This window comes from Gobius niger, assembly GCF_951799975.1.
Source record: "Gobius niger genome assembly, chromosome: 11".
Classification (NCBI taxonomy): Eukaryota; Metazoa; Chordata; class Actinopteri; order Gobiiformes; family Gobiidae; genus Gobius; species Gobius niger.
In genome coordinates this window covers 5,894,156-5,966,244 of record NC_136862.1, presented here as the reverse complement: position 1 = coordinate 5,966,244, position 72,089 = coordinate 5,894,156, and the positions used below count along the sequence as shown (strand labels likewise).

Genomic DNA, 72,089 nt, shown 5'->3' with positions numbered 1-72,089 from the left:
ACCATAATAAATCCTTTCCGTAATCCCTCTGGGGGTAATACAGGGTCGTTCATCTCCCCCTGGTGTCTCTGGCCAGAAAACCACAACTGCAACTTGACTGCCACCGGAGCGGAGTCACCAATACACACTAATAGAATCACGAAGAAGAAGCTAACAGGCTAACGGACAATGCTAACTGTGGGCTAGCGCTACATAAACAGTATTTACAGCCAAGTTTTTTTTTGTTTTTTTTTTATTTTATTTTATTTTTTTATTTTATTTAAGGTAGTGCAGACGAACAATACAAAAACAGTAGACAAGTCCACTGACGTGTAATAATAATAATAATCATAAAACAAATTCTATACAACAACAACAAAAAAAGGGCACAAGTTAGAAGTGCTACCTTAAACATTTACGTGTGTGCGTGTGTGTGTGTGTGTGTGCGCATGTGTGCATGTGTGTGCGTGCCTGTATGAAATGCTAAGTGCGACTTGGATATGTTTATAGGGGAAACACAAGAGAAGGAGAGTTTGGCAACATAGAAAGGAGCAAAAAACAAAAACAAAAAAGAAAAACAAAAAGATACTAATAATAATATTAATAGTAATAGTCATACAACAAAAATATAGAATAGTGAAATCAATCAAATAGAAGACATTTCTTTCCAATTATACAATGCTTATAATTTTATTTATATTTATTTATTAATCATTTTTACTTATAAGTTCAATACCCTTTTGAAGTGGATGTAAGACCAGGGGCTTAAACTCTGCTGCCCGACCCTGGGGAGGCAACTCGCAGAGCAAGGACTGCTTCATCACCTCAGAGCAACCCACTGACCAGATGAGGAGAGGGTCTGCTCACTTGATCAAGCAGTGTTTTTACCTGGCTAATATCCACCTCTACATTTGTCATTTTACAGCCAAGTTTGAGTGAACAAAAATATCTCCATTGTGTATTTGGATGTACAATATCCCTCTGTCCCTTTGTCTTTTCTGTCAGCGTAGTATTTACTCTCACGGATAATTAATAAGTAAAAAAAAACGCAACATGCTACGACACCTGCAGTTGCGCTTATGGCCTCTAGGGGCAAGAGTTACTTAGTACTGCTTTAAAAATGTGTAAAACATGTCCTAATTTAGTTCTTAATCCTGATTATGTGTTTTTTGTCAACTTCTAGCTAGTTGAAAAACTTGTAATTTGTGTTTAGTTTGAATGGAACAAGTCGTTTCTTTGCTACACAGGTTACTTCAATATCATGCAGCCCTAGTTGAGACCCCAAAGTGGGTCGCGGGATCCTGTTCTTTGATCAATCGCAGAATAACTTTAAATTGTTTTGATAATCTCAATTTTTTTTGGCTTATTGATAAATGCTTAAAACAGCAAAACTCTTTAAAGGGGCTAGATGGCCATTTTATACTCACTACTGCCACCTCAGGTCTTATACGTAACTGCAGCTTCTATATAATAAGCTCATGCATGACGGCACTTCAGACCCGAAGTTTTTGAGTGACACGCAGGATTTTAGAGGCAGTTGTGGTGAACAGGTTCTACACATTAGGAGATGGCTGGAACATGTATGGGGAGGAAAATGCATAATTTTAACATTTTATAGCCCCTTTAAGTTGAAATTAATCATTTTATTTGAGCTGTGGTTCGTCTTATGGGTTGGAAGTGGGTCCTGAAGCTACAGTTGACAAACACTGCTATATGTATAAGGACTTTGTACAAAAACAGTGAAACAAATGAATCATATCAAGTCAGTATATTCCTTTGCACATGAATAACCACGGTCCCACGGTGCGGCTCTTATCCAAACACGCACACAAGAGGAGGGGTCCGCACAACCGCGGGTGCCTTCACACATTGTTGTCAACGGTCCACAAATAACTATAGCATCTTTTTAATAACTTTGAATGCGTTATAGAGAGCGGCTAATCCCTGCGAACAATCACAAAAGAAAGAGGAGAATGGGCTCATTTACCTAGCAGTTAAGGCTGTGGCTCCTGTTAACTCCGACCTGCCTTTTGTCCGGGGCCCGGGGCTTGGTGCGGGGCCAGTATTTGCATGCTAAGGGCCACTTGAATGCGAGCCTTTCCCCGGATTCTCACTGCCTGGCATGCAAAACCAGCGGGGGACCGGTGAAAGCGGCGCACGCGTACACACATCTCCACTCCGCAGGTGGATTTACTGTCAGAAAAACAACGGCCCCGCCTTCCCTGAAGTCCAAGAGTGTTATGGAAATGAGCAGTGATTTGTCTTGTTGCCTTTATGGCCCTGCAGATTAGGCTGCAGGTCAGTTTAAAGAGCTGAGCCGTTGCACGCAGTCGACAACATCGAGAAGATGCCGAGAGCGTTTTTGGTGAAGAAGAAGCGCGGGGCGAGCGGCGCCTGGCAGTGGAAGGAACCGGAGAATGTGGAGTTCAAAGAGGACGACGTACTGGGTAATTATTTGTAATGTATTTTTATTCCTTTTTTAGAGTATTATTTACTTTAATGTGAGACACTGCAGGCAAATGTGGGACTGGGTTTCTGAACATGTGCCTTCACTTGGAAACACAGAAATGATCCGATCTGCTGATGATTTCACTGAATAAACTTCACTCTAGAGATTTCAGACAGTTTTCTGAATCCCACTTTCTTTCAGTCTGGGAACAACATCCACCCTTTAAAGTTTTTTCCCCCTGGGTTTTGTTATCAGACTTTTACTAGTTGATCTGTCTAATTCCTTGCACGACTGAGATTTTAACTGAAAAAAACAAGTCAAAATTTGAGCAGCTTTAACCTTTCCCAAAAAACTAAGCTACAAATTCTCTCTCTGGCGTTTTTTGGGTTTAATTTTTTATTGTTCATTTTGTATTGTTCATTCGTGCATAATGTGTTGGATTATTAAACTGTGATTTATTTAGTTTCATTTTAGTCTGGATTATAAAATGAAATTGTAAAGATGTGACTATTTAGTTTTTTATTTTAGGTCTGAATTGGCTGCTTTAGTTCCCAGTTTAATCCTACAGGCCGGTGTTGGAACGACAATACTGATCTAAACGGATCTTTGTCCTCATCACATTGACTTTTTTTTGTGTGCCTTTTTGTCATTTTTTTGTCTCAGTCTTGTTGAGTTTTCGTTGTGATTTTCATCCTCCTTTTCATCTCGTTTTTGTCGCTTTTTTGTCGCTTTATTGTTGCGTTTCTTGCTGCGTTGCGTCGCTATTTTAATGCTTTTTTCAAGACGCTTTTAGATTTGGTTAAAGCCGAACTGGAGAAAATGCGCTGTTAAGAGGTTAAAGAGGATTTAGCGAAATTTTGTATAATTTCAGTCATTATATTCCTAATTTAGCTCCATTTTAATCAAGATTTTTCAAATGTGGTTATTAGTTATTTAGCTATTTTTTGTCAGTAAATTCCTAATTTAGTTTTTTTTATGGGAAAATTGTGAAAAAATAGGAACAATTTGGGGAAAAGGGGGCAAAAATTGGCAAAAATAGGGAATTAAATTATTGGAAAACTGTGAAAAAAATTAGTAATAGGAAACAAAATTGGGAAAAGATTTGTAAAACAAATAGGGGAAAATTGGGAAAAATTGTGATAAGAAAAAAATGTGGAAACACTCTCAGTCTGATCAGGACAATTAGGAGAAAGGTAAAGCACATTTTTTCAAACTTCTGATGGTTTACAAAGATATCTCTTCATTACTGTTCTCGATAAAGTCCGTAAAGACATTGAGATCCTCACTGTTGTGAACCTGGCCCAGCCCTAAAGGGAAATGTGTGTCCCGTCACAGACTCGTCTCCGGAGCAGTCGCCCGGGGCAGTGGAGATCCAGCAGCAGAGCCTCCTGGAGCCGGAGCCTGAAGGGAGCGGAGCGGCGGCCGACATCCGAGTCCCCGTCCCCGTGATGTGTTCGGGGTCGGGCTCGGGGCGGGACTGGTCGGCTCTGATGCTGCGCAACAGCTACTACCACCCGACCGCCATGGCGCTGATCAGCAGAGCCAAGGTGAGGACGGGCCCGTTTATCTGGGGGAAACAAAGGCTCCCACTGTGTCCATTTGAGTAGTTTGGACTAGTTTAGATGCTGTTGGACATTCTCTCTAGATTATTTCACTTGTTCTGACTCGTTTCAATACAAACTGTCTTTATTTGAGATACATTTCTTTGCCAATGGAGTAAGAAAATTGTCTCATCGGCAGTTTTACAAGATAACTTTAGAATCGTCTGAAATGTGATCAAACAAAGCAAAGTCATCTTGGTCCGATCAGGAAAAAAAAGTCTCAAAACAAGATAGATATTCACAATTCAAGTGGTTTAACCTCTTAACCCCCATTAGAAGAAGAAGAAGAAGGAGAAGGAGAAGTAGAAGAAGAAGAAGGAGGAGAAGGAGAAGTAGAAGAAGTAGAAGTAGAAGTAGAAGAAGTAGAAGTAGAAGTAGAAGAAGAGGTAGAAGTAGAAGAAGAAGTAGAAGTAGAAGAAGTAGAAGAAGAAGAAGTAGAAGAAAAAGTAGAAGTAGAAGTAGTAGTAGTAGTAGAAGAAGAAGTAGAAGTAGAAGAAGTAGAAGTAGAAGTAGAAGAAGTAGAAGTAGTAGAAGAAGAAGAAGTAGAAGTAGAAGTAGAAGTAGTAGAAGTAGAAGAAGAGGTAAAAGTAGAAGTAGAAGAAGAAGTAGAAGTAGAAGAAGTAGAAGTAGAAGTAGAAGAAGTAGAAGAAGAAGAAGAAGTAGAAGAAGTAGAAGTAGTAGTAGTAGAAGAAGTAGAAGAAGAAGAAGTAGAAGTAGAAGTAGAAGAAGTAGAAGTAGAAGTAGTAGAAGAAGAAGTAGAAGAAGTAGAAGAAGAAGAACTTTATTTATATTACCCAAATCTAGAAGCAATGAATGATGAAAATATGTCAAAAAAGTAAAAAAAAAACCACTTACAAAATGTGGCAAAACACAGCAAAAGAGGGATGAAAATTAAATAGCAACAACAGCAAAACACGACAAACAAAAAGCTTTTAGATTTGGGTAAAGCTGAACTGAAAAAAAGGAGCTTGGTTAGCCAAATTTTTTCTAGTTTGGCGTTACCCAAATCAACAAAAAAAAGCAACAACAAAGCAACAAAAAAGCATCAGAAAGTGAGAGAAAAAAAAGGCACAAAAGAGCAAAGAAAAGTAAACGCACAAAAAAAGAGATGAAAGTACAACAAAAGAACTGGCAACGAAATGTGACAAAAAAGGGATGAAAGTGCAGTAAAAAAAAACGCCATTAAAAAAGCAACAACAAATGGAAGAGATGAAAAAGAACGTGGGGAAAAAGTGACGGCAACAACGCAAGGAAAAAGATCCATTTACATCAGTTTTGTAGGTCTTAGCTTTCAAATGAGGCGTTACACTGGCCCACAGGCTGTAAACTCAAGAAGTCAAGAGCTTCAAGATTTGGGTAAAGCTGAACTGGAGAAACTGCATTGTTCGGTTAAGGCAGGGGTTAAGAGGTTAAACCCATGCTTGATATTTACTTTTTGTTGTGTAAACCCTGTGAGATTATTATGTTTTTCCCATCATACATTATATTTGTTAAAACTATAGAAAAATACCAAAGAAAGGATGAAAACTGGATTGGGCTGGTTGAGCTTTTATCTTCAGAAGCTTCCTCCAATTTTCCCTTTACCGGGTCGGAGTCACCAATACACACTAATAGAATCACGAAAAAGAAGCTAACAAGCTAACGGGCAAAGCTAACTGCAGGCTAGCACCACTTAAACAGTATTTACAGCCAAGTTTGAGTGAAAAAAAATATTTCCATTGTGTAACTGGCCCCATTTCTTCTCTGCAGTCGCGGCCCCGCAGCTCCCCCAGCTCGGGCGACTTCGTGTGCCAGGTTTGCCACAAAGTGTTCCCTCTGCAGCGCATGTTGACGCGGCACCTGAAGTGCCACAGCCTGGTGAAGAGACACCCCTGTCGCTACTGCGGGAAGGGCTTCAACGACACCTTCGACCTGAAGAGGCACATGAGGACGCACACAGGTAGCACCGCCATCTTTGATTTAACGGTTTCATTATTTTAGTCTCTCCTGCGCTCCAGTCTGAGATCCAAGGTCTGAGCGTGACTGACACAGGCTTTCACAGTCTCCGGATTAAACATGGGAAATGTGTGGATGGACCTGAACAGAGTGGTGCATTCAAGGCAGAAATCTCTGAAAACTGGGACACTTTTGTAAGGAAGAATGGGAACAAATCTCTCAAACTTGAACTGAAAGACCGCTTGCTGCCTCTAAGTCAGAGATGAACCGATTGAGCTTTTCGGCTACCCATACTGGGGCGAGCATCTGCCGATATCTGATATTTACCGAGAGACTTTCTTAACCTCTTAACTCCCGCCTGAACCGAGAGGATTTTTTTCCCATAATTTTTTTTGTTGGGTATTCAACTCATTTTTGTAACTTTTTTGTCATTTTTTTTCACATTTTTTTCATTTTTTTTTTGTCATTTTTGTCATTTTTTTGTGTCATTTTTTGTCATTTTTTATTCAAATTTCATCACATTCTTGTCATTTTTTTGGTCATATTTTTGTCATTTTTTGGTCAATTTTTTTTATCAAATGTTTGTCATTCTTTGGGTCATTTTTTGATCACATTTTTGTATTTTTTATTATCACATTTTTGTCATTTTTTTTATCACATTTTTGTAATTTGTTCATCAATTTTTTGTGAATTTCTTGTGACATTTTTGCCACTTTTTCATCAATTTTATGTCACTTTTTGGTCAATGTTTTCTCACTTTTTTGTCACATTTCCATCATTGTTTTCGTCTCAGTTTTGTTGCTATTTTCACAGCTTTTTTCCAGAAGCTTTTAGATTGGGGTAAAGCATTCTCTGAGTGAAAAATTTGATTGACTCTTCTCCATTGTAAGATCAATCAATTCATATTTTATCGTCATGTTACAGATACATTTTCTCTATTGATAAACATTTAACACGGGTATATGACCGGCTTTTGGTTACATTAACATAAACAACTCACATTAAGGGATCTGTTCATTACACATATGTGAGATCAGTTATTTCTTAGACTAAAATACAAACACTTGGCTTCAGCAGTGGTTATTTTATTTTATTTGGCTGCTTTTTTTTGTCAAAGTTTCTGACCCAGCCTTGATTAGCTTTAGCATGTTATTGCTAACCACAGAATTTCACGTGGCGATTTTAAAAATACATTTGAAGGTTAATACTCAGCGATTGAATTCTCCAGGTAAAAGGGTGGTAAAAGTTGTGTTTTTAAGGCGTGGAGAGCCAAAACTAGTATCGATTCTGTATCAGATGTTTGTAGCCGATACCCACTATCGCTGTAGCATCCCAGTCGTAATGATGAAGCGTACAAGTGGATCTTGTGTCTTTTTCCTTCTTTATTTCCATTTAGTACACAGTGACCACCGTAAGAGCTAAAAGCAAAACAATTTACAATATAAAGATCCATACACAAATAGAAATACTCATAAAATGAATCCAAATATTACCTTTTTTCCCCATTCCAACTGGGAGCTAAAAACCATAACCATAAGGTGCCATGTTCCCTTCCCGCAATGACACTCAGATTTAAACACTTCCTTATTCAGCACACAGGATATTACATCATCAAACAGGAAGTACTTCAAAATAATTAAATTATTATCAAGTCCATTACAATCGCATTATAGTATCCAGTATCGGCTCCGATATCCGATACCAGTTTCGGATCGGTGCATCCCTACTACAAACCCTGCGTTGCTCGCCAAAGGGTTATGAGGTAAAGGGTGCATTAAAGGGACTAGATGCAAGTTGGTAATTTTATACTCACTACTGCCACCTCAGGTCTTAGGTGTAACTGCAGGTTACGCCTAAGACCTTTCAGAGGCAGTTGTGGTGAACAGGTCTGGGCTCATTCTACACATGAGGACATGGCTGGAACATGTATGGGGATGAAAATACTATTTTTAAACTCCGTGTTGTCCCTTTAAGTGAATTGTTTTGTCTTTCCGCAGGGATCCGTCCGTACAAGTGCGAGCTGTGCGAGAAGGCCTTCACCCAGCGCTGCTCCCTGGAGTCCCACATGAGGAAGATCCACGGCGTGCAGCAGCAGTACGCCTACCGCCAGCGCCGCTCCAAGATCTTCGTGTGCGAGGACTGCGGCTTCACGTCCAGCCGCCCGGACGAGTACTTCCTCCACATGCGACAGTGCCACCCCGGGAGCCCCGCCCTGCGCCGCTACTACCGCCGCCAGGCCCAGGACAACGACAGCTTCAACCCGGCGGAGCGCAAAGTCAACCCCTACCTGCTCTACTCCAGCCCGTACTACATGTAGCTGCTACTCTCCAACAATACAATAGAACTTATCTACTGAACATGGATCACAAGACCTTTCATGGACAGTTGAAACCTTTGAACTATGAGGCTTTATCGCACATACACAGAACTATGGAGTAAATACTAGGGCATTATTTCCAACAACTTCACAAGTATCGTGATAGAGCGTCTATAATACAAGATATAGACCTATTCTGAATTTGAAGTAAAAAGGATCTTATAGGGGCACAAAAGTGAGGTTTTTATTATGCTGAATAACTCATTTTAACCTCTTAACCTCCACATGAACCAAGCACAACGTGACAAAAAACAATGATAAAGTGACAACAATGAGGGACAAGAAACGACAACAAAATGTGACAAAAACAGGGGCCAAAACAACAAATAAAACTAAGAAAACACGACAAAAACGCTTTAAAAATGCAACAAAAAGAGCAGCAACCAGGCAACAAAAATGTTACAGTCGGTCTTGTGGGTCTTAGCTTTCAAATGAGGCGTTACTCTGGATCAGGGAGCATAATGTCAGCTCTGTCTCACAATACATTTCTGAGGTCTTAATTGGGTGGAATAATGAAGGACCGTTTGGGAAACACCTGGAAGCCTGGGCTGAATGTAGTGAGTGAGTTTTTGGTGGTGGTCGGAGGGGCCGATGGCACAGACTGGCTGCCTCGCTTCTGTCAGTCTGCCCCAGGGCAACAGTAGCTTAACATCACCGAGTATGGAGTGAAGGAACACTGAGAAACTTGATAATACAGGCTTGAAAAGTAATACAAGTGTAAGCCGTTATTAGTGTAGCACTTTGGCTACCCCTGATCTGGGCTATAACTTTTCAGATTTGGGTAAAGGTGGAGGTTAAGAGGTTAAGTGTTTTATTGGAGTAGCTAGAGTGCATTTTGCGATACGTTCTGAGTAAACAAACATATTTACGTATCACGACACAGGTGCCACGATCCACATATTTTCATGTACTCTGTTACAATATATTGCCGATACAATATATTGAGCACAGAGTAAATACTAAACTAAGAACATAGTACCAGATTAGACTGTTACTGCAGCATAAGAGCACATTCTGTCACTTTGAAGCTGAATATTTATATGTATATTGTAAATAACTGTCGTCTAAATGGACAAATAAATTATTTTACAGCTGATTTGTTGTCGTCAATGGTGAGTTAATTATTTCAAGCCTGATCAATCCTGGCATTGATCACTGAATGCCAGCATGAGATTGCCCTCAGTGGATTTTAAATCGCAGCTGGGGCAGTTTCCTGTTCCTCTCGGAAACCTTCGGTGGTTTCCAACGGTAGATTTGCTTCCTTATTTGCATATGGGATCATCCTGCAGCATTTGCTTAGAAAGAGACGCTGATTTCTATTGTTCCATTTGAGCGTCGCAGTCTCGTTCAGCAAACTGAAAGAAGCAACGTAAAAATAAAATACGGACAAGTATCCATGTGAAGACTTTGGATGTTAGAAACGTGTTAGTGAAGTTGTGAATGAATTTAAACTTTTGCTTCTGCTTTGTAAGAAAACAACAACAGGTAGCTACCAAGTAACTGTTGAAAAAAAAAGACTGATGATTTGGTCTCGATGTGACATTAAATAATATGTATACACTGACATTTCTTTGTAATACACAATAAAAAGTAAATAATTCTTGTGATAAAATGTAAAAACTACAAACTTAATGCATCAATATGGATCTTTCGTTAGTGACAAATTTACTCACGGGAAGAGTAACCAAATATTGACTAGTAAGATTATTGATTACTAATTTAATCCATTCGTCACAACGTCTATCCAGATGATTGAACGAAGGCAAGTGAAGCTGTCGTCTTCCAGGTTACATTTATGACGAGGCTTCATTAGGACGTCAGAAGTAAAAAAAAGTTCTGGCTGCGTCTATGTCTCTATGTCCGAACCCTATAGCTCCTGAACCTTAACTTGGGTCGACTTTTAGATCTCTATGCAGTTAGTGAGCTTTTGCTTCAGCAGCATTTTCCCAATTTGACCTTCCTTACCCAGGGGAAGGGGAAGTGACAACACCAACTGCTGCTGTTCTTCTTCTTTAAGGTTATTGGCAGACTGCAGGCAAACAAAGGCTGTGTCCGAAACCATCAAATTGTGGCCTCTAAGCACTAACACTAACAACTAATCCTTAACCTTTCATGGGGTCGAGTGTTAGATCTCTATGCAGTTAGTGAACTAGAGCTTCAGACCTAGGCTGCTTCCGAAACGGGCAGATTGCTAAGAGCTCTTACGCCAAACCGGATGTGCGTCAGCGTCCGCCATGGCAAGTTGCCTCCGAATTGGTAAGTCAGTTAGGAAGTAGTTAGGAAAAGGAGCCTTGATGCTAACTATCATGGCCACTTTAGCATAGGGACCTCTGATGCTAACTAACCAGTGATTAGGAGCTATGTGTCATCCCACAAGCCACTGCGCCAAATCCCCCACCCCCCTCGCCCCCACCCTCGAGTGATTCATGCGCAACCACTGTTGATTGACAGGAGCACATTTAATAATAAAAATAATTATTATTAAAAATTAAGATTCTGCACAAGCCAAACTTTATAAAAGTGATTAATCCATGTTGTCGTCCTCACAGCTCAGTCACATGTCAGTGTTAAAGTGTAAACTCAGTAAACGGATTAAATGCTTTTGTTTTCATTTAGTAGAAACTTAAGCCACATGGATCATTTGCATAATGTAGCTTTATGAAACAGCTGTTGATATAAAATAACACTAAAGGGAAATGTTTGGATCATTTGGATTTATTTTTCTCCTTAAATGTCTTTGTTTGGACACTATGTTGTTGTTGGACACTAGGGGGCGACATGCACTTTTGTTTGGCCTGCACTCCACCAATAACTTTAAAGAAGAAGAAAAACAGCTGTTGGTGAGGTCACTTCCCTTTCCCCTGTTTAAGGACGGACGGATTGTGCAAATTCTGACAAAGGTTTAGTTCCCTAACTGCATAGAGGTCTAACAGTTGACCCCATGAAAGGTTAAGGAGTTAGTTGCTAGTGTTAGTGCTTAGAGGCTACAATTTGATGGTTTCGGATTGAGCCCTATTTTGCACAATCCGACCGTCCTTACCCAGGGGAAGGAGAAGTGACATCACCAACAGCTGTTTTTCTTCTTCTTTAAAGTTATTGGTGGAGTGCAGGCCAAACAAAAGCGCATGTCGCCCCCTACTGTACAGTGTCCTACAACAACATAGTGTCCAAACAAAGACATTTATGGAGATAATAATCCAAATGATCCATACATTTCCCTTTAGCCTTATTTAGCCCTCAACAGCTGTTTCATAAAGCTACATTATACAAATGATCCATGCGGCTTAAGTTTCTACTAAATGAAAACAAAAGCACAAACTGCCTTTGTTTAAAGGGGCTGGATGCAAGTTTGCCATTTTATACTCACTACTGCCACCTCAGGTCATATGTGTAACTGCACCTTCTATATAAAGCTCGTGCATCACGGCAATTCGGGCCGAAGTGACACATTTTTGAGTGACAGTGCAGGATTTTAGAGGCAGTTGTGTTGAACAGGTCTGAGCTCATTCTACACATTAGGACATGGCTGGAACATGTAGGGGGAGGAAAATACATAATTTTAACATTTTTAAACTCCCTATAGTCCCTTTAATTCATTTACTGAGGCGGCTCTTTAACTCACTGACATGTGACTGAGCTGTGGTGACGACAACATGGATTTTGTCACTTTTATAAAGTTTGGCTTGTGCAGAATCTTTAAAAAAATATATATTATGATTTATTCTTAAATGTGCTCCTGTCAATCAACAGTGGTTGTGCATGAATCACTCGAGGGTGGGGGCGAGGGGGGTGGGGGAGATTGGCGCAGTTGCTTATGGGATGGCACATAGCTCCTAATCACCGGTCAGTTAGCACCAGAGGTCCCTATAGATACAGATGGCATCTCTGGAATCGCCCATATATGGTCATTTTTGAAAACAGTTAAGGGGGAAAAAGATGAATATGAACATAGTTTCTACTAAATAATGATACAAAGACATGGGGAGGAGCAAAGTGGTTCAACAGCCCATAAATACATGAAAAACGGAGAATGCTAACTTGATGCTACATGTTTGCACAATCTGCTGTGAGAAAATATCCATATGGGCCCGATTTACACTCGACTTTATTTGTATGTGATAAATAAGTTGATATTCCACCAGAAAATGGCAAAAAAGAGTGGAAAATTGTGTTTCTCTAAAGATTCTATTTTCCCCCTCGGCGAAGCCACGCCCCCTTCTATGACGAGATGCCGTCTGTATCTATGCTAAAGTGGCTATGATAGTTAGCATCAGAGGTCCCTATGCTAAAGTGGCTATGATAGTTAGCATCGAGGCTCCTTTTCCTAACTACTTCCTAACTGACAGCCCAATTCGGACACTTCTTATCACGGCGGACGCTGACGCACATCCCGTATGGCGTAAGACCTCTCACCGATCTGCTCGTTTCGGAAGGGGCCACTGTGTCAATGGATTAGTAATCGTTCTCTCATAGCCTACAACTTACTGCTATTCAAATATTTTAAAACACCTGCTGAAACCAGGTGCCAATAATAATGAACACACACCAACTACATTCAATGAAATTTATTTCATTTTATTCGTGCTCCACAACAAGCATTTCTAGATATCAAGATAATAAACCTTAATATTTCACACATTATAAAAAAAATATTGTCCAAAACACACTCATAAAAAACGCATAAGTAGAAACTTTATATTTCTGTTTGCTTCATAATAAAAGTGCCAGTAAGTTAAAAGTGACAATATTTAAAGTTTTTTTTTAACCTTTTATCGGTCACAACATTCAGTAGAATAATCGATCTGAGTGCAACTGCCACTAAGACGTGAGATACAGAAATCACAAAAGCACTTCGTACAGTCGATGAAAGTGCAGGACGGTTCATAAAAGTGCCTTTGATTAACTCTGACACATGATCCAGAAACAAAAATAATATTTAAAGATCTGACATGCAGCTCTGACCTCAGCATTTTAGGATTTATCACTGTGCAAAAGTACGAACATTTAAGGAATTCAACCCTTATTTCAGTGCATAGAAAACTGCTGTCGCCCATGTAGTCAGCAAGACACGCGTCATAGAAGGCAATACGAGTTCTGAAAGTGACTTAAAATACAGAACAGACAGTTTTCAGGTCTCAAAGAGAAACTGAAGAAAGAATAATGCGCTCAGGACCGTCAGTTTAAACTACACAGAGAGAAGGTGAAAGAGCTGGTCATTAATGCTCTTTCAGGAAACGGTTTCCTTCATGAAAATGACAAGTTCCCGCCTCAGAGTGATGTCATAGGCTCATGCAGGGGTTCCCAAAGTGGGGTCAGGACTCCTCGAGGGGTCGCGAGATGATTTCAAGATATTTCTCCAATTTAACATTGGAATTTGGCGTATTTCTGATTTAAAAAGGTATATTTTCGTGAAATTGAACCAGATATCAAAATATACAATAAACCCAAACCTTAATGAACCACATGTTTCATGGTTTGCAACGTAAATGATCATTATTGTTGATTATATTTTTCAACCGGGCAGTGTAGTTTCAGGGAACACTTTTGGGTTGATGTGATGGATTGGCAAAAACAGTTACCGGAACACGAGACAGTATCGTCTCAAATCTTTGCTGGATCCTTTACCCTGAAAAACTGAAAGATTGGGGAATGCATTCCCACAAACGAGAAATCAGCTCTGCAAAACGGGGTTTCAACATGTTGGTCGAGTAACCTCAGGGGGTCACTAAGATCGAAAAGTTTGGCTAATAAAATTGTAATGTTACACAAATGTTTCCTCACACCAGAGATATTTAGAACATGCTCAATAACACACTGCAGGCTGTGACCAATAACAGGTTCATTCACATCGCTGATGCAGTGGCCAAGTTATTATTATTATTATTTTAAACACACCTTTATGTGGTAATGTTGTATTCAGCTCATATCTAGACGTCTCTGATAACATCAGAGTATCAGGTACAAACTTGTATTTGTAATAGATCAGACATTTATCAGGTCCCCGATCAGCATTACCATCTCAGGTCTCCGGTAGACAGTCCCACTGCGGTCCACGTCAGGGGGGTCACTGACCACAGTGAGGAGGTCCTGCAGTGAGTCCAGTCAATGAGAGTCAGAACTGTCAGGACATGGCTGAGGGTCACAGCTGATACAGGCTCATGAGAAAACACTTTTGTCTTCGATTAAGAAATATTACACAAATGCTTTAAAGGGGCTAAATACAAGTTAGCCATTTTATACTCACTACTGCCACCTCAGGTGATACGTGTAACTGCAGCTTCTATATTAAGCTCGTGCATGACGGCACTTCGACCCGAATTAACACCTTTCTGAGTGACTGTGCAGGATTTTAGAGGCAGTTGTGGTGAACAGGTCTGAGCTCATTCTACACATTAGGACATTGTTGGAACATGTAGGGGGAGGAAAATACAACATTTTTAAACTCTTTATAGTCTCTTTAAAGCAAGAGAACATGATCAGTTTTCAGAATGCATTACTGTGCTTCTGTACACTTTAACTCAATTAGAAAAGTAGACACACAGTCGCGTGTCAACACAGTGCAAACACCCCACGGTGCAGATTCATGACACACCCAGCTATGAATCAACTACAATCACAATCCTGTCACATTAGGACATGAGGCAGGTCAGAGGCTGTGCTCTTCATCTCTCCTCATCATCAGAGGCTGTGCTCTTCATCTCTCCTCATCATCAGAGGCTGTGCTCTTCATCTCTCCTCATCATCAGAGGCTGTGCTCTTCATCTCTCCTCATCATCATCTGAGGCACTTAGGCTGTGGTTATGTTTGTCCACAGGCTCACAGTGATAGAACAGAATCTCTGAGTCCATTTCCTTTGGCTCTTGTTGTGTTCACAGTTACGTCTGTGCTGCCTTTTCCACTGCAGAAGAGCTCAGCATAGTGTCCACTCATGACAACGCAGCGTCACTGCGCCCCCTACAGGCCACAGGCTCCTCTCTGTAACAGCCAGTAGGTAACACTCACTGCTCACTTGTGGCCGCCGCACCTACAACAAAGAAAGAAATTTCACATATGATACGACCATCTGCAACTCTAGACTGTATTTATTTTAATTTTATTCATTTATGTTAGATTAATGTGTTTTTTCTGGTTTACACCCAGTTTAGGCATCAATTTAAGATCAATTAGATCAATTTAAGGCCATTTTTGACCCACTTTAGCTCTTTTTTCATCTTTATCCGGCCTGGTGGCACTTGGAAAGTCAATCTTCATGAGGTGGTACTTGGTTTGAAGAGTTTGCGAACCACTGCTCTCTACTAATATTTTTACCATCCCGATTACGGTCGTAGGTGAATCAGGAAGAAATTACATTTATGAAAAAACTTAAATTACCCTGTGGAAGAGGAGCAGGTGTCGGTGGAGAGGGATCACCAGCGGGTAATGACAGACAGGGGGCGCCATCTTCCTCTGTAACGCATGTCAGGGCAGTCAACAGAAAGCAGCTGAGCTTCCACACTACACATTTATTTGTCCTGGGTACTAAACCATGACAAACAAGGCGGAGGAGAACTGGACATAGAAAACCATGAGCTTACATTTGCTGATGCGTCCATACAGTGGGCAGGCAGCTCTGTGATTGGACGAGAGAGAGCAATGTCAGACGCGTCGGTGGGTGAAAGCGCCTATAGCAGTGCATTGCAAAAACAGTCACAGTAACAGAAGCATTGTGATGGAAATATATATTGTAATGCATTTGGAAAGTAGCTAGGCAAGTACATGCACATGCAAATATAAAAGAACACTTTTTTTTTATAGCAGGGCTGTCTCTAGATTTGCCGAAGCCCTTGTGCAAAGTCGTGTTTTGGGGCCCCGAATTTCCAGACCACAATATTAAAATTATGAGACACAAAGTAAACTAAAGCCAACGAAATGAATTGAAACAGTGCTGAATGTGTATTAAAATAAATGGAATGTTCCCGTTTTCTCATAATAATATGTATTTTAACTGTTCAAAATGCTAAACGGTCATTTTGGCCCCCCAGTGGATGTGGGGCCCTGCATAGCCTCGACCCTGGACACGCCTGTCAAGTTTTGGATTTGAAAGGAAGGGAAACTACTAGTGTCTTGTCTATTCTGATTTATTCTTAAATTGTCAATGCAATGATCCCGTGGGCAGGGTTAAAACAGGCAGAAGCAAGTCAAATGTAATGCTCTTTTAATGCCATTTTTAATGCTCAAATATAATATTTTGATGCCACAAACTTTATTTCGTGCAACTTTTGAGCAAAAAAAGTCTGGTAAATTTCAGCCAAAACTGAAACTGAATATGTTTTAGACCATAATGTTGCTGTTTTCTGTGAACTTGTAATGTAAAATTGTTGAGAAACTGTTGTCATAATTTTTCAACAAATTTACATTTAAAGGAATAGGCCACCGTTTTTATATACTAAGACATGTTCTTACCTAGCCTTAGACGTGTTAATATATCCCCGTCTGGTCTTTGTCCGTGCGCTCTGTCACGCAAACGGAGCACATACGCAGCCTCTCCCACATGTCACATAGCTCCAAAAAAGCTCACGATAGAAGCTACCAAGCTCTTCCACGTGTTCCCTATTTAAATAAAGTTACGTGAAGTGTTTTCATGCGAAGTATATTTACACAGAAATGTAACATGTCGATTTTATAAGCAGATAAAAAGGGGGACTATATTGTGAGGCGTAATGATACGAGGAGCAAAACGTCCGCGCAGTAACTCCTAAAGACTTCCCCGCTCACTTCCGTCAATAACCTTTAGGAGTTACTGCGCGGACGTTTTGCTCCTCGTATCATTACGCCTCACAATATAGTCCCCCTTTTTATCTGCTTATAAAATCGACATGTTACATTTCTGTGTAAATATACTTTGCATGAAAACACTTCACGTAACTTTATTTAAATAGGGAACACGTGGAAGAGCTTGGTACCTTCTATCGTGAGCTTTTTTGGAGCTATGTGACATGTGGGAGAGGCTGCGTATGTGCTCCGTTTGCCTGACAGAGCGCACGGACAAAGACCAGACGGGGATATATTAACACGACTAAGGTTAGGTAAGAACATGTCTTAGTATATAAAAACGGTGGCCTATTCCTTTAATGCCAATTTGAATCTGTTTAATGAGTTTTAATGCTTTTTAATGCCCGTGGAAAAGCAGCATCAAAATGATTCACTCTGTTAAGATCATTTCTAATGTTATATGATGTACATGATGATAGCGGCTAAAAGAGTAGTATGTTCTAATAAATCTGTATTCATTGCTTTTCAAACTCAGGGGATCATTTATCGAGGCAGGTGCTAAATAGCAGGTGCAAGCTGAAAAGTACAAACTTAATTTACTATTGATGCTGCCTGTATTACAGTTTTATGGCCCCAAATCTACACGTAAACAAGAGAATGCTACGTGAGTAAAAAGTGCATAAATGACTGAATGCTGCTGATCCACTTTGCATGCCCTACTTGGTAAATGACCCCCTAAGCTTTGTAGACAAGCTTTGGAGGCCCCTTTGCAGTGCCTCTGATGACCTCTAGGGGGGAACCAGTGAACTACAGTATGACAATTAGACATTAAAAACTCTGCGATGCAAAAAGAAATGTTTTTTGCAACATAATCTGTTTGCAAATAAACTCTACACTAAAGATTGTCCGTTCACGGTGTTGTAGAAAATAAACAGTCACCTTTTATTATGCCGCTAAACCATGCAAGCCAAGGTGTTTACAATCCAGAGTACAGCAAAAGTCCTGGCTGTGCGACTTTTGATCACATTTAGTCCATGCTCTGTCATTGAAGTATCCCCACAGATTTATAGAAGCAGTCCTGGCGGCTCCATCAGGCGTGGCTATTCTCAGAGTATTTATCCTGACTCAGAGCTCCAGTGTAAGCAGATGAAGCCGGCCGCTGCGCCACTGTTTATTCTGAGCGTCTCATATTGTCTGGAACCCATTCCAACCTTCTGAAGAGGAGCTGCCCGTAAAGTGCCTGACTGTGTGGTGGTCTACTTTAAGAATCTGCTATCGTGGAAACAGGCACTGGCCAAATTAACTATGTGCTGTACTTTTGTTTTCATATTCATTGGGAACTTGAGTAGTTTAATAGCCACAATAGCTGCACAATATTTCTTAAAACATGTAAGTAATGATGGGATTATAAGGCAGTCTGGGATATAAACACTTATTAATCATCTATATAAAAGCTAGTTTGTGCTATTCCATGTTGGCTTTTATGCCAGAAATATGTGTGTTTATACTATGGCAAGAATCAGTAAGTTCATCACAATCGCGAAAAGGGCTGGTGAGCTGGGGCAGCCCTGACAACAGCCAATGTGTACAAAAAGAAAACTTAGTTCTATTTTGTGCAACGCTCTTTCCGTATCAAGTATAGACAAACAAACTTGTTTTTGTGTAGACTCTAAAAAGGAAACAGTATCTGCACCTTGTCTGTTCTTAAAGGAACAGGGCACTCTTTTTCCACACTGAGATATGTTCTTACCTGAGCTTAGACGAGTTTATACGTACCTGTCTTGTCTTTGTGTCCGTGGAGGAGCTTGGTCGCTTCTAACTTCACCCCGTTTGGAGCCATAGGAATACATTGGGAGAGGCCAAATGCTACAACATCTTTAGTCGTTTAGCGTGACTGAGGGCACGCACAAAGACCAGAAAGGTACGTATCAGCTCGTCTAAAGCTCAGCTAAGAAGATATGTCAGTATGGAAAAACGGTGGCCTGTTCCTTTAATTAACTGTAATCAACCACTTTCTCTTTGCGTATAAAATTATAAAGTTTAATCCACAGTTTTCTGCTGTATAAACCATATCAAGTACGTTGTTAGCATTTGGCCTCTCCCAGTATATTCCTATGGCTCCAAACAAGGGTAAAATTCAAAGCAACCAAGCTCTTCCACAGGCACACACAAAGACCAGACAGGTGCGTATCAACTTGTCTAAGTTCAGGTACGAACATATCTCAGTATGGAAAAACTGTGACCTGTTCCTTTAAGGTAGGTCGAATAGTTTATACTTTGCAACAAAATGTATGTATTTTTACAAAAAATCTGAGCTTTAGTTGATCTTTTTTTTAAATAATTGCCAGCGATCTTGACATAGGGGGAACATGAACTATGAAAGAAACATCCAAGCGCGAGACAAAAAAGTTTGGTCGACACTGATTTACCCAATAGCACCTCTTTTAGTTTAAAGGGGGAAACCGGAGCACACACAGGAAACCCACAAACACTCATCAATAAACCACCACGCTGCCAATTAGCAAACCTTATCATCGAGCTGTGAGAGAGTCAGCGCCACAGCATACGGGAGTACAGACTCATGCATGAAAGAAACCTAAAGTATTATATTACTTGTTATAACTTCACTCAGGTCTAACAGAGTCTTGCCTGTTGTCTTTGCGGCTCGACAGTCTTCCAGCTCCCCTTTGAGCGTCTCCATCTCCTGCTCCACCTCGGCGCACCTCCTCTCGGCCTCCTCGAGCCGCCTGTTGGACGTAAAGACACGTTTACTTGGGAAACGAGCAGCGGTTTTCTGACATGACCTCAGCGCTAACTCGGGCGCGTTCCGGATGATGTCGCCTGATGAGAATGATTGTGAGGAAGTAGCCGGCGCCAGCTGAGGCATAAAGTCGTCGATCTGGAATGAGTGTCGAATAAATGCGTGTGATATGACGGATAAAGGATGTGGACCATAGCGACAGGCTAAATGAACTGGAAAACGTTAGCGATAGTGTGTGTAATGTTCTATTTTCTTCTGACAAGTACAAGTACAGTGCCAGATCAAGATCAAATCAGAACGGATCTAAAATTCAGACATTCTCCTCTCCCAAAATTTCATCCACTTAGCGGCGCTGTGAGAATAAAAATTACACCGTTTATTGCACAGCGCACTTCCTGTTGCTAGCATGCTGCATTCAGACGAACACGATAGAGACTTTCCTGCTCTGTTTTATTGCCTTAATGTTTGGTGCAGTATTTAAGCACACATCCAGCCCATACGTCCGAATAAAAGACTATTATTTGTGCCAGTGGACAGTGGTTATTTCAGGTTAGCCCCGTTAGCTTGTTACTATGGCCTACAGCTCATTGTTGATGAAAAGTCTTTAATAAACTACAAATGCGTCAAGCCCGTCAGTGTGTGATCATCTCAAAGGCTGCTTTATATAGTAACTTTATTAACATTATGAGTTCACAATACTTGTTTTCACCGGTTCTATACGTGCTAGCGGCTAGTTAGCACCGGGCGAGCGGTTAGCAGCTCGGCTACGGACTTATTGACATGGATGATGTTCTCACGTTGAAAACACAGACTCGATAAAGTTGTATTGGGAAGAGAGATAATCAGAGGCCGTCAGTGCTTATGAAATGGCTGCTTCTACTACAGTCTCCCAGGGACAGCTCGCAGACACCGGGGGCAGCGGTTGGCTATCCCGTCCGGCCTTAGAGGCTCCGAGCCGGGCGGGAGACCGTACAGCGGGGCAGTGTGTGGCTGAGTGTCCGCTGAAGGCAGGAGGGGAGGCGGGAGATACGAGCCTCAAATGTAGGGAGTCGGAACAGTCAAAGTCTGCATCACAAAATATCAGCTACAGAATTGTATTCCTTTTTAGAAGAAGATGAAGCAAGCAGAGCAAACGAAAACGCTACAGCAGACAGAACCGCAAGTTGCGAAGTCAAATGTTACCCATAGTACAACGCAAAATTCTGTCGCTCCCCCCCCGCCCCTCGGATGAAATTTGGGGCGAGCAGAACCCCTGAATTGGTCCAAGACTAAACCAAAAAACCCTAACTTAAATGCATTACTAAAGCATCAGCTCCTGGGGTTAATGTAATCAATTTGACTTGGATTTCAAAGGGTAAACTCCAGGCGAGGACCATAAAAAGAGGTGCAGCTTCAGTCCATTTTATTCAGTCAACAAAAACACATTACAGTGCAATCAAACCTGCGCAGGTCCTCATGAACTGTAGACATGTTCTGGTTGTCCTCCTTCTCCTCGGTTTGAGTGGACGAAGTGGACACAGTCGGACCCAGAGACACGGGCAGCTGGAGCAGAGCGTTCAGGTTGTCCGGCAGAGAGTCCTGGATCTGCCATAACTGCCTCTGCAAAACAACATCAGATTTAACGTGGACAGTTAGGGCACAACGGCATTGATATGTTTAATTCTATATCAATGTTACAAAAATGTTGATGTCTTTGGGAAGGAGAATCAGAAAAACAGACAATACAAGGTTTCAATTTGTTGCTAACAGCTCAACCTGATGCTGGAATGAACACACTTTGGGGATTATTAATTAAGCCCGGTGCTAAATAGTGAATTTGGAACTCAGCTTAAAGCTTGTGGGTGTGTTACATCGAATCAACTCTTTGAAATCACCTTTATTAAGGCCGTAAATCTGATATGTAAATGCCAGATTGCTGTATGAGTAAAAAAAAATGCATAAATGACTCTGGAGCGATCCATTTTAACAAGTGCTTCTCGCTTAGGATATGAGCAAATGCTTGGTGAATGACCCACTTTGAGCGCAGAATAACTCCTCAGAGAAGCTTCTGTGATATGAAAGATAGTTGAAATGTGGCAGACAGTTTCACATGATGTCATGGCTCTGTTAGTAGCAGTATCACAGTGCTCCTTGTGCGGTGACAGAGAGCGACGTCAGCCAAAACCTGCCCCACCACTCCAGGACGGGAGATTATCACGTTGTTTTTAAAAGAACCCTTTCGCATTCACAAAGTTCAGAATGCTGTATTTTATGTTGCGAAGAAGTAATGGCTTCCGTAAACAGGATTCTTCAAACTTCAGTAAATCACGAAATACTACTTGATTCTTTTGGCACGACGTGAAAAGTTGGGGGAGACGTTTAAATTGTCAGAGCCGGGACAAGGAGGTGCCTTTCAAAGCTCCAAAATCGCCTCCTCCAAAAGTGAGATGAAGGACTTGACAACGGTACAAGGGCTTGAACTGTCATCGCTCAAGTCAGTGGGCGAAAGTCGTTACCGAGCTGCTCCAGTGCGTGAATCACATAAACAATGCGTGGGTTTGTTTTCCCCACTAAAGCCTCGATGCAGCAGGTCTGCACAGTTTTTGGCTCTCGACCGACGTTAGAAATAATGGGTGACTCTGGACTGTGCTAAACAAAAAGCAGCCTTTTAAAAGCTGCTTTCTTATCAGCTAAACCCATTTGAGACCTACAAATATCTTCTTCTGCGACACTGAAGGGAAACCAAGAGCCCCCATACCTGCAGCACAGTGGAGACAGGACAGGGACAAAGGCTCCAGAGGGACAAATGAGGAGATGGTGAAAGACTGTTCTGGAGCGCAGGAGGAAGAGGAAGGAGGAGCTGACCAGTGCAGCACACCACGCTCTGAAACAGGGACAAACCCAGGAGCCGGTGCACCGTTCAGGAGACTGAAGCGAGCCAGCCAGGTTTCCTCTGGGTGATACGGTTTCCCCGACCTCCAAAAACAGGCTGGTCAGGTTGACCCACAATGGCAGAGCGGCTCAGTCGCAGCGGCTCAGGACTAAAACCTGAACACTATTTCAGTGTACAATGACAAATGAAGAACTTAATTACTTAAAGAGGGGGTATTATGCTTTTTACAATCACACAGCACCAGTCTATATCACACTACACTGATGACAAAACCTTCTGTTGGTCTGTAAATGCAGTAAATTAGAAAAACTGCCTTGTATAAAATTGCTCTCTCAAAATGGCTGTAGTGAATGTCTTGAAATAGGCCTCTGTCTCTTTAAGAACCTCTGAGCCTTTCCGACACGCCCCCTCCACACGCTGTCTGTGGCATCAGTGGGGAGGGGGTTCTGCTGAGGAGCAGTGGTTGGTTACTCGGCTGGTGACGAAAGCTCGGAGGCGTCTCCAGGAGGTGGGGGCGTTCCTAGGAGGACTCAGGCAAACCTATCCCTAAAATGGCCGCCATCAGAGTTTTTACAGATTACTCAAAAATACGTGAATGTGCCAAGGCAACACTTCAGGCATGTTTTTAATGAGGGAATGACATAATAACATGATGTAAAGCTTGAAAAAGTCGATTTTGCATAATACCCCCCCTTTAACCTATTCTCTTATATCTGTGAAAAGCAGAAATAAATGTTGCTTATCGCATAATCTTGATCCTCCATTCTGTGAAGATGGCATATTTTGTTGTTTGCAAAAGATATTGTTGACCCTAAGCGATGGCCGCCTTTGCGATTTACCGATTCCTCTCACCCCACTGTGTTCAAAATGTCTGAAAATGTTATTGTCCTCACCAGTTTGTCAGAGTTATAAAGCGTCTCACATTCCCGGAGCCGTGTGTGGTCAATCTGCAGCATGATGTCCTCGCTGCGGTCCATGGCACCCGTCTGGCTATAAAACAAGCTACAATTAAACACAGGCCGCGGTGGTCCATATAAAGGAGGACTCGAGCGTAGTTAATGCCAGTAAATCACCTGGTGGCCGTGTAGGTGTATCCAACGAAAGCCAGGTGGACGCCCGCGGGAACTCTGTCGATGACGTCTGACAAAGTCTCCTGCAAAACAATGCTTCATAATAACCTGCCTGTCAAGTCAAATATAAGGATTCTACATATTTTAATGCCACAAATGCAAAAAATCTGAATGTGTTTTGGACCATACTTTTAGTTTTTTTGATGAACTTGTGCTGTAAAATCGTCCCATAAATGTCCCATAGAAATTTAGATTTAATGCCAGATGGATCCATTGAAATGCTTTTTAAGCCTAAAGCAGGTTTTTTGTCTCACATAAACACTAAAAGTCCACAGGGAAAACTCTTTTCTATATCAGAATTGTGGAACTAATGATAATATGAACAAATATCAGGTGCAACATGCTATAAAATGACATGTGCTAATTTGAAGTAGTATTTGCAAGTCAGCACCTGGCTTTGTAAATCAGGCCCTTAGTGAAGGTATCAACACAAATAGCTTCACTCCAATTATTACAGTTTTTTGTGTTTTTGTGTGTAGAGCTTCTGGAGCAGCATTTAAACTTTAAACTGATTTCTATTTTTAATGTGTCACAATTGACACAATTTCGTAAGCAGTCTAAAAGTGAAGAATTCTATTGTGGTAGCTATAGTCGCCGTCAAAATGCTGAATTTCCAACTCTCTGTCATGGCTGGGCCTATCCACATGAAACAGAACGTTCAGCATCTTCTCTCTCAGCATATATAACCAATATATAACCAAGGTCAGATTACTATCTCAAAAAGAAGTGAAAAAGTATTCAAAATGATGAGGTTAGTGTTGGTCAGACAGGACTTTCAGTCATGAATGTGTCGCAGGTTTGGGAATCCAATCACTTCCAAATAAAGATCAAGAACATTTGGAGATTTTCTGTTTAGAGATTTCATTCCAAAACTGCGTCTCTCCCATTAAGTTATATTGGCTCCTGCGCCAACTGAAATTATAATTCAAGAATGTCATTAATAAAACCTACTGGATCGGAAACTCCTAGTCAATACCAGAAAAATAACTCCTTCATTAACTCCTGTCACTTGATAAAATGATAAACTTGCAAACCATTTCACTCAGACAGTCGTCCACGATGTCGAAGTTGGACGTGTCGGTCGCGTTGGTCACATCCGGCTCGTACGGCGCGGGGACTTTGTGCAGCACCGTCCAGTCCACCCCGCTGAAGAACGGGTGGCTCCTGAAGTCGCTGACGCCCCTCTTCCCCAGTCGGACGTCCCGCTCGCAGATCAGCCCCGTGATGAACGAGTGGGCCTTGTCCGACACCTCCGGGCCGGACGAGGGGAACTCAAAGTACTCCTGTGGATAAAAACAACGGGACACTTGGAATCTCTTAAAATGTGCTTTGGCCAGACCGACCTCCAGCGCGTGCCACCCACCGTTTGTTTTAGAAGAGAAATGCCTGGAGATAAACTGTGCCGTCGCCATTGGCAACAAGCAATTACCGTATTCTCCGGACTATAAGTCGCACTTTTTTTCATAGTTTGACAGGGGTGCGTCTTAATACTCTGGTGCGACTAATATGTGATTTTTTTCCCCCTTTGTTTTAAATTCAAATGTATAATTTCACATGCCGCTAGGGGGCACTGCAGGCTACTCGACCAGCAGAAAGAAAGTTTGGAGTGAGCCAGAAAGCGGAGGTTCCTCTGACCCACAATGAAGAAAACAAAACAAAGCTAATCACGGGCTAAAAGCTCGATGGCCACAGCAAGAGGAACGAGATCACAAATGACAGCTTGAAAAACTTTTGGAAGAGCTTTGTCAACGGTGCAGTTATGCCTCCGCGCCTAGTTTGTTATTTATGCTCCCTGTAGCTAACCATCAATGTGTTATGTTAGCATACCGTACGCCTATTCAGCCTGTTGTTTTTTCAGACATTTTTTGGCTAGTGCGTCTTATACTCCGGAGCGACTTATAATCCGGAAAATACGGATATTTTTTGCATGGCCACTTGTATGGATTAAATATGATTATTTTTTGTATGTTTACAATGAAAGAGGGAGTGTATAAATTGAAATTATTAGCTGTTGTTCAAACTCATTCTTAACTTTCCAAACATATTAAGAACATTTCAATTTCTAAAAGGGAGTTTATTGGCAAGTTTCACATCTTCCAGGGTCACTTTTTGGGTCAATGTCACAGAAATGTGGCACCAGCACCACTGAGGGAGTGGTGCGGACTGTGTCCTAAAATGAGATAAGGTAATCACTCAGGGTCTGCAAAATAGAGAGGAAATGTGCAAACAGTGAAATAGTAAAAAAAAAGGCAAAAATCTTAAGGGACGGATAGCAAGGAAATACATTAGAACAGATTAGATCAGGGCGGGGCAGGCAGGTAACGATGGAAGTCAAACAGAAAATCACAAAGACCAAAAAGACATGTCAAAATAGAACACCAAGAACAGATAAACACAAACCAGGATAACAAAAAGGCCGAATCGTGACAAAAAAGTACAATGTCAAGGTGCTGACCTGAAAGTGAACGATCTTGGCGTACGTTTCGGCGACGGACTCTGCGTAGAAGGGCGTGCAGCCCAGAAGCATCTCGTAGGCGCAGACGCCCAGCGCCCACCAGTCGCACTCACAGCCGTATCCCCCTCCTCCGTCTACGGCCCTCAGGATCTCAGGGGACAGGTAATCCGGGGTCCCCACTGCCACTGTGGAGTGGATCTGACAAAGGCGAAAAACAATAACTACATTTAAAATTCAATAAACACCGAATCTGCACCAAAAGGAGAATTAAATCGAATTAAATCAGCAAAATTAATCTTTTGCACATGTATAAGCTTAAATTTAGGTTCATTTTATAAAGAATGCGTTGATCTCAGTCAGGTGGAAGACTTAGTAAGATATTCTAATGTCTGACTTTGCAGATGAAGAAGCCCAAGTACCACAGTTTGAGAACCACTTTCTGCCCTTACCAAGCCGTCCTCAGAGAGACGCAGGCAGGAGCCAAAGTCCCCCAGTCGAATGTGTCCGTCTGCCATCAGGAGGATGTTGTCAGGTTTGATGTCCCTGTGTCCGACAGAGAGAAGTGGAAAGTTAATTTAAGTCCTATTGATCCAAAATGACAGACTTCTGTTTATCTTTCACAGATCAGAGTTGCGTTTTCACTCGCATGCTCACTCACACCTGCATTACGGTAATTTGAATAGCTTCCTGTTGCACCTGTGCACGTATCCCAGCCTGTGGACGGAGTCGATGGCCAGGACCATCTCCGCCAGGTAGAACTGAGCCATGTCTTCAGGCAGATGGTCTTCAAACTTACTGAGCAGCGTCAGCAGGTCGCCGCCCACGTAGTAGTCCATCACCAGGTACTGTCAAAGGAAAAGAATGAATTTATTACAATTCAGACTTGTGGAAATATCTGAAAAAGGGCCTAGAGATCACTTTGTGGTTCCACAATCTTTGGGGCTGACAACCACCTGTGAGCCTGTGTTTCACTCTGCCTGTGTTTCTGATGGGCTGTGGGAGTGAGTTCCAGAGGGTGGGGGCAGCGATGGTCCCCCATGGGAGTGAGGCAGTTGGAGTTGGCTGAGCGGAGGCGGCGGGTGGGTTGGTGTTGTTGAAGGAGCTCTGTGAGGTCGGGCGGGGCCAGGTTATGGAGGGACTTGTAAGTGAGGAGGAGGGGCTTTTACTGAATGCGATATTGAACAGGGAAGTGGAGCTATTGGAAGACGGGGGGTGATGTGTTCTCTGGAACGGGTGTGGGTGAGCAGGCGGGCAGCAGTTCTGGATGTATTGCAGTTTTTGCACATGGGTGGTGGTACAAAACAAGATTTGCACTGTAAGTGTAGTTTGATGTTAAAGCAGTACTAAGTAACTCTTCCCCCTAGAGGCCATAAGCGCAACTGCAGGTGTTGTAGCAAGTTACGATTTTTTAACTTATTGATTGTCTTGGAGAGTAAATACTACACTGACAGGAAAGGCAAAGTTACTGTGCATCCAATTATACAATGGAAATATTTTTTTTTCACTCAAACTTTGCTGTAAATACTGTTTAAAGTGACGTTAGCCCGCAGTTAGCTTTGCCCGTTAGCATGTTAGCTTCTTCTTCATGATTCCATTAGTGTGTATTGCTTTCTCCGGACCGGTGGCAGTCAAGTTGCAAACATGGTTTTCTGGTCAGAGACACTAGAAGGGGGGATGAAAGACCCTCCAATCATCCCATAAACACTTGTATTACCCCCACAGGGACTACGGGAAGGATTTATAAAGGTAAACACGTTACTTAGTACTGCTTTAAATCACCTCAGATGAAATCTTGTCCTTGCAAGTTAAAGTTAAAGAAATATATGACTTTTTTTCATTGAGGAAATAAGATGGCCTCTGTAACTGGCCTGGCAAATTCTTTAAAATATCTTTAAAATGATCATTTTTTCTCATGAAACTCACACTGTATAAAGACTTCATCAACCCAAATCTGTGTACAAAGTTTTACCTTCATAGGTTTATGTGTAATGAAATTATATGAAATGGCTTATTTTTCAGTTATGCGCTGTATGTCATATAAAATGAAATATCTTCTATATAAAACAAGATTTTCTCATGAAATTCGCACTGAAAATTAAAAGGACATATTTTGCTCACCTCCCTCTTAAAAGGACATATTTAGCTCCCAAAATGTCTATCTACTCCATTATGTAGCCTACATGAATTTCTGTCTACTCCATCATCAGACTTCGTATTTATTGCTGACAAATGCTCTCAGTGTCTGTTGCCCCAAACTCATATTTAATGCAAAAATGAGGAAAGTCCTTGTACAAACCAGATAGTTATCGTCCTGAAAGGCGTAGTGCAGCTCTGTGATCCAGCGTCTGTCCCCTCGCAGCAGCACCTCTCGCTCCTCCTGGTAACACGCCGTCTGCAAACAAAGAGCATCTCATCACCTCAGGGTCCACGTCTCGTCCTGAAGAGTAAGGCTATTGCAGAGGTTACAAAACAAAACACATTTCCCATGCTGCATATCCGGGAGCATTACTTTGAGAGTACAGCGAGATAGTAGTTGTTATGATGTTTGTGCAAAGTCTCAGTCGTCCAGCCCTGTCCTATAGAAGGTGTTCCTGAACTTTTGTAGCAGTAACCCTGAAAAAATTCCACACAAACAACCCAACACCCCCACTGTATAAAGTCACACTACTTTTAGAGCAACAAAACATCTATAATCAACTTTAGAATAGTATATGTAGCGGCAACAAATCAAGGCTGGGATAGAAACTATGATTGGATCAACTAATTAAATTAAATAGCCACTGCTGGAGTAGTGAAGTGTTAGTATAGAGTTCGGGAAAGTCCACAGTTACCATGGAGATCCGCCATCTTTGCAGCTGTTAGCATACATTTCCATTGACTAACATTAGCTAAAAACAGTATAAAAAGTGGAGAAAAAAAGCTGTGGAACAACTCCGTTAGCTGCTGAGTTGCTGCTGGTAAATACAACTAACTCACTGTGGTGCCCAAGTTTTTCAATGTGAACAATAACTCCAGTAACTTAACTTTTAAAATCTCCATTAGTTTACAATTGCTGCTAATCCCATAATGCTTAGCGCTATGACGTCACATTCCCGAACTCTACCTGATATATTTGTAATGCACAAGGTGTATTTTTTGCACACTTGATGACGGATGGACTCAGAGTGTGGCTTTTGATGGTTTTATTCTCAGCAAACACAACATGAGGAAATGTTGAGGGAGATGTTGTCTGCCGTTTGACAGTAGCAGAGCTTCAGTTTATTATTCACGTTTAGATTTATACGTTTGTTAAATGTGACGTTCGCTTCCGGGTACTAGCAGACCGGCAAATATGCGAGAAAAAAACATTAAAAACTCACGAAAACAACCATCAATATTTCTGAAACTCAACGGAGAGTTACTGAACTTACTCATTTCTCACACTCATTAGCCAAAAATGCCGCACCTAAAGTCACCACTTCCGGGGTTAGCGTAGCTGCTGCGCCGTTAGCATTTTTCTCCATTTACATTTACATTTATAGCAGTAGGTAAAACATTTCGGCTAGTGGGCCTGGTAAACAAGTATGTCCAGTAACTCTCCACTGAGTTTCAGAAATATTGACTTTTTTGTAGTTTCTCGCACATCTCGGGACCAGGAAGTAGAGGTCAAGCAGAGGTTAGGTGACAGCGCTGCCATGGCAACTACTCTGTCGCGCTAGCTAACTTTCGCTTAGCTCAAGTTCTGACCAACTTACTTGCAAAGTTCAAAATCTTTATCCACAGAGGGCAAAAACAGCCAACCTGCCCCTCCAGTATTTCAACAATATCTTAATTTCATACATTTGTGTAGTTAACACATTACCTGCGAACACAACATGACAGAATATGTACATTTTGTGCGAGATGTTGCTGCCGTTTGACAGGAGCAGAGCTTCTGTTTATTCTACGCAGGTACCTCCCCCTTGTGGTGGAATGTATGAATTTCACTTACTGCAAATCTGAGGAGCTGACCCACTAGTAATGTACTTTTAAAATGAATAGAAATAAAACAGGGAAATAAACAATGATGAATAGGCTAAGACTCACATCAATGATGAAATATGATGAATTTTGAGGGGTGGCCTATTTTAAATTGTTTATTTCTATGGCCATTCCTTTGTTAGCCTCACATAATGATCTGAAAACGCAATGTTGTGAATTAATGTAACCAAATAGACTATAATATCCTCTAGCAGAAGTAACTAAGAGTAAAAAAATTCTCCCTATTAGTCTAGTTATCTCCTGGAACCGCCACCTTAACATGGTGGAGGGGTTTGAGCACCCGAATGATCCTGGGGCTCTGTTGTCGGGGGCTTTGTGCCCCTGGGAGGGTCTCCCATGACAAACAGGTCCTAGGTGACGGGTCAGGCAAAGAGTGGTTCAGAGAGACCAACATGCCCGGTTAGAATCATGAGGCCGTCCTTGGACCCACCTGGATACCTGGATGGATGGATGGATGGATGGATGGACGGACGGACGAACGGATGGTGTATTTATAATTAATCATTGATCTGTAACATCTTGCAATAAAAAAATTGACTTTATTGACCTCACTCTGGAGAAAAGAGGGACATTCACTTCTTTCCTCCACACTTTTTTCACTTTTTCATTGCTTTTCCATCGCCTTTTTGTCACTCTTTTGTTGCATTTTGATTTGATTTGGGTAAAGCCAAACAGGAGAAAACATGCTGGGTTCCAACAATATGCTGCCTGTTATGAGCTTCTTCACCCTCACCTCTCCCCTCTGAAGCATGTCCCACTTGTTCATGATCTTCAGAGCGTAGACCTGCTGCGTGCTCCTCATCCTGGCCACTGCGACCTGTTTCAACCGCACACACAGCAAATATGGTAAAAAAAAACATCTCAAAACAATCGCTAAAACAAAGACTGAGCAGCACCTGACCTCACTGAACGCCCCTCGTCCAATCACCTTCAGGATGTCGAAATCCTCTCTCTTGATCCTCGTCTTCTTCACTTGTCGGACCAGAGGCTCAGCTGTGGGAGAAACAAAAACATTAATACATCTTCCATTATAACACTGCGCTCAGCCATGGCCTCATAAAGACAGACTTTTCCCAAACACATGTAAACAAACGTCACTCCTCCGCCCGTATTTTGGTGCAGCTGGTTTCTTCTGAAATGTCACCATCTATTATTAGCCTGTCTACCAAAGTTTGGATGAAAACTCTCCCATCATCAGCGTGTTGTTCAAATACCTGATATATATAGTGCAAGGTTGAATTTTAGAGGAGCGGTTTAGGGCAAATATCATTCACTACAAGCACCAAAATTGGTTTGAATACTTTCTGCGTCCCGCTCTTTCAGAAAAGTCTGTTAGGTTCCAAAATGTCCCACCAGCGTTTGCTAAAATACGCCCAAATGACACAATTATTCATGTTTAGCGATGAGATTTATGGCTCTTTAAAGTTTTTTTTTATTTGATTTCATTTTTACAAAGCCTATATGTACCATAACCTATGTGCCACAATTGATAAAATCTTTTGCCACCTTCCACCCATGAGTTTCTGCTCTGCTTTTGTGCTGTTTTCTCAACTTATATATAAATGGTCTCAACTTATATAGCGCTTTTCCACCTACATTAGGCACTCAATGCACGACAGAAAAAGATCTGGCTCTTTTGAAGCATCAACGAGCTGCTCAGGAGAGCAGATTCGGTCACAAATGTCACTTTTCATGTTTGAAAATATCAAACATCACCGAATTATTGTTAAACTGGCTTGTGCGATGGGCGAGGTCAGCACGTCTCTTTGGTCCTCATGGCGAGGGCTGACGCTGCTGCGATACCACCCCTTCGTGGCCAGGGCTGATCCCAGAGAATTCAATGACAAAGATGTTATTTTCAAGAGAAAAGCCCTGCACGGGGTAGGCACGGTACCGCAGCGGTTAGAGAATCCCACCCGGACGAGGCCTTTCTGTGGAGTTTGCATGTTCCACCCGTGACGGTTTCCTCCGGGTACTTTGGTTTCCACTACAAACATGTGCCAGTGTTTATTTCGACCAAAACATTTAGTCAAAGTGATATTTTTGTCGACTAAAATAAGACTAAATAAAATGAAAAGGAGAGACTAAAATCATCCAAACTTCTATTAACCGTCTGAAAGAGCCTCATATTTAAAGCCACACCGCGTAGAATTTTACTCAATAAATAAAATTCAAATACAAGCATTTATATTATTTTCATCATGGAAAAATACCACATGAATGTACAAACAAACATGTGCCTTTGCTGTGAGCGGTTCAGCTCTCCTAAGACATGACTTTAACTGGAGATGTCGACTAAAGTTGAGATTTAATCAGGTTAGGTCCCCATCCAAATCCATTCTTTGATAACCCACTGCAAAATGTATATTTCCTGCATTAGTAGTCCAAAATGTTACGCAATGTGCCTTTAAAATCTCTGCCAAAGGAGCAGCTCTGAGCTTTGTTCATATGGGAGAAGCTCCATGAACCAGAGGACCTTGATTAAATGTGATCGTAATGAATATTGTGAATGCAAAGTCGACTAGATTTGTCTTAAATTTAGTCAACTAAATTCAAAGGGACTATACGGAGTTTAAAGATGTTAAAATGAAGTATTTTCCTCCCCCTACATGCTCCAATTTTATCAGAGTAAATGAAATCTCCAATGTTGTGCGACAGGCAGAAAATAAGACAACATAGTTTTATAGTGTACAGTCTCCACCCTGTAGTCATAGCCCAAAAACATCCATATTAGGGCGGCCGATATGGTTTCCGATAGCAAAACAATAGAGAATATCTCTTAGTTTATCCAGTTTATGGCCTAAGTCGCCTTCTGCACACGGGTCTCTTACAAAGCTGAAGCCCAGTCCACTGTATTTTCCAGAGAAGATGTGACTTGCCATAAAGGGAGTTCCTCTTTCGCTGTCTGACCAGGAGTCTCTGATGCTCCTAAAAATAGCAGCTATTATTCATGAACGGTGGCAGGTTTTCCAGAACAATGTTTTTATTTTCATTCCAGCGCCTCCTGCTCGCGGAGAATGTGTGTCAGAGCTGCTGCGTTTACACTTGTAAAGTCGACGCATAACCCGAGTCTTTTCTCACTTAAAAGTCAAGTCCTTTCTGTGGACCGTTCTGCATAAACAAGTCCCATTAGCCTCCAGCAAAGAGTCTGACAATGACAAGCACAAAGGAACGAGTCGGGGCAGGTCAACACTAAACAGACTCACAGATGAGGGACAGAAACAAACCGTTAGTCGAAACGCTAAACAAGAACAAAGGTAACAGAACAATGCGCCTATGAAGAGAGGAGAGACACTCAAAGTCAAAGAAGTCAAAGCTATGGGTAGAAAACAGGCCGCACTGACGAGGCAGCTCAACAGTTCACCCTCGTGCACTCCTTTAGTGCATAGTTGTTTCAATTAAGACAAAAAGTAACAAAAAATAGACCTGACAATCCAATCTGTTATGAAGCCATGTGTGTAGGTGTTGTAATAAAGTATTTATTGTATTTATTAGTTTACTTCACACCCCCCCTTTTGTTTTAAAGGGGGGGTATTATGCAAAATCGACTTTTTCAAGCTTTACATCATGTTATTATGTCATTCCCTCATGAAAAACATGCCTGAAGTGTTGCCTTGGCACATTCACGTATTTTTGAGTAAAAACTGTAAAAACTCTGATGGCGGCCATTTTAGGGATAGGTTTGCCTGAGTCCTCCTAGGAACGCCCCCACCTCCTGGAGACGCCTCCGAGCTTTCGTCACCAGCCGAGTAACCAACCACTGCTCCTCAGCAGAACCCCCTCCCCACTGATGCCACAGACAGCGTGTGGAGGGGGCGTGTCTGAAAGGGTCAGAGGTTCTTAAAGAGACAGAGGCCTATTTCAAGCTGCAGCCATTTTGAGAGAGCAATTTTATACAAGGCAGTTATTCTAATTTACTGCACTGACAGACCAACAGAAGGTTTGGTCATCATTGTAATGTGCTATAGACTGGTGCTATGTGATTGAAAAAAGCATAATACCCCCTCTTTAAAGGAAATTTTTTCTAGCGCCCGCTGCGAGGACATTTGCGAGCTGACTGAGATGACTCAGGCATCTATTCCAGAGCCTCCTGGTCGTCTCCCTCGGGAGGTGTTCCAGACATGTCCTATTGGGACGAGGCCTCGTGGAAGGCCAAGGACACGCCTCCGAGCTGGCCTGGTGTCGCCTCGGGGTCCCCCCAGAACAGCTGGAGGGGGTGTGCGTGGATCAGGAAGTCTGGGCATCTCTGCTGAGACGCTGCCCTCGCGACCCGGCCCCGGATAAAGCGGAAGAAAATGGATGGATGGATTTACTCGGTCTTGCCTGTATAAACATGTGACTGTAGAGAAAGCATTCGGCTGACACAACTTGTACTACGTTTTTGAATTACTACAATATGGATATGTTTTATGATTATGTTTTAGTACTGTGAAGCGCTTTGTGATACAGATAAAGTTTACTTACTGTATACACCCTGTTTGCTTTGTCAGTTTTCTTCATTTTGTGCTCCAGGCTTCCTGTTTTTTGTCAACCCCTCACTTTTTATTCTGTTTGTCTAAAGGTTTGTGCCGATATCTGTATGTAAACTGTTTTGGTTGTTTTGTTTTTGCTCCTATGTTACGCAGAGTGGCTTCAGATGGAAAAAGTGCTCTAAGTTTGCTCTAAAAAGTAGAAAAACAAAGTCAAGGAGGTCAAGAGAGGTAGGAGTAGATTGAAACACAGCTCCATGTCCGTTTCTGATGAGAGAACAACATTGTAACTGGGATTCGAACCGCCTTTCCAGCAACAGGAGCCACAAAGCTAATTATAATTGCCTTTGTGTTGGATTGTGACCTCAGTGAACCAGCACAGTACAGGTTCACACCATTCGTCTGCTCCTGTTTGTGTTCTGGACAGCTGCATGGCCCGTCGACTCCCTACATGGGCGTCCTATCAGGTTCATTGTAGCCAGAGTCAACATTAGCCTCCCTCCACATGCTCCACTGTTTTCCCTGTGCCCTGCGACTCTAACAACACAGGACTGCGTGACATTGCACTTTGCAGCTCCGTAAGCAATCACAGTGCGCTGACTTAAAAACACGCCGAGTTCAAGGTCATAATCGCCAAGTCTGAGAGCAGCTTGATTCTGATAACTAAACAAACACGCTCGTAATGATCAGCCAGACCCCGACAATGAGATGCAAATACAATGAAAGATACTGTATCAGTTTGACCAAAGGGAAAATATCAGGGGAATGATATTTCTAAGGCCTTGAGTGAGCAGCATGTGCAGTCATGAGATCATCACACGTCCCACTTTACTGCGGGGTAAATGTGGTCCCGGGCTAACAACTGGTGTTAAAGAAATGTCACGCTCTTTATCCATGACATGATCTATGACACAAGCAAGACTAAAGACCGGAGAACAGGGGCGGACTGGGACTGAAAAACAGAACTGGACTCGGACCAAATCGGCGTAAATGCGACACTTCCACAAAGACGTATTTGAACCTCTTACCACCCGCCTTAACCGAGTGCATTTTCTCCGGTTCGGCTTTACCCAAATCTAAAAGCTTCTTGGGAAAAAAAAGCACCAAACAGCCACAAAGAAATGAGAAGAAAACAAGGATGTAAACGCAACAAAAAAATGACAAAAACTGAACAAAAATTTGACAAAAATTCAACCAAGAAGTGACCAAAAATTTTAAAAGAAATGTGACAAAATGTGAGAAAAAGTCAACCAACAAGTGCCCAAAAATTAAAAAAAAAAAAAAAAAGGGAGAAAAACTCAACCAAAAAATGACAAAAACTCAACAAAAAATGTGACAAAAATTTGAAAAAAAAATAATAATAAAAAAACATAAAAAGGTGACAACACACAAACAACGCAAGGAAAAAGATCAGCTTTGCGGGTCTTAGCTTTCAAATGAGCTGTTACACAGGTTACATAGCCAAAGAGGACAGAATGCATTTGGTTTAGGCGGGTGCTAAGAGGTTAACCGAGTGCATTTTCTCCAGTTCGGCTTTACCCAAATCTAAAAGCTTCTTGACCGAAGAGCTACAGGGTAATGCCTGATTTGAAAGCGAAGACCTACAAATGTGACTGAAACTTTTTGTCACGTTGTCGCCGTTACTTTTTTCGTGTGGCTTTTTAGTGTGTTTTCGTCTGTGTTTTTTTGTTGCTTTTTTCATTGCTTTGTCGTTGTGTTTTCGTCACTTTTTTTCAGAGCCGTGAGAAGATATTTTAGTTAGGGGGCGCTGAGGGACAAAATGTACCCCCAAAACGCTTTATCTGTGCATATTTCCTATTTATTAATATTGCCTGCAGTTTGCAAAGTATCCACCGGGGGGGGGGGGGGGGTGACGAGACCGGAGAAAGTCATATTTGTGTAGGACAGGGGTCGGCAACGTCAGGCCCAGGGGCCAAATCCGGCCCTCCACACGGAAGATGATTTTGAGAAACATTATTATGCAAATATGAGATAAAATGCCTGATAAAGTGCTCTAAAAATACGAGAAATAGCATCAGGATTGTTCAGATTTCCTGGCAGAGCACCCCACATGGTCATAATGTAAAACAGTGATTCTCAACATGTGGGTCTGGACCAGGAAGTGGATTGCTGAACCATTTTCTGTGGGAAATTGTTTTAATTTTCCATTCGAAAGTGCATGGAAACACACCGGAATCAGTTAAAATGAATGTTGCTGGGCTGTTTTTTTTTATTTTAAATGATAGATAACAATCTACAGTTTTATTTGGGTTGCAGCTCGTCACCGTCGAGTCATGGTGGGTCCCAAAGCCATGACACCCGAAAACCACTGATGTAAAACATTGGCATTTGCAGAAAAAAGTTCTTTACTTGAGGATACAATGGTGAGGTTCGGCCCTTGCTGTTCTGCCAATGATCGTCCCTCCACGACACAAACTTGCCTATCCCTGGTGTAGGGTATTGTTTGGACATGTCAGTGAAAAGGAAATGGATGTTTTCTCTGGACAAACAGGGAAACTGTTGTTTAAAGCAGTGGTTCTCAACTGGTATGGCTTTGGGATCCACAGTCACCCTGGAATGATAAGCCACGACACAAATACAACTTAGACTTGTAAAATTATATGAGCCAAAAAAGCAACAAACCAGATACAGTCATTTTAACAGTCAAGTAGTTTTCTGTGCAAATATTAAAACAAAGGTTTTCTGGGAAAGGCTTGTAACTCACTGAAAATAGTACCGCAAACCACAAGGTATTGTTCCCGTTCAGCGATATTATCATAACTGCACCACACAATCATGGTCTCAACTTACACAGCACTTTTCTACCTTCATCAGGCCCAAAGCGCTTCACAGAAAGGAACCAGAGACCCATTCACTCTCTCATTCACACACCAGTGAATGCAGACACTAGAGGCGAGGTGGGTGAAGTGTCTTGCCCAAGGGCACAACTACAGTGTGCACCTACAGGAGCTGGGATTCAAACCCCCGACCTTCTGATCATGACACGACCCGCTCTAACAACTGGACCACTGCCGGCCCAAGTTGTGAGAATAACACCAGTTGATCAGTTTAGATGCTTGTAAAATATACTCATGAGCATAAACAAGAAATAACACAAAAGGAGGTGTTTGGGAGAAGGATGGTACAGGCAGTTACAGAAAGTAATTTGACTGAAAGGGACTATAGAGTTCAAAAATGTTAAAATTAAGCATTTTCCTCCCCCTACATGTTCCAGACATGTCCTAATGTGTAGAATGAGCCCAGACCTGTTCACAACTGCCTCTAAAATCCTGCACTGTCACTTGAAAAGGTGTTAATTCGGGACTGAAGTGCCGTCATGCACAAGCTTAATATAGAAGCTGCAGTTACGCTTAAGACCTGAGGTGGCAGTAGTGAGCATAAAAATGACCAAATTGCTTCTTTAAAGGGGGGGTATTATGCAAAATGGACTTTTTCAAGCTTTACATCATGTTATTATGTCGTTCCCTCATTAAAAACATGCCTGAAGTGTTGCCTTGGCACATTCACGTATTATTGAGTAATCTGTAAAAACTCTGATGGCGGCCATTTTAGGGATAGGTTTGCCTGAGTCCTCCTAGGAACGCCCCCACCTCCTGGAGACGCCTCCGAGCTTTCATCACCAGCCGAGTAACCAACCACTGCTCCTCAGCAGAACCCCCTCCCCACTGATGCCACAGACAGCGTGTGGAGGGGGCGTGTCTGAAAGGCTCAGAGGTTCTTAAAGAGACAGGCCTATTTCAAGACATTCACTACAGCCATTTTGAGAGAGCAATTTTATACAAGGCAGTTATTCTAATTTACTGCATTTACAGACCAACAGAAGGTTTCATGGTGACACAACACAGCAACAATGTCAGGAAAAAGATCAGTTTTATTTGTCTTAGCTTTCAAATGAGGTGCTACACAGGTCTGCTGAGACTGCTGCCCCCGCGACCCGGCCCCGGATGAAGCGGAAGAAAATGGATGGATGGCTTCAGTGGAAAATCTTTACCTTCTTGTCCCCTTTGGTCCAACCCGCTTTTATGGCAGGTAAAATAATTCTAAAGAATAAAGTTTGGCAACAAAACAATATTCAAAATACATCACAATTAATTATGAATGGAAAAACAATCATTCTATTTAATGACTTAAAGAAAGAATAAAGGCTCAATGATGCCGAATTTTTTAATTACTTACCTATCAAATCTATCCTGAAATCCTCACTATCTCCAGATAATAGCCTGGGGTACAAAAAGGATCTTGAGGATAAATTAAAACGTGCTGCTACGAACAGGGGCACTGTCTCAGTAATATACAGATTATTATGTAACACCAAATCTAACCATAAGAATGTAACAAAAAAATCAATGGATAAAAGACATTGGTGCCCATTTCTGACTCACAGTGGAATGCAGCACTGCAAAAAAGCACAAAAATGTCCAAATGTGTCAAATATAAAATCATACAGCTCAGAATAATAAATCGAGCATATATTATTCCTTACATCTTAAATAAAATGGACAAAGAAAACTGTAAACTGTGCTGGCATGGCTGAGGGTCAGAAGGCACACTGCTGCATATGCTTTGGAAATGCCCCTCTGTCCAGGCATTCTGGAGCAATATCACTGACACACTGTCTCATATGTTCGATGTTCAAATATCGCCTTGTCCTCTGAATTGTCTACTTGGAATAAGAACTCAAGACTTTAAATCAAAGAATGTGGACAATATTATATCACTGGGCTTCTTCGCAAACGTATAATTATGTTGAACTGGAAAGAAAGAAATTATAATTGTTTTGATGTACAGAACTGGAGCAAAGTCTTTTTGGACTTAGTTGCTATGGAGCAGGCCGCTTTACTTTTAGATAATCAAACAGATTCCAGACTGCTTGGATCTGGGCCCACAGTGAAAATGTATTTACAAAGAGGTACACAATAACCAACTGATATCAGATTGTAGCCTCCGAAGGACCCTGTGGTAGGGTGGGTAGAATAGTTGTAACTGTAAAAGTAAGGAAAAGAGGAGAAAGATTATATGTATGTATATGTATATATCTTTTGTTTTGGGTGACCGGAATAGTTACAGCAAAGCGGTATTAATTTATCTTTATTTTCTATTTATTTTTCTCGGTGGGCTATGTAAAGAGAGGCCTGCAAACATAGGCAGCTGCTTTTTAATGGCGCTTGTCTGGTTTTGCAGATCTCGTGTATTATTGCAAACTTTGTAACCCCCCGCCCCCCCTGGATGAATGTGGGTGAATGTGTATGTATGTATGTATGTGTATATAAGTGCATGTATATATGCATGTATATGTGTATGTACAAAATGTCTTCTTTTCTTATTTCTTTTATATAAAAAAAAACATTTTCAAAAACAATTAATAAAAAATAAGTATTTCTACAGATTTAATGTCTGTAAAAAGAAGTTGCGGTGCTTCATATGGATCTACGATTCCTAATCCTTTTATCTTCCTCGTGTATAAATCTTTTTCTGATGTTAATAAGTGCGATGACATGACGTGAAGTGAAGAGTTAGCTGACGACCGCTAATGCGCTAATCGGATCCATTGCAGTGAAGTAGACGCATTCCGTCAAAATGGCTGACGCGCGGCTAGGGGTCACATGACTGGAAGAGCCATATATGGGCGATTCCAGTGATTCCTTCCGTATCTCTTCATTTGGCCTCTAGATGGTATAACCATGGCAACAGTGGTAAGCCATGTGACCTCGCCTCATGAGTTCCGTTAGAATCGCTTAGAAACCAGATCGCTCTCAAGCACTGACACTCTGCATTGTACAACGGATAAAGCTAATTTGCACTTTTAAAGCTAACTGTTGCAACACCTTGGAGCCGAGGAAAGCAAAGACTCAGGATTGTCAAAACTTTTGTCCACAAGGCCCCGAAAAGACCCTTGTGATTTGTTGGAGGCAGTTCACACATCCTAAAAGATGTCTGCTCAAAGTAACGTCGTTGGTGTTATCCAAGGAACCTCCACAATGACGACTACAGCAGACTGCCAAAGACAGCCTTCAAACATTCAGAAGAAGAATAAGGTTTGTCCCATAAATGAGTCGGTGTCCTGTCACAAACAGAAAAAGGACACTCCGGTTCACCTCTTTTTTGCTTCGTCCGTCTACGCCCCAAACCAGAATAACTGCTCTGCCCTGGACAACGGTGAAGTGAGAAGTAGTGGGAAAGGTTCTGTAAAGAATTTCTTTAAACGCATATGGAAGAAAGTCTCTTCAAGGGAAAAGTTGACAGCGCAGAAATCATCCTCTACTCCCCAAGGCCCGTCAACTCATGTGGACTATATTCAAAAGATTGTTCACAAGGATACACAAAATACAACTGCCAGTGTCTCTCCAGTGAGAGCTTTCATCCAGGAGCAAATGGAGGAGGAAGACGTCAAAAGCAAAATGGATGCGTCTTCTGAGAACCTAAACTTTTGCCCAAAACCACGGCCTGCATCAGTCCAACCAGCGAACACGCAGAACCGGACACATGTCATCACCAACAGACCAAACTCTGCCCCTGCGCGTTTCGACGGGGAAGTCGTAGAGTTCTCCCTCCGTGGATCCCGCGAGAGCTTTATAATCACTTCTCTAAAGAAGTGTCAAAGCAAAGACTCAGGATTGTCAAAACTTTTGTTCACAAGGCCCCAAAAAGACCCTTGTGATTTGTTGGAGGCAGTTCACACATCCTTAAAGATGTCTGCTGAGAGTGACGTCGTTGGTGTTATCCAAGGAACCTCCACAATGACGACTACAGCAGACTGCCAAAGACAGCCTTCAAACATTAAGAAGAATAAGGTTTGTCCCATAAATGAGTCGGTGTCCTGTCACAAACAGAAAAAAGACACTCCGGTTCACCTCTTTTTTGCCTCGTCCGTCTACCCCCCAAACCAGAATAACCCTTCTGCCCTTGACAAAGGTGATGTGAGAAGCAGTTTAAAAGGTTCTGTAAAGAAAGTCTGTTCTAAAAATCCCAAGGTATCAGAGCCCAAAACTCAGCGCACCTCGCCCATCTCGGCTGCCCGGAGGCCTCATGCACTGAGCCTTATTTCCGTTGACAGCTCCGACTTCACATCTGATGATTCCTCTCCATCCACTCTGTTGTCGGGATCTGAATCACACAACAGTGTTTCTCAAACCTCTGACATGTATGACTCAGAGTCCAACACTTCCACCCCACCCTTCACAACGCCACTATTGTCTCCAAGTCCACATCCCACACCCCCATTCAACTGGAGGTCGCCGTGGTCCTGGATTCGGCAAAAACAGAGAAAACTACAGTGTTGGTTGAATGCAAAACCGTGGAGGAAATGTGTCTTCGGTTACGTTATAGTAATTTTTATGTCATTAATTGTGCTGGCGATGTTTCTCTTTTTTCGGCTTTTTGCGTAAAGATAGGACACAGACACTGAGATATGTTCTTACCTGAGTTTAGACGAGTTGATGCGTACCTGTCTGGTCTTTGTGCGTGCGCTCAGTCAAGCAAAAAGACCAAAGATGTTGTTAGCATTTATCCTCTCCAACTCTCTCCTGCTCTCCTCTATCGACCCAAACGGCAGTGAAGTTAGAAGCGACCAAGCTCTTCCACGTTTTCCCGATTCACGGTTACGTGAGTAGTTACGCGACCCAAGCATCGCTGCACAAACTTACACATGTTGATTTTCTAAGCGGATAAAACGTGGAACAACAGGCGTATAAAACACCTTAGGAGAACTTCAACGCGCAACATTATCTTCAGAATTCTTTAGGAGTGAAGATGTTGCTGCACAGACGTCGAAGAGCTCATATAGTGTTACTACGTCTTACAATGTAGTTCCCCTTTTTATCCGCTTAGAAAATCGACATGTGTAAGTTTGTGCAGCGATGCTTGGGTCGCGTAACTACTCACGTAACCGTGAATCGGGAAAACGTGGAAGAGCTTGGTCGCTTCTAACTTCACTGCCGTTTGGGTCCAAAGAGGAGAGCAGGAGAGAGCAGGAGAGGCTAAATGCTACAACATCTTTGGTCTTTTTGTGTGTGTGAGCGCACGCACAAAGACCAGACAGGTACACATCAACTTGTCTAAACTCAGGAATGTACGGCAACTCACTGCTGCCAGTGTGATTGAAACATTTTTTGTGTCGCCACAGTTCAGACTGGTAGAGCGTGGCACTGACTTTGATGTTTGTCAAGCTCATAATAATCATATTGTCACAGTTGTTGAGCCGACAAATAAATCTGTACATTAAATTTCTTAAAACAGCATGAAAAGTTCTGATGCCAGCAGAAACAAATAAGTGGCTGGCACTCTCCCATCGAGGTCTTTTCAGCAAAATTCTTAGACAGTGGTTATATGCCACGTTGAGTTTTCGTATGCTTGACCACAGGTGTGCCGTATAAAGTGAGGTACAATAGGCATTAAACAGTGTCCTTTTCACTACATTTGTACATGCACCAAACCTGCGCACAAGAATGTTGGCCTGCACATACATCATGCGGCACTGTCGAAGCACGTCATCATCGTCTGCCAAATCATCAGTGATAAAATGTCCCAAATATTTGTATGTGCTATACAAGGTCAGATTATTCCCGCACAAATTAAATGGAGGAAATTTATCATTAATAAAATAAGACACGTATGTCCGTGTTGCGAGAGAGAGAGAGAAAACGTGGCTCTCTTTTGCAGGTTAACAGGGGGCAGGCGAGTTTAACATGCTCCACCTGAGCCCTGATGATGGTTCTGTCTCCGCTGCTTCCATCATCCCCTTAAACAAAGTGTACGGCGGTCTCCCTGTTTGTCACAGCAGAGACCCGTCTGTGCCTCTGCAGCAGGTCAAAAACGTAGGCCTATGTGTTAACCCCGCGGCACCGCGTCTGGATCACAGGAGGCGGCTCTTTTGCCGCATCGTCAAGCGTCTGCGTTGGGCTTAAAAAGTCGTTCAAGTCGTTATGAGGCTACAGTCCAGTCAGACTCTTTATTTTTCATTTTAAATCTGTAAAGCACTTTGTGTTACATGAAATATATGAAAAGCACTATATAAATAAAGATTGATTGATTGATTTATTGAAAAAAAGTTTCCTCAATAGTATTTTCTTAATAAAAACAATTTTATTTTGGAGCTTTTGTTTATGAACCCGGCGATGCACTTCCCATATATTTTGGACCCAGGGGAATGTACCTGGAGACCCTGAGGCGCTTTCAGTGCAATGGTGGAAGTTAACGAGGATAAAAAGTTGAATAACCTAAATAATGATGATGCACACACATCACATACGCGTCCTTGGCTTGACATGGCTAAATATTTACAGAAAATAATAGTCCTGCTGAATAACGGTAGGTTTCAGCTATTCAAAATACACAAAGTTCAGCACAATAAGTTTGAGTTATTGCTGGTGCGGCTCCGACTCAGTGCAGGCTTCTCATATGGCCCCTTATGAAAATTAATTGCCCCCCCCCGGCATACAATGTCATGGATGCGCTTTTCATAGTCAAAGGTAAATCATTAATAAAAACGTAGAAGAGAAGAGGTCCCAAACAACTACCCTGGGGTGATCCACACTCCAGACTTTCACTGTCGGACAGAAAAACATTGTAAAAAAACCTTCTGTGAGAGAGATTAAAAATGAAGTAAATATAAATGACTACAAATAGAAATGTATGAATTTTAGTGGGACGACGACTCTATTAACCTCTTAACCCCCGCTTTAACGATTGCATTTTTTCTAGTTCAGCATTACCCAAATCTAAAAGGTCACAGCCACGACCCAAATACAACTTAGACTTGTAAAATTGAATGTAAGATTTTGTCTAATCCTCAAAAATGGTTGTTGGTGAAGCGTTAAATGAGCCAAAAAAGCAACAAACCAGATACAGTCATTTTAACAGTCAAGTAGTTTTCTGTGCAAATATTAAAACAAAGGTTTTCTGGGAAAGGCTTGTAACCCACTGAAAATAGTACCGCAAACCACAAGGTATTGTTCCCGTTCAGCGATATTATAAGAATTGCACCACACAATCATGGTCTCAACTTACACAGCGCTTTTCTACCTTCATCAGGCCCAAAGCGCTTCACAGTAAGGAACCAGAGACCCATTCACTCTCTCATTCACACACCAGTGAATGCAGACACTAGAGGCGAGGTGGGTGAAGTGTCTTGCCCAAGGGCACAACTACAGCGTGCACCTGCAGGAGCTGGGATTCAAACCCCCGACCTTCTGATCATGACACGACCCGCTCTAACAACTGGACCACTGCCGGCCCAAGTTGTGAGAATAACACCAGCTGATCAGTTTAGATGCTTGTAAAATATACTCATGAGCATAAACAATAACACAAAATGAGGTGTTTGGGAGAAGGATGGTACAGGCAGTACAGAAAGCAATTTGACTGAAAGGGACTATACAGAGTTCAAAAATGTTAAAATTAAGCATTTTCCTCCCCCTACATGTTCCAGACATGTCCTAATGTGTAGAATGAGCCCAGACCTGTTCACCACAACTGCCTCTAAAATCCTGCACTGTCACTTGAAAAGGTGTTAATTCGGGTCTGAAGTGCCGCCATGCACAAGCTTAATATAGAAGCTGCAGTTACGCTTAAGACCTGAGGTGGCAGTAGTGAGCATAAAAATGACCAAATTGCTTCTTAAAGGGGGGGTATTATGCAAAATTGACTTTTTCAAGCTTTACATCATGTTATTATGTCATTCCCTCATTAAAAACGTGCCTGAAGTGTTGCCTTGGCACATTCACGTATTTTTGAGTAATCTGTAAAAACTCTGATGGCGGCCATTTTAGGGATAGGTTTGCCTGAGTCCTCCTAGGAACGCCCCCACCTCCTGGAGACGCCTCCGAGCTTTCGTCACCAGCCGAGTAACCAACCACTGCTCCTCAGCAGAACCCCCTCCCCACTGATGCCACAGACAGCGTGTGGAGGGGGCGTGTCGGAAAGGGACAGAGGTTCTTAAAGAGACAGAGGCCTATTTCAAGCTGCAGCCATTTTGAGAGAGCAATTTTATACAAGGCAGTTATTCTAATTTACTGCATTTACAGACCAACAGAAGGTTTGGTCATCATAGTAGTGTGATATAGACTGGTGCTATGTGATTGAAAAAAGCATAATACCCCCTCTTTAATATAGAAGGTGCAGTTACACGTATGACCTGAGGTGGCAGTAGTGAGTATACAAATGACCAAATTGCTTCTAATCCCTTTAAATATACTGCATTTACTCCGTATTATGAACATGAAAAGGTCACATTAATGAAAGATTTACAAAACATTGCTAGTTTGTGAGTTTCCGTTGGAACAGGGCAAAAAGTAACAAGCACACAATCACCAAACAACACTATTGTCACAAGTGCAACAACGTTTTTTTCTCCAACTCACTCTTTAGGAGATTCACAGCGGCAGGAATGAAAGAATTCTTGTTATGTAAACCTGTTATGTTTGCAATGTCCTGTACTCTTTTCCTGAGTGCAAAAGTACGAGCTCAGAGTTTAGGATGTGAGTCAGATGTAATCCTGCGGGCCTGGTTCACAGTGATTCATCAAACAGTTGCAGAAATATGTCCGTACAATGCAGCTGTTAAGACCAGGCTGGTGATTATACATGCACAACTTTAAAAAAAATACTTACACTTCATCTATTTTGAACTATATCAGAATCAGAGAAGGTTTTTTTTGCCGTCAGTGAAGGTTCATTCACAAACTGTTCTGTGCAAAATGAAACATAAAGTCGTTAATTGTAATTGTAGTGTCTTTGTTTGTGTTTATTTCAGGCCAAATATCAGGCTAACTCCGCTACTAAAAGGAAACATGTTTGGCATCTTTGTGGTAAAATCTTTCATGTTAACCTCTTACCACCCGCCAAAACCAAATGCATTCTCTCCTCTTTGCCATTGTCGTCACTTTTTATTTCCCTTTTGTGTTTTTGTCACTTTTTAATGGCACTTTTGTTACTTTTTCTGTTACTTTTGTGATGCATCTTTGTCACATTTTTTGCTGGATTTTTGTAATTTTTTTGCTGGATTTTTGTAATTTTTTTGCTGGATTTTGGTAATTTTTTTGCTGGATTTTTGTCATTTTTTGGTTGGATTTGGGTAATTTTTTGCTGGATTTTTGTAATTTTTTGCTGGATTTTTGTCATTTTCTTGCTGGATTTTTGTCATTTTTTGCTGGATTTTTGTCACTTTTTTGCTGGATTTTTGTCATTTTTTTTGCTGGATTTTTGCCATTTTTTGCTGGATTTGTGTCACTTTTTTGCTGGATTTTTGTCATTTTTTGCTGGATTTTTGTCACTTTTTTCTGGATTTTTGTCACTTTTTTTCTGGATTTTTGTCATTTTTTTTCTGGATTTTTGTCACTTTTTTGCTGGATTTTTGATATTTTTTTGCTGGATTTTTGTCACTTTTGTCAATTTACATACTCATTTTCTTCTGTTTTTTTGTCGCCATTTTGAAGAAACTTTTAGATTTGGAGAATTTGGAGAACAGGAGAAAACATGTTCAGGTGGGAGTTAAGAGGTTGAATAGTGTAGCGCTGCCCCGTTCGTAACTCCAAAATTATAAAAGCCCAGGCCCGGCCTCAGTGCTGTTTAAAAGCAGCCTCATGCGGTAAGGAATGGAACGCTTCCCCGGCCAGAAATAGACGCCAGAGTATTTTTAACTTCACTGATTCAAAATAAAGATATGCGCTGCATGCCGGGCTCTGTTCGGATTTGATGCCAGAACCCGTCCACTCACACAATAAGAATGAAGCAGAAATACATTACTTGTGGTATTTAGTGATTAATGAATATTATATATAACGGGTTCAGCTCGGTTCTCTCTGGTTAGACCTGTATCTGGGATCAGGGGTGATTCCTTCAAATTCTCAATGTGCGTGATTGACAGGCGTATAAACCAATCAGAGAAAAGGGGAAAACTCACTGACATCGACATGTGCAGAAACCCCCAAACGAAAGCTCGCACATGCTCAGTACGTCGGCAATGATGAGAAACCAGGATATTGTGTTGACATCCTGGAAACTGTCCTTATATTTGAAGAGTTTAGTGGCGCTAGGCTAGTGCTAGGTCTATGTCGATAGAATAACTTTAACCATTTTGCATTTAAAATAACTTATATTTGAGCAGCATCAGCTTCGTGGTGATCTGCTAGAAAATAGTCCCTCAAAATATGGTCATTAATGTGATGCAGAGATTTATAGTCTGGTGTTATAAGTGATTTGCCTCAGGTGCACTGTGTTTGGGTCTGACCGTTAATGTAGGTTACTTGTTACCATAGACATGCACTAGCCTAACACTAGCCTAGCACCACCAAATTCTTCAGATATAAGGACATAAAAATCTCCAGAAATCAACAACACTGAAGCCCTATGTCAAAAATACTAAAATATCCCTTTAATGTGGATTCCAAGTCTCCTGGTTTTGTCTGGTTTATGTAAACACAGTATCCTGGTTTCAGTTTCCTGGATAAACCAATGTCCAGGTTATTCGAAACCAGGATATTCCCACAGTTTCCAGGATATTGTACGACACAAACACAGGATCCTGGTTTTCACCATTGCTGATGTACTGCGCATGTGCAAACTTTTGAAACAGATATGGCAGGAGCAAAACTTTCCAACAGCCATTTTACCTCGTACCAGGGCCATTAAAACTTTTGTATCAACAAAACATTGACGCAACTTTAAAAAAAAAAAAACCTTTTGCTCTGTGGGATCTCTGGTGGAAGTCAGCGCTGCTCTCAGATCAAACCAACTTTTATTTTTTCATCTATCGCTGAAGCTGGGAAAGAACTGAACTGTTTAAAGTACCGTGCTTAAAGCTACAGTTTTAAAGTACAGTAAAGAGTAAATACTACGCTGAAAGAAAAGACAAAGGACAGAGGGATATTGTTCATCCAATCACACAATGGAGATAATTTCTTTCTTTCAAACTTGGCTGTAAATACTGTTTGAGTGGCGCTAGCCCGCAGTTAGCTTTGCCCGTTAGCCTGTTAGCTTCTTCTTCGCTCGTCTATTAGTGTGTATTGCGCCTCTGACCCGGATGCAGAGAAGTTGCAACTATGGTTCTCTGGACAGAGGGACTACGGAAAGGATTTATTAAGGTAAACTTAGTTCTTCTGTAAGTCCCTCCTTGAATAGTTGTGTTAGAAAAAGCCATGCGTTAGCAACATTGTTAGAGTATTTAGCTCCTTGCCATACTATTAGTCACTAGCTCCGCCCCTCTCAAGAGCCTAAATAACCAGGATACTGTATTTGCTCATGTAAACAGGGACATGAGTGTACTGTTTCTCAGACACATGTAAACATCATATCAGGATCTGCCTAATGACCAGGTTACTCACGCGCATGTAAACCCATTGGATCCTGGTTTCTAATGACCTGGATATTGGCTTATCAGGAAAATGAAATCAAGATTCAAACACGGACAACACGAGGAAACTTAAAATCCCTGTTAATAACCTGGATACTCGGACACATGTAAACACACAGTTTCAAGAAAAAATATGAATTAGAGTCCAAATTTAATTAAAGAAATAACTGATAAAATAAGGGACAATGGAAGTGACTTGACGGTCGCCATTTCAACATTTTCCAGGTGTTTGTGGATGTTTTTTATAAGCTTTACAGGAAGTGCCTTGAGAGAAGACGTTGCACTTTTACAGCTCGTGACAAATCTTTAACTATGGCCACGTGACAGTTTGGTTAATGAATCCTGAATTAACCAAAGCGATCAGTGTAAAAGGTCAAGTCAGTTCTTTTAAACTGAGACAAATGCTGCTGCTACGTACCCTATGACTGCCAGGACACGAATAATATGAAGTAAAGCCCGGTCTGTAAGTGACAAAAGCTTCATGAGACAGATGAGAATTGAATTAAATAGTTGTGTGTCATATCTTATAACTTTTTTCTCACTTATTCTTTAGAAATATCCACATTTTCACGACATTTTATGCTTTTCCATCCCATTACATCAACACTAAAACACCAACATGACTCGAGCTGTTTTCTCAACTGATAACAGGTTAACTGAATAGTACATTAACCTGTTATCTGCCATCTTAGGTTTAGGCTTAGACGTAGATGCATATCCAAATCTCAAAGTGTGTTAACAGGCGAACTTACAGCCTATACACCAGTGTGATGCTTCATTTCAAAGCTAAGACCTTCTAGTTTCTAAAACTATGTGTCTGATCTGTCAGGGAAACACAGCTTACGTCACATTTGGCCTTTCTAACCCTAATCATAACCCAAACCCGTCACCCTATACCTAACACAAGCCCCTGCAGGAAGACAGTACAGTTTAACATCATTTGATCTGATTTCATTATGAGTGTTTTGGCTTCAATCCAAACGCAACCTATCTTCTTGTTGCTTAGGTGTTTTGTTTGATCCTTTTCTAAATAATTGTCAACATCCAACCACTGCTTAAAGGAACAGGCCACCATTTTTCCATACTGAGATATGTTCTTACCTGAGCTTGGACGAGTTGACACGTACCTGTCTGGTCTTTGTGCGTTCCCCTCAGTCACACAAAACGACCAAAGATGTTGTTAGCATTTGGCCTCTTTCAATCTATTCCTATAGTTCAGGGGGTGAAATTGGAAGCGACCACGCTCTTCCACGGGCACAAAGACCAGACAGGTACGTATCAACTCGCCTAAGCTCAGGTAAGAACATATCTCAGTGTGGTGGTGGCCTGTTCCTTCAAGTTCACCTCTTTACTCAAATCTTAAAGCTCCTGGACTGGAGCTTACAGCCTATATTCCAGCGCAAAACCTTATTTGAAAGCTAAGACCAACAAAACTGATCCAAATGTGTTGTCGTCACTTTTTTCACATTCTTATTCATCTCATTTTTGTAACTTTTTGTTGAGTTTTTGCCACTTATTGCTGCACTTTCTTCGTTTTTTTTGTGGCCATTTTCTTTTCCCAAGAAGCTTTTAGATTTGGGTTGTGCCAAACTGGAGAAAACGCACTCGCTTTCAAGTGGGGGTCAAGAGGCTAAAGAGTAAATACATAGTGAATATCCACTGCTTTAGTTTTGATTACAGTTACATCTTCAGCTTTGTTCCGATAACTTCTGCAATGTCAAAAGATCCATTCAAGATTCTCAGTGGGGTTTCGATCTGGACTCTGTGGCCAATCTATCTCATGCTCCCTGAACCACTCTTTCACAATGTGAGCCCGATCCATCCTGGCTTTGTCATCTGGTGCCATCAGGGAAGAAGAAACCATTGATGGCAGAACCAGGTCATTCAGGACGTTCAGCTGGTCTCATCGTGTTTCTGAGCCTCGACCTGAACCAACCGCAGCAAACCCCAGATCAGAGACTGTGAAAACCGTTTTAGCTTCAGTCCAAAAGCACTCACCCCACTGCAGGAACCCGGACACGTGCTTCTCCCTGGCGAACGGCGACGTCCAGAACTCCTGGTAGACCCCGACCAGCAGATCCAGCAGCGTCTGCAGACCCACCGGCCCCGTGCTCTTCTGGGGCCCCTCCACGCCCGCCTCCAGCTTCCCTTGGCCCTTGGACATCCTTGAGGCTCTTCCCTTTTTCACACCTCCACAGTCCTTCTCTACACCATGTTGCTGTCCGGTTTGCGGAGCTCACGCGGCACCATCCCACCTCGGCGCCTGCTTGTTTCTCCCCACCCCCCCTCTCTCTTTTCAGGACCCCACCCCTGGCAGCTGTCTGTCCCGACTTCCTTCACCTCTTCATCTGCAACATCCTCTTTTGCTTGTTCTGCTTGTTCGCTTTGTTCCTCTGGCAAACTTCACCATAAAACTTTGAATTGTTTCTGCTTTCCTGCTCCAGCATCGACCTCTCTGGCACTTTCACTTCAAAATTCCACTTCACATGAGGTTTAGTGTGTTCCTTTTCTCCTCTGGCAACAGTAATCAATGGCCCGAACCACTGAAAGTCCCTCCACTGCCTTCTCTAATGTTTAACACAAAGTTCAAAGGCACTAAACTTCTTCTTGCTCTCATAATGCCATGGTGTAAAGTTCACCTGACTTCCCTTTTCCTCTTCTGGCAACAGGAAGCACTGACCTGACCAGCCGAAGGTGCTCCGAGAACGGCACAAATCTCTTGTTTTGTCAACCCCCCGCTGCCAGAGTCACCCGGCCTGCCCCGTGTGTCACGCTTTCCGCCGCTGCTGCTCCTGCTGCTTGTCCATTCGTGCGTTCAGTCCGAGCTCGCCCCTCTGTTCTCCTGCAGGGTCAGCTGGAGTGTGTCTACTGTCTCTGCCTTTTCTCTCACTCCTCCCCAAAGCTTTTTTTTTTTCTTCAATGTTTTGACCTGAAAGGAACGGCCTCCTTCCACTTCCACAACAAGCACTGCTCCCTGTGCAAGTTTTGAGAAGTTTTATGCAAGACACACGGGATTTTTTTTTCATTAGATTTGCGTATTATGTTGCAAACTCAGTCTCAGTGAAACAAGTTCAAGAGCAGTGATAGAGTATCCAAAATATCCCTAATGTGTAGAATGAGCTCAGACCTAAAAAGAAAGTTGTTACTTCAGATCCGGAGTGCATGAGCTTAATATAGAAGCTGCAGTTACGCATATAACCTGAGGTGGCAGTAGTGAGTATAAAATTACCAACTTGCATCTGGTCTCTTTAAAACTATGGTACATGAGTTTTTCTTTTTCGTTTTAGCTGAGCAATAAGTAACAATTAACCTCCTACTACCCGACTTAACCGAGCACATTTTCTCTCACCTAGATCTAAAAGCTTCTTGACTGGAGCTCACACTATATACCTATACCTATACCTATAATAGGCCTCATTTGAAAGCTAAGACCTACAAAACGGATCTTTTTTGCGTTGTTGCCGTATTATCGTCACCTTTTTCGTTTGCCACCTTTTTGCTGCACTTTCATTGCTCATTTTATTCGCTTTTTTGTGGCATTCCTGTCACATTTTGTTGCTCTTTTGTCACTTGCTCATGTTTTTTGTTTTATTCATTGAAACTCAGTTGCGTTTTTGTCATTTTGCTTTGCTCTTTTGTGGCCTTTTTTGTCACCTTTTGATCATCCTCGTTTTCTTTGCGTTTTTGTCAGTATTTTCAAGAAGCTGTTCGTGTAAAACCTAACTGGGGATTAAGAGGCTAATCCTCTTAACCTCTAAACTCCCACCTGAACCAAGAGGATCTTTTTCCTCACGTCTTCACATTTTTTTTTTTCATCATTTTTTTGTTGGGTATTCAAACTCATTTTTTGTCATTTTTTAATTACATTTTTGTCATTTTTTGGTCAAATTTTTTATCAAATTTTCGTCATTTTTTAAATCAAATGTGTGTCATTTTTATCACATTTCCATATTTTTTTTCGTCTCAGTTTTGTTGCTATTTTCACAGCTTTTTTCCAGAAGCTTTTGGACTGGGGTAAAGCCAAACTGGAGAAAATGTGCTCGGTTCCGGTGGGAGTTAACGGGTTAACTAGGCCACAGTTGTTTCCCATAAAATTGACTCAGTGCACAACTTGTGACTTCCTGTTTCGATCCAGGACGCCAAAATAAAAGCACACAGCTCGTCTCATTGATTAGTTCAGCAGGTACTTGCAACATTACAAGAATGTAATTAAATACACACATTTAAGTGCTTTTATTTTGGTGTGCTGGAAACAGGAAGTCACTACTTGGGCGGCTGATTTGAGTCAACTGAAGTGTCTGTATTCAAAGCCTCCAAAACAAAAGATTTGGTGCAAACATTTCATCAAACAGAGAATGGACCCGGAAATAACGCATTATTGTGCGTGATGTCACACTGTTTGTTGACTTTCTGTGAATAAAAATTGTATTGTACATGTTTGAAGTCTCTTGATATCTATGGAAACCACGTATTATTTGCACTTGTTTGATTTTAAAGCATGTTACCGTGACAACGCCCTCTTTCTGTTTGAAAACGGACGATTTTAGCTGTGACTTTATTATCACTTTGTGAGATTATTGAGGTGAGTCCAATGTTTAATTCATGTTAAATATGTTTGTTTAACACATTTTGAAGGATTAGTTTATTTTTAGTTCATTTATTAGTTATTGTTGCCCTTAATCCTGATGTTAGATGAACTTAGTGTTCAAACTCGTCTCACACTAATGTATTCTGGTACGACTGTTCGCTCAATGCTTTTTATTTCTGTCTAAACCTCTTAACACCCGCCTAAACCAAATGCATTGTGTCCTCTTTGGCTGTTATATAGGCCTGTGTAACACTTCATTTGAAAGCTAAGACCCACAAAACTGATCTTTTTCCTTGCGTTGTTGCTGTGTTGTGTCACCTTATTTTATGTGTTTTTTTTTTTTCATTTTGGTCACTTTTATTCAGTTTTTTGTAATTTTTTGTAGAATTTTTGTAATTTTTTTGTAGAATTTTTGTAGAATTTTTGTAATTTTTTTGTTGAATTTTTGTCATTTTTTGGTTGAGTTTTTGTCACATTATGTTGCGTTTACATCCTTGTTTTCTTCTCATTTTTTGTGGCTGTTTTGGTGATTTTTTCCCAAGAAGCTTTTTGATTAGGGTCAAGGCAAACTGGAGAAAATGGGATCCGTTCAGGTGGGAGTTAAGAGGTTAATATAAATGTATGGACGATACAATCGGGGTTTGCTCGTAATGTTTGACTCTTTGAGCTAAATCTGAATCATCTCTAAGTCATTGTTTCCTCTGTTGTCTCTGTTCAGGTTTGTAAAAATGTCTAATCTCCAAACGCTGAGAGCTTTGGTGATCGAGCGTCTGGCCGCGGCGGCTGAAGAGATGTCTGTGCTGTTTGAAAGAGCCACAGCGGAGTATGAGGAGGAGCTTTCTCGCTCCGAAGAGGAGAACCAGTGGACACAGCAGCGTCTGGACCGGGCTCTGAGCAGAAGAGTCCTGATGAACCCGGGTCTGAACCAGGACTTTACACAGACTCCACAGATCAAAGAGGAGCCTGAGGAACACAGCGTCACTGAGGAGGAAGAGCTGCCAGTGTAAGTCCAACACTTTCAAACACGGCCCATTTCACTGACTAATGTGGACAATAGATTCATGAATACTTCATCTAAATCCTGTTTCAGGCCTGGTCCAGAGTCCAGTGCCGTCTGTGTGAAGAGTGAAGAGCCTCCTTTGGTGCAGCTGATGGAGACAGAGGCTGATGGAGAAAACTACAGCCAAGTCCAGAGCAGAGACACAAACACCAAACTGTCCCACAACAACAAGTCTGCACCAGAGACCACTGTCCACAATGAAGGCAAGGCAGGACCTGATGGAGCGGAGCGGAAGAAGCATCAGTGCTCAGTTTGTAACAAGAGATTTAGGAGTAGATCACATTTACAAAAGCACATTAGAATTCACACAGGAGAGAAACCTTACATCTGTCCAACCTGTGATAGAGCATTTACACAAAAATATAGTCTCAATCGCCATATGAGAACACACACAGGAGAGAAACCTTACGTCTGTCCAACCTGTGATAAAGCATTTACACAAAAAGGTGATCTCAATTGCCATATGAGAACACATACAGGAGAGCGACCATTCACTTGTCCAACCTGTGAGAAAACATTCACACAAAAAGGTAATTTAGATCGTCATATGAGAAAACACACAGGAGAGAGGCCTTACAGCTGTGACACCTGTGAGAAAGCCTTCACACAACAAGCTCATCTGAATACACATAGAAGAACACACACAGGAGAGAAACCTTACGTCTGCCCAGTCTGTGAGAAAACCTTTGCTGACCAGAGTTCTCTCCTAAGACACAAGAGGATTCACCGAGGACAGCAGAGCATCTGAAGTATAACGTCTCAGTGATGTTTTGGTGAAACTGGGAACAAGAACCAGAAATATTTCCAACATTTTCTTCTGATACTGCAATAAAAAAATGCTGCATATTTTATGTCTCAGCTTTTGTTTTTTAAACCTCGAAACATGCTTTGTTCCAGATGTTTTCTCTCAGCAGCATTACAGTTTCATAGTATTAGATCAGAGCGTCGTGATCATGAGTTTGGGGTGAAGTTGAATCAGCGTCAGGTGAAAGTGCTGAGGGCTGATGCTGTTTTTGAGCCTGACATGTTTGAACAAACCCATTGGGCTCGATCTTCCTCCTGACAACAGCGTTAGTGCCGACGTGAGCGACTTCTTGGGGTTAAAAAACGGAGCCACTGCTACATGTTGTAAGAGGAGAAAAAACAATCTCCTGATTTCTATGGAGACCACATATTAAAGTCTGAGGGATAACTCAGTAGTGTCCTCTAGTGGTGCAAATGATCACTGTAATAAATAATATAGCAGTTCAACTGAAAAGTCTATGTTAAATTTCTGCCATAAAGTTTTGAGCTCATTGAAGGTACCAGTATTGTTTCAATCAAGTAAAACCAGTAAGTTGTAAATGGTCCATAAAGCATTGCTATAAATTGTTTCAACTAAACAGTTTCAGTTTTAACTAACCAACATGTTATGTTGTGCCAACCATAAACTTGAATTGCTTCTTCATATTAACGCAAGTGTGTTTTTTTTAAACTCACGAGGCCAAGTTAAAAACATCTTTAAACTTATAATTGAATGTCAAAAGAAAACAATGTTTTGACCTCTATGAACATATCAATATATCAACTCATTCACTGCAGTTGAATGAAACCAAATATATTTGCTACTATAACACAAAATACTACTATTTAAAATAATGGTACCACTTACAGTCTAATGTTAAAAGAACTCAAATGTTTATGGCAGAAATTGCACAAACACTAGTAAGTTAACAGAACATCTACTTGTAATTCCTGTTAACACCAGCCAATGATCGCTTCCGAGAGGGCCACACCTCCACCTCAGCCATCAGCGTAAGAGCCGCACCTCCATAGCAGCCAATCATTGCCCTCGGTCCCGCTTTTAAGCCCCAGCAATCATGGTTCGTTCGCTTCCCAGCTGCGCTGCGACCCGCCTCCACCCCATCTCCGCCTCTTCCATCCACGGCTTCTACCTGCTGCAGCTTCACGGGTCATCCATACCACCACCAGTGTCCAGGCTCCGGGGGAAGACATCCCTAAAGCTGTTTATCCATACTGACTTTCATACATCGATGTTACCGCCGGGGTCTGATCGCAAAAACTAATATACATGTCAATAAATCTTCCTGATCGCTGCTTTTGTCTGTTTGAGTCTATCCAGGTTGAATACTGCATGACACCATACATTTGATAACACCACAGCAGAATGTAATTGGAGGGAAATGTGTCCATGAAATTGTTGTGTGTTGTGTGTACTTTTAACGAACATGTTTCATGATGAAAGCCAGGAACTAACAAATATGCGCATAATTATTTTTGCTGTTAATATTTTAATTCTAGATCAAATTTACTGTACTCACCGCACACATTCAAAAAACACTGGATGGATCTTCTCAGAGGCAGTGGTGATCCCACCACCAGAGCAGCAGTCCTGTTCCTCTTGTGTTCTGCAAAAAGTCACAAATGTTGTTTATGAGCAACTTTCCTTCATTATGTGGAGAAGAGACGAGACACTGAGGAATAAAATGGCATCTACTGCAGTTAGAAGTTCCAGAGTCTTAAGGATTGATAAGACTATTTTTATTTTATTCTAAAATGTATAACTGTCCTTTATTATGCAGTTGGTAGAGCGGGTCGTCTTATGACCCCCCTCCGCCCCCCCTGTTCCTACAGATCAGCCCTGCGCCATTGAGGATGGGTCAAATGCAGAGAACAAATTTCTCTAAAGAGACTAATAAAGGATAACTTAACTTCCCACTATACTTATATTTTTACATGGCACAAGGAGAAACACCTTCCAGGAATTGCTAGAACATTAGTGAAGCTCTAGCAGTCGGGGAAAAACTTCCTCAAAGCCATCCAGAAATGAAGCCAGCAGTTCAGTTACAGCAACTCATTGAAATTCAGCTTTTATCTGAGAACAAAATACAAATAATGTATATTAGCAAGAACGCAAAAAAACAAAAAAACAGTAAACCGTCACACCACCTCATCACCGACAAGCTCTCTCTTCCACTGGGCCCACCATCGGTTTTGTCATGAATGGAGCTGTTTTTACGAATTTCTCTCCATATTCTTCCAGTTTTCCTCCATTTCTTCTTCACAGTCACCTTCTTGAGGCTCCTTTTGAAATATGTTAAGACTAGACCTGACATACTTCATCTCAAACATACTGCATAAATAAGCACACAATCGAAACTAATACGTTTGCTACATATCCAGGTTGATCCAAGTTGTGGAATTTTATAATCCAAGTTTATATGCTAACACATTTAAAGTAATTACTTTTTGTCATGTGCCAATAAATAAAACCAAGATTTACTCCCTCAATTTAATTCCCATACTTTATTAGGCATTTTGAAGCACACCAGATGTAAAAGAAGAAACAATGTTACAATGTATTAGTATAAAAATACATATTAAAACACATTTCATCTTTCTGCCTTTACTGCACTCGTGCCCCCTCTCTCATCCTCCCCTGACAATGCAAGTGAATGTGAATCTATAATTATTATACTGCATTTCCAAACCTTCGTGAACGTGTGTTGTCTCCACGTCATGTTCACGGAGACACGCACGTGTCATGAACACACGCTGAGAATTTACTCAGAATGACAACAGAATAATCATTTCATTTTAACAGTGACGCACAGGCGTTTGACGAGCATTTAATGTAAAACTGGGCCAAAACGCAGACTTGGTCACGTTCAAACCTCCGTACGGAGCACGGGGCTTGAACTGCGCTAGCTTAGCTTAGCATCTCTGCTAGCTTAGCTTAGCACTGCCGCTCCACAAAGCAGAGAAAAGTGGCGCGCAGCGTTGTACAACACAAACAATAACGTAATGCGGAAATTATCGGCAGCAAAGTCTTTGCTTGAGTGGTTAAAGTACTTGCTAAACAGTAAAATGACAGCCTTAGTAGTTTACCTTTGCAGACACGAACTCAGATGAAACCTGTGGCATGAGTAGCTCAGTAGCTCCCTCTTCCTTGTCTCTCTCCTTTCTGGGAGACTGGCCTGGACTTCGCCTGCTGTGTTACACGAGAAAATATTACCACGATGAAGCTTTAGAGCAAATTAAAAACCCCACTTTAAGACAACTTTCTTCAAATAGCTTTTGAAGCTAGCTTTAGCACCGCATGGCTTACTTAAAGAGGGGGTATTATGCTTTTTTCAGCCACATAGCACCAATCTATATCACACTACAATGATGACGAAACCTTCTGTTGGTCTGTAAATGCAGTAAATTAGAATAACTGCCTTGTATAAAATTGCTCTTTCAAAATGGCGGTAGCAAATGACTTGAAATAGGCCCCTGTCTCTTTAAGAACCTCTGACCCTTTCCGACACGCCCCCTCCACACGCTGTCTGTGGCATCACAACACTCCGCTCGTTCTCTGCGTACAGTATTGAAACTACGATCGGTGCATTTTAATTTTTATTGTTGGAAAGGACCTACTGTTTATCACTTTGTGAACAATGGCCACACAGGATATTATTTGGAGACGAACCTTCCACACCGGACGCTTGGACGGGGCTCTTGCCTGAAAAATAACTGCTGTTTGGAGGCTATCTCTTTGCATCTGCCATGCCCTATGGATCTCTAACTATACCCCCATGGACGACACCAGGATCTGCAGGAGCCCATACTATTCAAAAGACGGACATTATCTGTGCAGGTGGACAATGGTTTTTCGAGTTTACCCGTTAGCTTGTTATAATCGACTACAGCTCATTGTTGATGAAAAGTCTGCAATAAACCACAAATGTGTAAAGCCAGGCTCATTGTGTGATCATCGTAAAGGCTGCTTCAAGCAGTTGCCTGTTTTAGTGACGTTTTCAATGCATAATATGCTGCTTGTATTCAGTGAATTTTCCCGTTAGCTTGTCGCGGCTAGCTTGTTAGCTCCGGGAGAAAGCCACTCGTCTATGACCCATTGTAGATGAAATGTGTGCAATAAACTTCCAAATCAACAAGCCAGGCTCCGTGTGTGATCATTGTTAAGCGGTTCTTTATGTGTGTGGTGGTTTTATTGACTTTATGTGTGCATATTTCTCGTTTCCACGTGATGACTCGAGGTTTAGCTTAGCATTAGCTTTCTCCGGAGGCTCTGTGCATCATCACGGCCCAGCGCAGAACCAGACACTGAAATAAGTGTTCTTGTCACCGGTTTGAATCCTGGGTGTTTCGGTAACAGAAGCACTGATGTGTCTTTGTAAAAGTCTGCTGTGGCTCCGGTTCACAACACATGAAGCTAATCCTCCATGATGACTCTGTTTACATCTTAGGGCTAGACACTGCGGGGAGGGGGTTCTGCTGAGGAGCAGTGGTTGGTTACTCGGCTGGTGACGAAAGGTCGGAGGCGTATCCTGGAGGTCGAGGGCGTTTCCTGAAGGAATCAGGCGTTTTATCCCTAAAATGGCTGCCATCAGAGTTTTTACAGATTACTCGAAAATACGTGAATGTGCCCAGGCAACACTTCAGGCATGGTTTTAATGAGGGAATGACATAATAACATGATGTAAAGCATGAAAAAGTCGATTTTGCATAATACCCCCCCTTTAACCATATGTATATATATGGGCAGGACATGGCTTAGGGTGATATTGAACATATATTATATTTGGCTAAAACACAAGTGAAAGATAGTTTCCTTACTTTAGCGCGATCCTTAGCGAAGAAACGTTCACTCCATTTGAAAACAAAACTGTTGAAATGTTCCGTAGGACGGACTGATGTGGATCGTATTCTTCCGCCAGTTTTGTCCAGATTGATTTTTACCAACATTTCTTAAGCTGTTACAGTAAGAGTTATTATTAAAAATAAGTATTCGCTCTCAAAAAAGCTGAATATTATTTTATATTATTTTCTAGCACCAGCTTTTATTTTATGACAGATATTTTCAGCAATGAAAAATACCTCAAACAAACATTTGATTTTGCTGTGAGCGGCTCTCCTGCTCGTTTCCATGGAGATGTCGACTGAAGTCAGAAGAATTTGAGATTTGAACAGGTAAGGTTATAGGTAAGGATTAAACAACGAGGAGCCGTGCATTAGACGGTTATAATGCACAACGCGGAGTCAAGAACACCACGACGCGCAGCGAAGTGCATTATAACCGTCTAATGCACGGCTCCTCGTTGTTTAATCCGCTTATACCATGGTCCCACAAACGTAACATTTATAATAAATATTTATTTCATTTACTAAAGTCACAAAATATGCCAGACCACCGGGACTATTTTATGTGGGTTATTAGCCGGTCACTGAAGGCTCGAGGATCTCAGTCAGGCTCAACCAAACAACATAAGCACACGCTGCATCGCCAGAATCACAACACAACAGGACTAACCCGGCACTTTTCCGTGGAAGTAAACACCAGGGTTGCCAGGTCCGCGGTTAAACCGCGGAATTGGGCGTTTTTTAAAGCCATTCCGCAGGTGAAAAAAACTGTCCGCGGTTTTTTGCCTTGCTGTAATCAATGTTGACTTGATCAAAATCACTATTTCGAAGGCAAACCCAAGGCTCTGTGAACTGCTTTTTCAATAAGGGGGGGAAATAGGGGCGTTTTTTCTTCATCGCAGGAGCACATGGGCTCTGTTAACTAGTAAACAATATTGAAAATTCCAGCCGCGCCGCATGTCCGCGGGTTTTCCGCGGTTTTCATATATTTTTGGGCGGGTTTGGCTGCCCAGACCTGGCAACCCTCGTAAACACCGATATGCGGCACTCGTGGGCAGGAGTTATTTCACTTTTACGCTGTTTAACCTGAAGCTAGCTAGCTAGCTCAACTGTTTAAGGAAACAGCTGCGGTGGAGTCGCTCACACCTGGGCCCCACGAACTGAAACTTTTATGATTGACTTTACTAATCCAGACAAATATGCTTAAATGCAGGATCATTTTATGTACGCCTGAAAATTATAAATAGTGCCTTAACCGTTTTCAATAGAAATGGAAAGCTCATATTTTATTAACAGTAGCTAACCTAGCTGCTCACTCTCCTCTACAAACATTTATCAAACATTTTGTTTTGGCCAAAAACGTTGAAATTACACAAAATCCATCATAGTTCCTGTCAGTCACTAATTACGTGTTTATCTGATTCAGCTGTGTCATGCGTTGCTATGGCGATGCCCACAGCGGAGTGATATCCCAGTGATTTAACTACCGGACTACGTGTGCGGTTATACGAAAATAATGCACGCTTGTTAGCACTAACCAGCCAATCAGAATCGAGTATTCACCCAGACCATGGTATAATCCAAAATGTTACACAGTGACCTTTAACCTCTTAACTCCCGCCTGAACCGAGAGGATCTTTTTCCTCACGTCATCAGATTTTTTTCCCATCATTTTTTTGTTGGGTATTCAACTCATTTTTGGAGCTATTTTGTCACTTTTTGGTCATTTTTTGTCACATTTCTGTCATTTTTTGGTCACATTTTTGTCATTCTTTGTCACATTTCTGTCATTTTTTGGTCACATTTTTGTCATTCTTTGTCACATTTCTGTCATTTTTTGGTCACATTTTTGTCATTTTTTCACATTTTTGTCATTTTTTGTCACATTTCTGTCATTTTTTGTCACATTTTTGTCATTTTTTGTCACATTTTTGCGATTTTTTTGTCAATTTGTTTTTAATTTTTTTTGTCACTTTTTTGTCAATGTTTTCTCACTTTTTTGTCACATTTCCATCATTGTTTTCGTCTCAGTTTTGTTGCTATTTTCACAGCTTTTTTCCAGAAGCTTTTGGACTGGGGTAAAGCCAAACTGGAGAAAATGTGCTCGGTTCCGGTGGGAGTTAAGGGGTTAACTAGGCCTCAGTTGTTTCCCATAAAATTGACTCTGTGCACAACTTGTGACTTCCTGTTTCGATCCAGGACGCCAAAATAAAAGCACACAGCTCGTCCCATTGATTAGTTCAGCAGGTACTTGCAACATTACAAGAATGTAATTAAATACACACATTTAAGTGCTTTTATTTTGGTGTGCTGGAAACAGGAAGTCACTACCTGGGGCGGCTGATTTCAGTCAACTGAAGTGTCTGTATTCAAAGCCTCCAAAACAAAAGATTTGGTGCAAACATTTCATCAAACAGAGAAATAACGCATTATTGTGCGTGATGTCACACTGTTTGTTGACTTTCTGTGAATAAAAATTGTATTGTACATGTTTGAAGTCTCTTGATATCTATGGAAACCACATATTATTTGCACTTGTTTGATTTTAAAGCATGTTACCGTGACAACGCCCTCTTTCTGTTTGAAAACGGACGAATTTAGCTGTGACTTAATTATCACTTTGGGAGATTATCGAGGTGAGTCCAATGTTTAATTCATGTTAAAGATGTTTGTTTAACACATTTTGAAGGATTAGTTTATTTTTAGTTAATTTATTAGTTATTGTTGCCCTTAATCCTGATGTTAGATGAAGTTAGTGTTCAAACTAGTCTCACACTAATGTATTCTGGTACGACTGTTCGCTCAATGCTTTTTATTTCTGTCTTAACCTCTTAACACCCGCCTAAACCAAATGCATTGTGTCCTCTTTGGCTGTTATATAGGCCTGTGTAACACCTCATTTGAAAGCTAAGACCCACAAAACTGATCTTTTTCCTCGCGTTGTTGCTGTGTTGTGTCACCTTATTTTATGTATTTTTTCTTTTTCATTTTGGTCACTTTTGTTCAGTTTTTGTAATTTTTTTGTATAATTTTTGTAATTTTTTTGTAGAATTTTTGTATAATTTTTGTAATTTTTTTGTAGAATTTTTGTTGAATTTTTGTCACATTTTTGTTGAATTTTTGTCATTTTTTTGTTGAATTTTTGTCACTTTATGTTGAATTTACATCCTTGTTTTCTTCTCATTTTTTGTGGCTGTTTTGGAGATTTTTTCCCAAGAAGCTTTTTGATTAGGGTCAAGGCAAACTGGAGAAAATGGGATCCGTTCAGGTGGGAGTTAAGAGGTTAATATAAATGTATGGACGATACAATCGGGGTTTGCTCGTGATGTTTGACTCTTTGAGCTAAATCTGAATCATCTCTAAGTCATTGTTTCCTCTGTTGTCTCTGTTCAGGTTTGTAAAAATGTCTAATCTCCAAACGCTGAGAGCTTTGGTGATCGAGCGTCTGGCCGCGGCGGCTGAAGAGATGTCTGTGCTGTTTGGAAGAGCCACAGCGGAGTATGAGGAGGAGCTTTCTCGCTCCGAAGAGGAGAACCAGTGGACACAGCAGCGTCTGGACCGGGCTCTGAGCAGAAGAGTCCTGATGAACCCGGGTCTGAACCAGGACTTTACACAGACTCCACAGATCAAAGAGGAGCCTGAGGAACACAGCGTCACTGAGGAGGAAGAGCTGCCAGTGTAAGTCCAACACTTTCAAACACGGCCCATTTCACTGACTAATGTGGACAATAGATTCATGAATACTTCATCTAAATCCTGTTTCAGGCCTGGTCCAGAGTCCAGTGCTGTCTGTGTGAAGAGTGAAGAGCCTCCTTTGGTGCAGCTGATGGAGACAGAGGCTGATGGAGAAAACTACAGCCAAGTCCAGAGCAGAGACACAAACACCAAACTGTCCCACAACAACAAGTCTGCACCAGAGACCACTGTCCACAATGAAGACAAGGCAGGACCTGATGGAGCTGAGCGGAAGAAGCATCAGTGCTCAGTTTGTAACAGGAGATGTAGCAGTAGAGCAGATTTACAAAAGCACATTAGAGTTCACACAGGAGAGAAACCTTACATCTGTCCAACCTGTGATAGAGCATTTACTCAAAAAGGTGATCTCAAACGCCATATGAGAACACACACAGGAGAGAAACCTTACGTCTGTCCAACCTGTGATAAAGCATTTACACAAAAAGGTGATCTCAAACGCCATATGAGAACACATACAGGAGAGAAACCATTCACTTGTCCAACCTGTGAGAAAACATTCACACAAAAAGGTAATTTAGCTCGTCATATGAGAAAACACACAGGAGAGAGGCCTTACAGCTGTGACACCTGTGAGAAAACCTTCACACTACAAGCTCATCTGAATGCACATAGAAGAACACACACAGGAGAGAAACCTTACGTCTGTCCAGTCTGTGAGAAAACCTTTGCTGACCAGAGTTCTCTCCGAAGACACAAGAGGATTCACCGAGGACAGCAGAGCATCTGAAGTATAACGTCTTAGTGATGTTTTGGTGAAACTGGGAACAAGAACCAGAAATATTTCCAACATTGTCTTCTGATACTGCAATAAAAAAAATGCTGCATATTTTGTGTCTCAGCTTTTGTTTTTTAAACCTCAAAACGTGCTTTGTTCCAGATGTTTTCTCTCAGCAGCATTACAGTTTCATAGTATTAGATCAGAGCGTCGTGATCATGAGTTTGGGGTGAAGTTGAATCAGCGTCAGGTGAAAGAGCTGAGGGCTGATGCTGTTTTTGAGCCTGACATGTTTGAACAAACCCATTGGGCTCGATCTTCCTCCTGACAACAGCGTTAGTGCCGACGTGAGCGACTTCTTGGGGTTAAAAAAAACGGAGCCACTGCTACATGTTGTAAGAGGAGAAAAAACAATCTCCTGATTTCTATGGAGACCAAATATTAAAGTCAGAGATAACTCAGTAGTGTCCTCTAGTGGTGCAAATGATCACTGTAAATAATAATATAGCAGTTCAACTGAAAAGTCTTTGTTAAATTTCTGCCATAAAGATTTGAGCTCATTGAAGGTACCAATATTGTTTCAATCAAGTAAAACCAGTAAGTTATAAATGGTCCATAAAGCATTGCTATAAATTGTTTCAACTTAACAGTTTCAGTTTTAACTAAGCAACATGTTATGTTGTGCCAACCATAAACTTGAATTGCTTCTTCATATTAACGCAAGTGTGTTTTTTTTAAACTCACGAGGCCAAGTTAAAAACATCTTCGACTTATAATTGAATGTCAAAAGAAAACAATGTTTTGACCTCTATGAACATATCAGGTTAAGTTATGAACAGATTTCAACTCATTCACAGCAGTTGAATGAAACCAAATATATTTGCTACTATAACACAAAATACTAATTTTTAAAATAATGGTACCACTTACAGTCTAATGTTAAAAGAACTCAAATGTTTATGGCAGAAATTGCACAAACACTAGTAAGTTAACAGAACATCTACTTGTAATTCCTGTTAACACAGATACAAGTGACACGAGACAATTATAGTCAAGGCATTTTAATTTTCCAGTAAAAAAAATATATACAAGTGCTTATAAAGTTACAAATGTTAAAATCTGATAAAACTTACTAATTTTGTTCATACATTTAAGCAAATACATGTATATTTTTTGTATGCTCTTGTGTAGGCCTGTCACAAAAGTTCATATATATCGACTTGTTTAGAATAATTTTGCATTTTACCTAAGTAAATGTTAATTGCAACTTGTGTTATTAATATATATATATATATAAAGTATTAAGATCTCTTAACATGTACTTTTAGAACAACTGCTTACTGAGATTTTGTTTTAGTGGCATCAAGTGGTCCACATTATCATTCATGGCAATATTTTTTTCTCAATATATTGAATTTACTGTAAGTGTCAAAACGTCAAAGCGTCTTTACCTTTCATGATGATGTAAATTATTTATGTCTGGGATTAATATAGTGTAATTTAAAGTGTTTACCATTAACCTTTGCAATACATTATTCTACATTACTTTTTTACTTGACCATTCAACATCTTTCAGAGCTAGTAGGGCTGACTTACTCAATATTTACATAAACTCCAAAATTAGAAGAAACACCCTGTAAGTCCTACCTAGACAATAAATCAATAACCAGAAGGATACGTGTGAAAACAAAAATTGCAACTGGAAAAACAGGACGATATAGTGCGTGTTGGGACAAACGCATGGACACAATGACAGCACAAATGAAGCCTAGGCGTTAATTCAACCTGGGAGACGATTTTCAGCATCACATACCTCCAGCCAATGATCGCTTCCGAGAGGGTCACACCTCCACCTCAGCCATCAGCGTAAGAGCCGCACCTCCATAGCAGCCGATCATCGCCCTCGGTCCCGCTTTTAAGCCCCAGCATTCATGGTTCGCTCGCTTCCCAGCTGTGCTGCGACCCGCCTCCACCCCATCTCCGCCTCTTCCATCCACGGCTTCTACCTGCTGCAGCTTCACGGGTCATCCATACCACCACCAGTGTCCAGGCTCCGGGGGAAGACTTCCCTAACTACAAGCTGTTTATCCACACTGACTTTCATACATCGATGTTACCGCCGGGGTCTGATCGCCAAAACTAATATACATGTCAATAAATCTTCCTGATCGCGGCTTTTGTCTGTTTGAGTCTATCCAGGTTGAATACTGTACGATACCATACATTTGATAACACCACAGCAGAATGTTATTGGGGGGAAATGTGTCCATGAAATTGTTGTGTGTACTTTTAACAAACATGTTTCATGATGAAAGCCAGGAACTAACAAATATGCACGTAATTATTTTTTCTGTTAATATTTTAATTCTAGATCAAATTTAGTGTACTCACCGCACACATTCAAAAAACACTGGATGGATCTTCTCAGAGGCAGTGGTGATCCCATCACCAGAGCAGCAGTCCTGTTCCTCTTGTGTTCTGCAAAAAGTCACAAATGTTGTTTATGAGCAACTTTCCTTCATTATGTGGAGAAGAGACGAGACACTGAGGAATAAAATGGCATCTACTGCAGTTAGAAGTTCCAGAGTGTTAAGGATTGATAAGACTATTTTTATTTTATTTTAAAATGTATAACGGATGAGTCCTTTATTATGCAGTTGGTAGAGCGGGTCATCTTATGACCCCCCTCCGCCCCCCCCTGTTCCTACAGATCAGCCCTGCGCCATTGAGGATGGGTCAAATGCAGAGAACAAATTTCTCTAAAGAGACTAATAAAGGATAACTTAACTTCCCACTATAATTACATTTTTACATGGCACAAGGAGAAACACCTTCCAGGAATTGCTAGAACATTAGTGAAGCTCTCGCAGTCGGGGAAAAACTTCCTCAAAGCCATCCAGAAATGAAGACAGCAGTTCAGTTACAGCCACTCATTGAAATTCGGCTTTTATCTGAGAACAAAATACAAATAATGTATATTAGCAAGCACGCAAAAAAACAAAAACAATAAACAGTTAACAGTTACACCACCTCATCACTGACAAGCTCTCTCTTCCACTGGGCCCACCATCGGTTTTGTCATGAATGGGGCTGTTTTTACGAATTTCTCTCCATATTCTTCCATTTTTCCTCCATTTCTTCTTCACAGTCACCTTCTTGAGGCTCTTTCTGAAATATGTTAAGATTAGACCTGACATACTTCATCTCAAACATACTGCATAAATAAGCACACAATCGAAACTAATACGTTTGCTACATATCCAGGTTGATCCAAGTTGTGGGATTTTATAATCCAAGTTTATATGTTAACACATTTAAAGTAATTACTTTTTGTCATGTGCCAATAAATAAAACCAAGATTTACTCAATTTAATTCCCATACTGTATTAGGCATTTTGAAGCACACCAGATGTAAAAGAAGAAACAATGTTACAATGTATTAGTATAAAAATACATATTAAAACACATTTCATCTTTCTGCCTTTACTGCACTCGTGCCCCCTCTCTCATCCTCCCCTGACAATGCAAGTGAATGTGAATCTATAATTATTATAGTACTGCATTTCCAGACCTTCGTGAACGTGTGTTGTCTCCACCTCATGTTCACGGAGACACGATCGTGTCATAAACACACGCCGAGAAATTACTCAGAATGACAACAGAATAATCATTTCATTTTAACAGTGACGCTCAGACGTTTGACGAGCATTTAATGTAAAACTGGGCCAAAACGCAGACTTGGTCACGTTCAAACCTCCGTACGGAGCACGGGGCTTTACCAGCCCAGTGACCGAGATGGGTCTGCAGCCAGATACACGTGCAGTGACCGCAGAGCGTGGCCTGTTCTTGGGCTTGAACTGCGCTAGCTTAGCTTAGCACCTCTGCTAGGTTAGCTTAGCACCTCTGCTAGGTTAGCTTAGCACTCCTGCTAGCTTAGCTTAGCACTGCCGCTCCACAAAGCAGAGAAAAGTGGCGCGCAGCGTTGTACAACACAAACAATAACGTAATGCGGAAATTATCGGCAGCAAAGTCTTTGCTTGAGCGGTTAAAGTACTTGCTAAACAGTAAAATGACAGCCTTAGTAGTTTACCTTTGCACAGACACGAACTCAGATGAAACCTGTGGCATGACTAGCTCAGTAGCTCCCTCTTCCTCGTCTCTCTCCTTTCTGGGAGACTGGCCTGGACTTCGCCTGCTGCCTGCTGGGCTACACGAGAAAATATTACCACGATGAAGCTTTTAGAGCAAATTAAAAACCCCACTCTAAGACAACTTTCTTCAAATAGCCCACCCCTTTTGAAGCTAGCTTTAGCACCGCATGGCTTACTTAACAAACATAAATCCATATGTATATATATGGGCAGGACATGGCTTTGGGTGATATTGAACATATATTATATTTGGCTAAAACACAAGTGAAAGATAGTTTCCTTACTTTAGCGCGATCCTCAGCGAAGAAACGTTCACTCCAAATGAAAACAAAACTGTTGAAATGTTCCGTAGGACGGACTGATGTGGATCGTATTCTTCCGCCAGTTTTGTCCAGATTGATTTTTACCAACATTTCTTAAGCTGTTACAGTAAGAGTTATTATTAAAAGTAAGTATTCACTCTCAAGAACACCACGACGCGCAGCGAAGTGGAGTTACTCCGCGAAGTGCATTATAACCGTCTAATGCACGGCTCCTCGTTGTTTAATCCGCTTATACCATGGTCCCACAAACGTAACATTTATAATAAATATTTGTTTCATTTACTAAAGTCACAAAATATGCCAGACCACCGGGACTATTTTATGTGGGTTATTAGCCGGTCACTGAAGGCTCGAGGATCTCAGTCAGGCTCAACCAAACAACATAAGCACGCGCTGCATCGCCAGAATCACAACACAACAGGACTAACCCGGCACTTTTCCGTGGAAGTAAACAGTAAACACCGATATGCGGCACTCGTGGGCAGGAGTTATTTCACTTTTACGCTGTTTAACCTGAAGCTAGATAGCTAGCTCAACGAGCTCAACTGTTTATGGAAACAGCTGCGGTGGAGTCGCTCACACCTGGGCCCCACAAACTGAAACTTTTATGATTGACTTTACTAATCCAGACAAATATGCTTAAATGCAGGATCATTTTATGTACGCCTGAAAATTATAAATAGTGCCTTAACCGTTTTCAATAGAAATGGAAAGCTCATATTTTATTAACAGTAGCTAACCTAGCTGCTCACTCTCCTCTACAAACATTTATCAAACGTTTTGTTTTGGCCAAAAACGTTGAAATTAAACAAAATCCATCATAGTTCCTGTCAGTCACTAATTACGTGTTTATCTGATTCAGCTGTGTCATGCGTTGCTATGGCGATGCCCACAGCGGAGTGATATCCCAGTGATTTAACTACCGGACTACGTGTGCGGTTATACGAAAATAATGCACGCTTGTTAGCACTAACCAGCCAATCAGAATCGAGTATTCACCCAGACCATGGTATAAGTAAGGATTAAACAACGAGGAGCCGTGCATTAGACGGTTATAATGCACGACGCGGAGTCAAGAACACCACGACGCGCAGCGGAGTGGTGTTACTCCGCGAAGTGCATTATAACCGTCTGATGCACGGCTCCGAGTTGTTTAATCCGCTTATACCATGGTCCCACAAACGTAACATTTATAATAAATATGTGTTTCATTTACTAAAGTCACTAAATATGCCAGACCACCGGGACTATTTTATGTTGGTTATTAGCCGGTCACTGAAGGCTCGTCTCAGAGCGAGTCATTCTCCGCAGCTACGAGGATCTCAGTCAGGCGCAACGAAACAACATAAGCACACACTGCATCGCCAGAATTACAACAAAACAGGACTAACCCGGCACTTTTCCGTGGAAGTAAACACCGATATGCGGCACTCGTGGGCAGGAGTTATTTCACTTTTACGCTGTTTAACCTGAAGCTAGCTAGCTAGCTAGCTCAACGAGCTCAACTGTTTATGGAAACAGCTGCGGTGGAGTCCGCTTACACCTCAGCCCCACGAACTGAAACTTTTATGATTGACTTTACTAATCCAGACAAATATGTTTAAATGCAGAGATCATTTTATGTACGCCTGAAAATCATGAATAGTGCCTTAAACGTTTAATAGAAATGGAAAGCTCGTACTTTATTAACAGTAGCTAACCTAGCTGCTCACTCTCCTCTACTTCCCATTTATCAAACATTTTGTTTTGGCCAAAAACGTTGAAATTAAACAAAATCCATCTCATACGTTCCTGTCAGTCACTAATTACGTGTTTATCTGATTCAGCTGTGTCATGCGTTGCTATGGCGATGCCCACAGCGGAGTGATATCCCAGTGATTTAACTACCGGACTACGTGTGCGGTTATACGAAAATAATGCACGCTTGTTAGCATCCACCAGCCAATCAGAATCGAGTATTCACCTAGACCATGGTATAATCCAAAATGTTACACAGTGACCTTTAACCTCTTAACTCCCGCCTGAACCGAGAGGATCTTTTTCCTCACGTCATCAGATTTTTTTTTCCCATCATTTTTTTGTCACATTTTTGTCATTTTTTGTCACATTTCTGTCATTTTTTTGTCACATTTTTGTCATTTTTTTGTCACATTTTTGTCATTTTTTGTCACATTTCTGTCATTTTTTTGTCACATTTTTGTCATTTTTTGTCACATTTCTGTCATTTTTTTGTCACATTTTTGTCATTTTTTGTCACATTTCTGTCATTTTTTTGTCACATTATTGTCATTTTTTTGTCACATATTTGTGATTTTTTTGTCAATTTGTTTTTCATTTTTTTCGTCACTTTTTTGTCAATGTTTTCTCACTTTTTTGTCACATTTCCATCATTGTTTTCGTCTCAGTTTTGTTGCTATTTTTGGACTGGGGTAAAGCCAAACTGGAGAAAATGTGCTCGGTTCAGGTGGGAGGTAAGGGGTAAAAAGAAAGTTGTTACTTCAGGTCCGAAGTGCATGAGCTTAATATAGAAGCTGCAGTTACACATATAACCTGAGGTGGCAGTGGTGAGTAAAATTACCAACTTGCATCTAGTCTCTTTAAAACTATGGTACGTGATTTTTACTTTTTCGTTTTAGCTGAGCAATAAGTAATAATTAACCTCTTACTACCCGACTTAACCGAGCACA

At 41.3% G+C, this 72,089-nt stretch overlaps 2 protein-coding genes across 2 annotated transcripts; one reads left to right on the top strand and one right to left on the bottom strand.

Annotated features, from left to right (window-relative positions):
• Positions 1-2,326: 2,326 nt before the first annotated feature.
• On the top strand, positions 2,327-8,281 carry LOC306969909 (transcription factor Ovo-like 2; the record flags this gene model as incomplete). Its single annotated transcript, XM_079565697.1, has 4 exons — positions 2,327-2,426; positions 3,764-3,975; positions 5,779-5,968; positions 7,962-8,281. The coding sequence occupies 4 exons, from the start codon at positions 2,327-2,329 to the stop codon at positions 8,279-8,281; spliced, it is 822 nt and encodes a 273-aa protein (XP_079421823.1).
• Positions 8,282-14,879: 6,598 nt separating this feature from the next.
• On the bottom strand, positions 14,880-51,817 carry dmpk (DM1 protein kinase). Its single transcript, XM_079566685.1, has 16 exons — positions 51,475-51,817; positions 51,165-51,429; positions 31,232-31,323; positions 31,064-31,147; positions 28,607-28,702; positions 27,007-27,155; positions 26,760-26,853; positions 26,311-26,508; positions 24,890-25,138; positions 23,799-23,878; positions 23,619-23,715; positions 21,295-21,452; positions 19,706-19,839; positions 15,916-15,950; positions 15,713-15,787; positions 14,880-15,365 (listed from the first exon to the last, which is right to left on the bottom strand). Exons 2-16 carry the CDS (start codon positions 51,328-51,330, stop codon positions 15,252-15,254), a joined length of 1,821 nt encoding a protein of 606 aa, XP_079422811.1. The 5' UTR covers positions 51,331-51,429; positions 51,475-51,817; the 3' UTR covers positions 14,880-15,251.
• Positions 51,818-72,089: the final 20,272 nt, after the last annotated feature.

What these genes read in the sequence shown, in the direction of transcription:
- dmpk (XM_079566685.1), bottom strand. Translation starts at nt 51,330, where the DNA reads ATGTCCAAGGGCCAAGGGAAGCTGGAGGCGGGCGTGGAGGGGCCCCAG. An exon ending in GTCCGGGTTCCTGCAGTGGG is followed by an intron (nt 31,324 to 51,164) that starts GTGAGTGCTTTT and finishes TTTCTCCCACAG; the next exon opens with CTGAGCCTCTGGTCCGACAA. An exon ending in TTTATAACTCTGACAAACTG is followed by an intron (nt 21,453 to 23,618) that starts GTGAGGACAATA and finishes GTTGTTTTGCAG; the next exon opens with AGGCAGTTATGGCAGATCCA.